The sequence below is a fragment of the Trichosurus vulpecula genome, chromosome 4 (genome assembly GCF_011100635.1).
Source record: "Trichosurus vulpecula isolate mTriVul1 chromosome 4, mTriVul1.pri, whole genome shotgun sequence".
Classification (NCBI taxonomy): domain Eukaryota; kingdom Metazoa; phylum Chordata; class Mammalia; order Diprotodontia; family Phalangeridae; genus Trichosurus; species Trichosurus vulpecula.
The window spans coordinates 246,651,979-246,724,067 of NC_050576.1; the positions used below are offsets into that span (position 1 = coordinate 246,651,979).

Genomic DNA, 72,089 nt, shown 5'->3' on the forward strand with positions numbered 1-72,089 from the left:
TTACTCGTATCTCCCACCTCAGTTTCTGATTTAGGAATTTTGCCAAACCAAGTTCTGCCCCCTCACACACTCTAGGCTACAGCAGTCAGCCACATTTAATTCTACTTTCAATTACCTGGGCTCCTTTCCCTGACATCCGCCTCTCCAGTTATGTCTGTATTTAGAATACTGACAAGTTCCAGGCTTCCCTAGACCATTGGAGTTGAGAATGATGCAGAGTCTCCTGAAACATCTTAGGTGAAAATGACAGACTTCAGGTCCCCTGGTGTGTTATGGTCTGAGCATTCCCTTCTCCCATCCTTATGCCCCTGATCAAAGCTGTCAGAGTCCTTTGAGTGTCCCTTCTACTTGCCTGGAGTTCCCCCCTTCCCTCACCCCAGGACAGCATGCCCTAGGTTCCAGGTGCCCTAGGATTGTCTCTAGTCCAAGCACTGGCAGGTTTCTAGATTATTTACTTGTGCTCACTCTGGCTTCCCTGGTAGAGGGCCCCTGTATGCTTCTGACTGTCTTTTTTGTGTAGTCTGGGGATCTTTGCTGGAACCTATATGGGAGAGCTGGGTCCCTCTGTGACTTTTTATGCCAGCATCTTAACCAGAAGTTCCTACCTAGTTTAAAAATGTTTAAAGTTACTTCAACTGAAGCAAAGCAATATACGAATAGTTTCTTTGTGTTGACTGACTAAATTAATTTACAAAATTAAGGTCATTTTCAGAAAACTAAGGGGGCAAGTTTGGCTTACCTGAGGCCAAATACACAATTTGGTCAAATTCTTTCTTATTCAACTAGTTGTTTCAGTAACAGTTGAAAAATCTCAGGAAAAATTATGGTATTATATGGCTTATTTTTTGGAAATATGCTGTAAGTTACATGTATAGCCAATATCAGATTGCATGGCATCTTGGGAAGGAAGGGTGGGGGGAAAAGCTTCATGGAAGAGGTAAGATTTGAGAATAGCTAAGACTCAAGTGGGAATACAAATGGGAAAGGAGGGAAGTTACGCAAAGTTAAGAAGATGGGAATTCTCATGGAATGTTCTGGGACAGTGAATGGTCCAGACTGGTTAAGCAGGGGGTTTTGGTTGGGAATATAGCAGCAGAAGATAAAGTAGATTAGGCCAGCTTGTCTCTAGAGGGCTAATGATGAAGCATCTCTCTCTTGCTAAGGAGGTGGTGAACTGTGAGACATCTGCTATGTCAAATGGGTTTTTTTTAATTAACTGACTTCTTAGTTACATGGGAGAATTCTATTGGTGAGTGGACCTTGGGAAAAGATGGCAATGTAAATGAAAAGCATCAACTAAATAACAGTTAAATGTTCTAGGACTGAAGTTCTTAACCTTTTAGTGTATCATGGTCCCTTTGGGTCATCTGGTAAAACCTATGAACTCTTCAGAATAATGTTTTAAATGCATGAAATAAAACACATAAGCTTACAAAAGAAACCAATTAAAGTAAATTATAAATATATATATTTAAATTTAATATTTCCCCCAATTACATGTAAAACAATTTATAACATTCTTGAAAACTTTTTGAGTTCCAAATTATATGTGTATATATAGCTTGTTCTCATGTGTGCATATGCATACACATATACATATATGTGTTGTATATGTGTATACATGTGTATTTATATGCATGTATACATAGATAGATATGTATGTGTATAGATATTTATGTATGTGTATATATGTATATATATGAACAAGCTCAGGGACCTCAAATTAAGAACCCCAGGTCTGGTGCTGTAACAACAATAATAATAATTAGCATTTATATAGCCCCTAGTATATGCTAGGCATTGCACTACCTGCTTTACAAATAGCATTTCATTTGATCTTCAAAGCCATCATGTGAGGTAGGTGCTTTTATTATCCCCATTTTACAGTTGAGTTTACAAACTGATGCAAACAGAAGAAAAGTGACTTGCCCGGGGTCCCTCATGCATCTATTAAGTGTGAAGCTGGACTGGAACTCGAGTCTTCCTGATTCCAGACCCAGCTCTCTATCCATTGTGCAATCTAGCTGCCTCTACCAGGCACTGCTCTAATTGCTGTGGATACAAAGACAAAAATGAAAGTCCTTGCCTTCAAGCAACTTGTGTTCCAATGGAGGAGACAACAAGTACACCCATATATATGTACAGGATACATACAAGGAAGATACAAGGTAACCCTAGAGGGAAAACACTAGCTCCTTAATGGCGGTCCGGTGGGATAGGGCATGAGCTGAGCCTTGAAGGAAACCAGGAACTCCAAGAGGCTAAGGTGAGAAGGGAGAACACTCTAGCCAGGGGGTACAGGCAAAGCATGAGGATAGAAGATGGAGTGATACTGGTGGGAAGCAGGAAGGAAGACACCCTAGTTCCCTTCCTTCACTTTGTCTGTCTCCATTTAACAGCCTGGTGGAAAGGCTGGTACAATCAACCAGTGTTCCCTTTAGCCGTTACCACCAGAAGTGACCTAGTAGAACCTCCCATACCCAGTGTAAAACACTCCACCCTCCTTCTCTCTCTGTGCCCTACCATGCCCCTTCTCCCTAGAATGCAAACCATGCAGAAATCAGCAATGACATCTGCTAAATGTGAATTTTCATTCAACAGAATTTGGTATAACTCTAACAGGGAAACTCAACTGCTTCTAGGGGCCATCACCTGGGATGGTTAATAGCCTTATTATGTGGGGCCAGATGTTAGAATACTACTTATTAAAATTGGATTCAGCATTGCCTTGACTCAAGTCTACCTTCCTCTCATTGGTAGATCTGATAGCAGTGATGTAGGAAATGAGGGATTCAGTTTAGAGATAGGTCTGCAACACAGGACCAGGATTCCCAGCCAGAGATTGGAGCCAGGAGGAAAGTATAGGGAAGAATTCCACTGCTTATGAGCTCAGAGTTGGGGAATTCCTTCAGCAAGGCAGGAAAATACTGCAGGGCTAAAACAAGGGGTTCTAAGCTGGGGATGGGATTCACATCATAAATCATGCACTTAGAGCTCAAATGGAACTTTGATGTCATCATATTCAAGTCACCATTTTTTCAGGTAAGGAGAATGAGGCCCAGAGAGACAGTGACTTGCCGAACACCACACAAGGCAGAAATGAGAGTCCTGGGATGGAGTTTAGAAGAGGTTGTCATGCTACATGTTCACAGTTTTCCTAAAATGTTAGGGATGGGGATGAAGAGAGGCTGGACCTAAACATGGCAGCCAGATCAGTCTTCCTAAAACACTCCTTCCACTTTATCTATTCCTTGATGACAAATTGTCAATGGTTCCCCTCTGATTTTTTTGAATTTTTATTTCATTTCTCAATGAACGAGCATTTATTTTCTCTCCTTCCATCTCCTATTGTTAAAAGAAGAGAAAATCAAAACCCTTGTAATCAATATGTATAATCAACAAAACAAATTCCCTCATTGGCCACGTCCAAATATGTCTGTCAAATTCTGCATCTTGTGTCCATTGCCTCCCTGATCAGAAGGTGGGTAACAGGCTTGAACAATGATCCTCTAGAATTCTAGCTAGTCACTACATCGATCAGTTCTTGTCTGTCAAAGTTGTTTGTCTTTTTAATGCTGTTGTTACTATATAAATTCCAAGGTCAAGTACAACCCCATTTAACTTGGCATTCAAAACTCTCCATAGTCTGACTCTAATCTACCTTTTAAAAAATAATTATTTAAAAGTTTTTTTTAAAGTTTTATTGATGAGGTTGCTTTTTACATTACAAACATTTACAGATTACTCTTATTTTGAGAAAGTCCTTTTGTAATAAAGTAAAAAAAAATTAAGTCAAATGAATAAATCAGTAACCTCAGCTGAAAGTACATCTGGACATCTGTAGCAACTGCCTCCTCCATCTTTTTTAAATTAAAAGAAATCTATTTTCTCCCCTTCTTTGCCCACTGGAAAAATAAAGAAAAACACTTATCTTGTAACATATATAAATAGTCAAGCAAAACAAATTCCCCCAATGGCTGTCCACAAAAAATATATGTCTCATTCTCTACCCTAAATCCATCACTGCCCTGTAATGCATAGCATAGTTTAATGATTGGTCCTCTGGAATCATGAATGGCCTTTGTATTGCTCACAGTTCTTACAGCTTTCCAGTTTGATTGCTTTTACAATGTTGTTGTTATTGAGTAAATTATTCTTTTGGTTTTACCCATTTCATTCTTCATTGGTTTAGAAAAGTCCTGAAAATTGTTTGTTTTTATAATATTGATATAATGGTATAAATTGTTCCCTTGGTTCTGCTCATTTCATTCTGTATCAGTTCACAAAACTTTCTATGTTTCTTTGAAATGATCTGTTTCTTCATTTCTATTTTTAGTGCATTCAAAATATTTTAATATATATTTTCCCCCAATTGCATGTTAAAACAATTTTTTAACTTTTTAAAAAAAGTTTTGAGTTCTAAATTCTAAATTCCTTCCTCCCACTTTTCCTGAGACGGTAAGCAATCAGATATAGGATATGCATGTGCAGTCATATAAAACATTGTCATATTAGTCATTTTGTACAAGGAGAGTAGAATAAAAGAGAAAGAATGAAAGAAAGAAAGTGAAAAATAGCATGCTTTAGTCTGTATTCAAACAATATCAATTCTTTCTCTGGAGGCAGAGAGTATGCTTCCTTCCTAGTCCTTTGGGATTGTCTTAGATCATTGTATTGCTGAGAACAGCTAAGTCATTCACAATTCTTCATTATACAATATTGCTGTTACTATGTACAATGATCTTTTGGTTCTGTTCACTTCACTATGCATCAGTTCATGTAAATCTTTCTAGGTTTTTCTGAAATCATTCTGTTTGTCATTTCTTATAGCATAATAATATTACATTACATCATACATCACAGCTTGTTTAGCCATTCTCCATTTGATGGGCATCCCTTTGATTTCTAATTCTTAGCCATCACAAAAAGAGCTGCTATAAATATTTTTGTAATATAAGCCCTTTTCCCTTTTGTTGTTATTTCTTTTGGATGTAGACCTAGCAGTGTTATTACTGGATCAAAGGGTATACACAATTTTATAGCTTTTATAGTTCCAAATTGCTCTCCAGAATGATTGGATCAGTTCACAATTCCATCAATAGTGCATTAGTGTCTCAGTTTCCCCATATCCTCTCCAACATTTATCATTTTCCTTTTTTTGTCATATTAGTCGATCTGATAGGTATGAGGTAGTACCTCACAGTTGTTTTAATTTGCATTTCTCTGGTCTGTAGTAATTTAAAGCACTTTATTTCCTCATTTCTTACAGCACATCAGCACTACATCCCATTCATATGCCACAACTTATTCAGCCATACCTCAATTGATGGATATCCCATTAGTTTCTAGTCTCCTGCCTCAAAAAGGGCTCTATAAATATTTTTGTACATAAGGGAACATTTCCATTTTTTTAAAATCGTTTTTAGGTATATACCTAACTGTGGTATATGGTTGGGTCAAAGGGCACATACTTTTGTGTATAATTCTAAATTGCTTTCCAGAATGGTTGTACCTATTCACAGCTCCACCAACAGGGTGGCTGTTTTTCCACAATCCCTCAAATATTTATCATCCTTTTTTGTCATCTTTGCCAATCTGATGGATGTGGGGTAGAATCTCAGAATTGCTTTAATTTGCATTTCTCCATAAGTAGTGATTTGAACATTTTTTAAAATGTGGCTAAGGGGTAACCTGAGTTTCCTCCCTTAAGAACTGCCTATTTATATCTTTACACCATTTATCCCTCAGAGAATGGCTCTTAATATTTTATAATTTAACAATTTAAAGTTGAGTAAGTGCCTTATGTGACTTGGAAATGAGTCATTTATCAGGGAAAATGACTGCAAAGATTTTTTTCCCAGTTAATTGTTTCCCTTTTAATCTTAGCATTATTGGGTTTGTTTATGCCAAAATTTTTTAATTTTCTGTAACTACTACTATCCATTTTATCTTCTGTGATCCTCTTTATTCCTTGTTTGGTCATGAAGCTTTTTCTTATCCATAGAACTGATAGGTAATTTTTTTGCATTTTTCTCTTTTGTACCTGTGATATTATCTTTTATATCTAGTTCACATACACATTAGCAGCTTATCTTTGTATAAGCTGTGATGTGTTGATTTAAATCTAATTTCCTCCTCTCTGTTGTCTGTTTCCCAGCAGTTTTTGTCAAATAGTGAGTCCTTATCCCAGTAGTTGGGGTCTTTGTGTCTATTGAATACTAGACTGTTAGATACATTTGCTTCTGTTATGTTATATTGTATACTTAATTTGTTCCACTGATTGACCTTTTTTTATCCAGTACTAAATTAATGCTTTGTAATATAATTTGAGATCTGGCACTATCAGGTTCCCCTTTCTTCTCATTTCTTTTCATTATTTCCTTTGATGTTCTTGATTTTTTCCCCCTTTGTTTGAATATGGTTATTATTTTTTCTCATTCTATAAAGTGATCCTTTGGTAGTTTAATTGGTTTGGCATTAAATAAATAAATTTATTTAAGTAATACTATTATTGTCATTTTTATTGTGTTGGCTCATCCTACCCATGAACAATTAATATTTTTTTCCAATTATTTAGGTCTGTTTTTCTTCCTGTAAACAGTTGCTTGTAGTTGTATTTATGCAGTTCTTGTGTATATCTTAGAAGGCAGACTCCCAGGTAGTTTATACATTCCGTAGTAATTTAAATGTAATTTCTCTTTTCACTCTTCCTATTGGGTTTATCGGTTATATATAGAAATGCTACTGGTTTGTGTAGATTTGTTTCATATACAGAAACTTTTCTGAAGTTATTGTTTCATTAACTTTTTTGCTTAATTCTTTAGAGTTCTTTAAGTATATCACAATATTATCTTCAAGAAGGGATCATTTTGTTTCTTCTACATCTATGCTTCTTTCTTCAATTTCTTTTTCTTTTCTTATTGTTATAACCACCATTTCCAGTACTATGTCACATAGACATGGTGAGAATTGAATCTTTGTTCCATTCTCAAGTTTATTGGAAAGGATTCTAGTTTATCTCTTTTACAAATGATGGTAGGTGTTAGTTTTAGATGTGTGCTACTTATTTTAAGGAAAAGTCCATTTATTCCTGTTTTTATTTTTTGAAAAGAAATAAGTATTCTACTTGTCAAAAGCTTTTCCTAAACGTATTAACATAATCATGATATTTAAACTTTTGCTATTAATATGGTTAAGTTTATAGTTTTTCTAATACTAAACCAATTCTGCATTCCTAAAGCCAACCAGATCATGATGTATAATCTTTGTGATGTATTGTTTTAACCTCTTTGCTAATATTTTATTTAGGATTTTTGCATTTCTATTAATTATAGTTTTCCTTTTCTGTTATGATTCTCCCTAGCTTATGTATCAAGACCATATCCATGTCATTTCACAGAATTTGGTAGGTCTCTTCTTTTGCTCTTTTTGCAATCCATTTAATATTAGTTGGGTTTTTTTAATGTTTTATAGAATTCGTTTGTGATTCTATCTGGTCCTAGAGTTTTTTTGCTGTGAGGAAAGTTCTCCCAAAATTGGGTTAAATTCTCTATTTCTTGTTTTGTTCCTTTGGATATTTTATATTTTGTAAATATTTATTTCATTTAAGTTGTTGGCATGTTGGCATACAGCTGGGCAATGCAGTTTTAGTTTCTGATAATATCTCTTATTTCTTCTTTATTTATTGTGAATTCTCCTTTTTCATTTTTTATCCCGGTAATTTGGTTTTCCTCTTTCTTATTTTTAATCCAATTAGGTAATAGTTTGTTTTACTATGCCCCTCCCCCAAAGCTTTAGTTTTATTTATTAATTCAATGATTTTTAAAACTAATTTTGTTAATTTCCATTTTGATTTTCAGGATTTCTTTTTTGGACTTAATTTTTTTGGCATTTCAGTCACATTCTCATAAATCTCTCTCTGTCTCTCTCTCTGTGTCTCTCTCTCTCTCTCTCTCTCTTTCTCTCTCTCAGTACTTCTTTGACTATATCCATGATATTTTGGAATGTCGTGTGTTGTTTTATTTAAAATAAGCATTTATTGAACAAATAAGATTTTTTAGTGATTTCTTGAAATATGGTATCCAAGTTGTGTTTTGTTTTGTTTGGGTTTTTTTGGTCATTGATTTCAGGTTTGCTTCTTAAGTTACCTCTCCTTGAACTGTTTTCTAGGTCAGTTGCTTATGTTATATCTTACATCTTCCTCTTTTTTCTCATTCTTTTGACTTTCTTTTTTAAAAATCTTGGTGTTTCCTTCAATTGGTCCACTCCAATTTTGGGGTTTTTTTTAGTAGAATAAGGTTTTGTACCTTTTCTGTTAAGCTGTTAATCATTTTTTTTCATTTCTCTACTCTACAGCTCTCATCTCTTTTATAAAATATTTTTTAAAGATTTCATCATTTCTTCAAAGAATTCTAAGTCTTTGTATGGACAATTTTTTTTATATTTGAAATTTTGATTATAGGTGTTTTTGAGATGATCTTTTCTGGTTTTGTGTCTTGGTATTGCTGGCATCATGAAAGTTGCTTTTCCCTATTTATTTGTTTATTCATTTTATTCATTTTTGTTGTTGTTTACTCATTAATTGTTGTTGTAAGCTTAACAGAAATTGAGTTTTAGGTCTCCCCTATTCTGCCAATCAAATTCAATGAAAGACCTTTACTTTGATGTGGTGATCTTTAAGTCTTTTCTTTCATCATTGACACCAAAGTTCTCCTCTCCTGTAATCAGTCCTAACTGAAGCCCTTTCCTTTGAATGAGTAGAGAAAAAAAAAGATTAATTAATCTTCAGTTAAATCTAAGGTTGCTCTCCTCTTGTTGGAGAGATCTAGTTGAGGCCTTTTCCTCCAAGGGGAGGAGGAGAAGAAAAGGACTTTTAATTTTTATTTATGTAAAGTTACATTTTGTTTTTTCCCCACGATCTTTTTTTTTTTCCTTCCAAAATGAATTGCCTGGAAATTGAGGGGATGCCATCAATTGGGGAATGGCCAAACAAGTTCTGGTGTATGATTGTGATGGAACACTACCATGCTGTAAGAAATGATGAATGGATTGATTTTAGAAACATATGGAAAGATTTGAATGAGGTAATGAAGAGTGAAATGAGCAGATCTAAGAGAACATTATATGCGGTAACAGCATCACTGTTTGAAGAATAACTGTGAATAACTAAGCTATTGTGAGTATTGTAAATATCCAGATCAACTACAAAGGACCTATAAAGGAGATTGCTATCTACCTCCAGAGAAAGAACTGATAAATAGAAGTGTGCATAGCATGGTTTTACATACATATGTGTCTGTGTGTGTGTATGTATGTCAGATGGCGGCCTTCTCTAGTGTGAGGTGGAGAGGGAGGGAGACAGATCAGAAATTAAAATGTAACAAAAATTAATTTAATTTTAAAAAATGAAAGGGATTGCCGACATGTGAAGAGGTTTTTTTTCTTCTTCTCACTGAGGTGTCTTTTTTTTTCTTAGTGTGTAAGGGTGATTTTTTTTAATTCCCCAAGGACAGTTCTTTGGTTTAAGGCTATGGTTTTTAGCACAAAGTCTTTTACTTTCACTTTCTTTCTACAAGGGGTTTCTTACCTCTTAGGTCTGAAACCTTTCACTTTCATCCTCAAGATGAACTAGATCTCATTTATTGCTTGTCTAATTTATTGCTCTTAGGTCTGAAACCTTTCACTTTCATCCTCAAGATGAACTAGATCTCATTTATTGCTCTAATTGCTTAACAATCAAGTTGTTTATTGATGGGACACAGCTAAGCTATATAGCTTCCTTCTGTTCCATCATCTTATACTCTTCAGGAAGGTCTGTCATATGAAAGAAGAATTGGATATGTTCTGTTGGCCTCAGTCAGCAGAGTAATGGATGGAAGCTGTGAAAAGGCCAATTTAGGTTTGATGGACAGGAAAATCTTCCTACCAATGAAAGCTGTCCAAAGTAGAATGGTTGCCTTGGGAGGTAATGGGTTCCCCTTCCTAGGAGGTCTTTAAGCACAGGCTGGATGACCATTTATTAAGTATATCATGGGGGAATTCTTGGTAAGGTATGGGTTGGACCAGATGGCTCCTGAGGTCATAGAATCGTGGATTTAGAACTGAAAGGGACCTTAAAGGCCATCAAGTCCCCTCCATTTTATCAATAAGGAAACTGGGGCACAGAGGAGATTGTGACTTGCATAGAGTTATGCAGCTATTGTCCAAGGCATAATTTGAATCCAAATCTTTCTAACTCCAAGTTCTATTCATTACACCATGCGGACTCTCAAAAACAGTGATCCTTTCCAACTTCAAAGTATAAAAGAGAAAAGGGAAAAGGGAAAAACAATTTTCTGAGCCCAAATTCCTGAAACTTCAAATACATATCAATCCCTAGTTTAGAATCCCAAGTACTCAACTGACTGGAAGATGCAAGACATCACATGTCTTAACCTGGTTTTGGTGACTGAGACTCGCCTGAAGCTCAGTGTGCTTCCTATCCTTGCATGAGCCTGAGATCTACAAGAACCACAGCTCAAGGAAAGAAACTTCAGAATGGAGGGACTAGGGTTGTGATATGAGAAGAGCTGTGTCTTCTTCTTCCTAAGGCAGGAAAACTCTGAAGTATGAGACAACATATGTAACCTTTGCAAACCTTAAAACACTATATAAATATTAAATAGCAACAACAATCATAGTAAATTCTCTGGACAATGTAAGGAGGGGGCTCATCACAGAGGAAGGTTTTCTCTGTCAAAGAGCTAGTAGTCCCTAGGGTAAACTATACTTCTTCTGCCGGTTGGGAGCTCCCCAAAACTGCAGTATGAGTCATCTTCTAAGGTAAAAGGCCAAGTCTGCTGGGAGTCCTACCTGTTCCATGACTACAAGAGACTGTGACTTTTTATATGTCCCTGGAGTGAATTGCTCATTGATGAATGACTTCATTTTCTATGTGCCTTGTTTAAGTGCTTTTTGTTTCCTTACTCGATGCGCCAATAAAATATTTCTTCTATAAGTCTTGTGAGCCAAGCGGAGTTGGTAACAATGCAATGGATTGTATCATAGTACATTTTCTAGATCTTCTAGACCAGGATTCTTAATGGGGAGTCCATGAACTTGTTTAAATTTTATTTATAACTGTATTGCAATATAATTGGTTTCTTTTGAAATCCTGAAACATTATTCTTTGAAGAGATCCCTAGGCTCCCCCAGGCAGCCAAAGGGCATGAAACAAAAAAATGTTCAGAACTATTCCAGACGGAGAGATGAGAAATTTCACACATACCCTCTGTGAAGAGTACCAAGAGTATCATGGAAGAGCCTCTGACACTGCATTATATCTCTGGTTCTGTTCCCTTCTTCATGTACAGAAAAGGAGGTCAGACTAGATCAGAGGTGTCAAACAGTGGCCCACAGGCTATAACACTCCCAAGTGTGCCTGAACTATATTAAAATATAATTGGGACATATTTAACAAAATAAACAAAAATACAACAAAACATAGATAACGTAACATATGGTTTTCTAAGTCAGTATGTGGCCAGAGGTTCCCTTATGTACAGTCTAGTGGACCTCATTTCTATATTGACACCACTGGACAGATGACCTTTAAGAACCCTTTCAACTCTAAATCAATAATCCCATGGTCTCTTACAAAGATACAGAATCACTGGATTGTTGATTGAGAGCTGGCAGGGATCTAACTGAACTCCCATACTTGACAGATCAGGAAGAGAAGCTAAGAGATGCTGAATCACTTGGCCAAGGTCACCCAGGATTTGATCTCAGGTTTTCTAAGTCCTAATCCAGAGCTCTTTCCATATTGGTATTAGGGTATTTATAGAAACACGATGTAGGATGTTCTTAAAATGGGATGTCTTTTTTAATGAAGTGTTTCTTTTTTCTCTTTCTTTCTTTTTCTTCCTTCCTTCCTTTCTTCCTCCCTTTTCTTCTTTCTTTCTTTTTTCCTTTTTCTCTTTCTTTCTTTCTTTTTTCCTTCCTTCCTTCCTTCCTTCCTTCCTTCCTTCCTTCCTTCCTTCCTTCCTTCCTTCCTTCCTTCCTTCCTTCCTTCTTCCTTCCTTCCTTCCTTCCTTCCTTCCTTCCTTCCTTTCTTTCTTTCTTTCTTTCTTTCTTTCTTTCTTTCTTTCTTTCTTAGAAGCAGACATTCTGCTTTCCTAAGTCCTAAGTCCTAAGACTGCAGGGCAGAGTGAGCAATGAGCAAAGTCACAGAAAAGGAGAAGTGAGAATGGGGATGATTTGCAAGAAGACACCAAGTAGTCATGACCCACCCAGTGGGCTCTTCCTGGTTCACTCCATCCCCAAACAAGTCAGTGGGAATGGGTGCCTTAGGGGTAGGGGAGGTTGTTAGCAAGAACAAAGAAAACCAAAGTTCCTGAAAATATAAATGATAGCCTTCTTGTGTGGTGTAGATTAACAGGTTTTGATTTTTTAAAAATTTTGGGCATCAGTTGTCCCCTAGCAGATCTTGCAAAAATCTGTGATCCTTTTTAAAGGTGAGAAAGAATAAAACCATGGATGCATTCAATTGCTTTTTAAAAAAAAACACTGTAAGGTATTGTTTTCTGGGTTCTCTGAAGATCGCTGACTTAAAAGTGAAATAACATGAATAAAAAAATATTAAAAACAATCATAAAATGGGTAACAGCATAATGGATAGGATTGCACGTAGAGTCACAAAGACCTGAGTTCAAATCCCACCTCAAACACTTCTGTAACTCGGGGCAAGTCACTGAACTTTCCTCAATTTCATTTTCTTCATTTGTAAATAATAATAATAATGATAGTACAAACTTCACAAAGTTTTGTGTGGTTAAAAGGAGATAGTAGGTGAAAATGCTTTGCAATCCTTAAGGTACTATATACTTGTAAGCTGTTAGCAGCAGCAGCAGCATCGGCTCTTCGCCTCTCATGAAGTCTTACACAATCAGACCCTCCCATTGGAACCCTGGAGCATCTATTTACGTCTGGAAGGCTGTGTGGAGTTCTGTTCAAATGTAACTCAGAAAAGCCAAAATGGACCAAAATTCAGAGAAGAGCAGTGAAACTGAGCAGGGGCTGAAACTCTAATAGCCATGTGCTTAGAGATAATTATTAGTACTAATGATCGTAAGAGCTCCCATGTATACAGCTATTTAAGGTTTGCTAAGGTCACCTTATATTCATTATCTCACATGATTTTCACAACAACCCTGTAAGATAGGTTCTGTAATTATCCCCATTTTATGGCTATTTCACCATCACATCAAACAGCATAATTAAAAGTAATCATTTCATCTTTCCCCACCAAACCAACTCTCCTCTGGTTCTGCCATCTCTGTCTTTGTCACTGGTCCTGCCATCTGGGCTCATTTTTCTCCTCATCCTCCATAACCAATTAATACAATACGTTGTATATCATGGGGGCTAAATAAATGCTTGCTGCCATGAACTAAAAAGCTACAACATCCTGCTGGGTTTTTCTCTTTAAGTCTCTTACAACTGTTTCCTTTTTCTCCCTTGCCATTGACACTACCCTAGGTCACAGTCTCAGCACTGCATTCCCAGATTGCTCTAAGAGCCTCCAAGCTGGTCTCCTGGATTCCAGGCTCTCCCTACTCCAATGGATCCCACAGTATATGAACTTATTTACATAGTACTTCAAGGTTTACAAAGCAATTTATAATATTTTATTATGTTTATTTATTTTATTACAATATTTATTGTTTTATATTACAATTTATAATATTGGACTTGGAATTTGAATCCTGCCTCAGACACCTACCAACTATTTGACCCAGGGCAATTCACTTAGCCTCCATTTGCTTCAGTTTCCTCATCTGTAAAGTGGGGATAATAACAGCACATACCTCCAATTGTGAGGATTAAATGACTATATTCAAAGCACTTTATTAACCTCAAAGGAGATATAAATGCTAGCTATTAAAAAGCACCTCGACCATGGCATTTTCCTGCTCAAAAATACTTCAATGATTCCGTATTTCATATAATCAGTGATTTTCAGATTTGGGAGGGACTTCCAGAGACATCTAGTCCAACTCCTACCAGACCAAGAATCTCTCCCACAATAAAGCCACCACATGGCAATCCTGGTTCTGTGTGGAAGCTTCCATTGAGGAAGAACCGGGGGTATGCTGGAGCCAGCTTGAACTAGCTCCAAAGAGCTTATAGTTAAATTAGCAATGTGAGCATTTATGCCTTGAAAATCTACAAATAGCATAAATCAAGGCTTGGCTTACTATTTTACGGAATGTCTAAACTTAAGAAAGTCATGGAGAAAATGGAAATAATGAAGATTAAACATAAAAGTGTGTCCTGTTTACATTTTTCCCCCAGAGTCAGTCATTAAACATTTATCAGCCTACTCCTAGGAAGAATCTACTACTGCCTGACTGTTTTACTTAGCTCAAATTATTAGAAAGTTCACTACCTACTATGTAAAAGTTTATTTATTTATATGTTATTTATTAGAGTCCGTGTGTTAGGAAATGCAAAGAAACAAGTTTAGGAGTGAAGAAAAGAAAAACTTGAGAAATCCTCAAGAGGGTGAACATATGGATAGGTTGAAAAAGACTTGACAGAGTCTAGATTTGAACGCAGTTGGCAAAAAGAGTTTAATTGTGCCTGGCAAAAAGGCACAAATATGTTACTCAAGTGGGCCTGATTCGAGCTTGCATCAATTCATTTCATAGCATTATAAATCTAGATCTGGATAGGACTTGAAAGGCCATTGATTCTAATCTTTTCATTTTACAGATGAAGAAACCGAGACTTGGAAATGCAAAGTGATTTGCTCCAAGTCATGTATAATTTTTTGAATAATATTTTATTTTCCCCAATTATATGTAAAGACCATTTTGACACTTTTTTTTAAATTTTGAGTCCCAAATTTTCCCCTCCTTACCTCCATCAGCTCCCTCTTCCTGGAGAGGGGAAGCACTTTGATACAGGTTATAAATGTGCAATCATGCAAAACACATACATAGTATTTAAATGCTTGTCCCAGGTCTCCACGTCCAGTGTTCTCCCACTGCACTCTGCTGCCTCCCTTTTAAGTTATTGACAAATTTCTTAAGTGGTAATAGTGAAGGAAGAAATGTATTAGGTGCTGGGGATGCAAAGACCATCCCCCAAAAAAACCCCCAACATTCCTTGCCTTCGAGAAGCTCACATTCTACTTGGGTGACACAACATATAGGGAAGTACAAAAACCTTACAGAGCAAATGCAAAGGAGAGTAGTTACTACAAGTCACCGGCCATGGAACCAGGAAGAGCCAGGTTCAAGTTCTGTTTCTGATGAATTTGTGTGATGGTGGGCAAGTCATTTACTCCTTCTAAGCCTCAGACAACTCTCTAAGACTTTAAGTTGCAGAAGAAAGTTCTATTTTGCATTGGTAGAAAAGGTTTCCGTACCAGGAATTCCCCACATTGATCAAATCCCAGATTCTGACCAGATTAAAGATCTAGAAAGTAATTTAGGGGGATGAGTGCTAACCACTGGAAGAAGCTCCAAGAAAGGCCTTTTGTAACAGGTATCACCTGTCTGTCTTGAGCTATCATTTCAGGATCACATGCTAGCATAACAAATAATCCCATTGCCAAAAGGCTGTATTGATACCAACAGTTGAAAGGTGAGCAAAACTGATAGGAAATAATTTAGGGTGGGTTTTCTCCCTCAAAAGCTTAGCTATGGTGCAGTGGGTATTCAACATGACCTATTTTTGTTTTTATTATTTAAGTAGAACTTCTGATCAGTCCCCTTCCCTTTTCTCAGCCCCATTGGGAAGGATTTCAAGTACATCTCAACATCATTTTCCTAGCTCTTTCTCATTCTCTCTTTGTCACTGAATGTTGGGTTTCTCCTTGCTACTTGCTTCTGTGACTCCAAAATTTGTCATCATGGAAATAGTCTAAAGGTCTTAAAAGGCAATAATTAGGCCCTGATGTGGTGTTATTATAAAGAATCCAGAACAATCCCCAGTCAAGGGGATAGACGTAACTTCAAAACTCCTCCTTAACTTAGTAGCTCAGGGAAGAGCAGAGGGCACATGATGTGCTCCATCACATTCATATGTAAAAGGCTTTCCTGTTCATGGATTCTGGATGGTTCATCTGCAGAAGGGCATGGAAATGTCCACACGCTTTGAAAGTGAAAGGGTATCTTTTCCTTTACTCAGATTATATGAATGTCTTTCGTTATGGTCCCGTATTTCTAGTTTTGAGTGAAGCTCCTTCCAGGGAGCTCATCAGGACAATGCTTTGCTATTATCTTACTAAGAAGAGCAGTGTTCCTTCAACTTCCAGTACAAAATAACATCCTTTGGGAATGTTGTTTTCAGAATGTCATTAAATGCAACAGAGTAGAGCTCAGCTTTGGACTTTGCCTTCCATCAACCAGTGTGATGCAGTGAAGAAATGGACTGAATTTGGAGGAGAGGCTGGGTTTGGATTTTAGCTCTGCCCCTTGCTGCCTGTGATGTCTTATGCCCTTAACCTCTATGGGCCTCACTTTCCTTATCTGTAAGATGAAAGGCTTTAGACTAGATGGCCTCTGAGGTCCCTTCCAATGCTCAATAGATGCTCCTGCTGCTCATCCATTGCCTCCTTCCTCCCCATGGTACTGCCTTTCCAGGGATGGTTTGAAATGGGAAAGACAATACATGAAGTGGTTTTCCACCCACATCACAACCTGCACATGCTCCAAATTCTTAGCATGCCTCCCTCCCTGCGCTCTTCATTCTCAACTTTAGGGAGGCAAGGGAGATGGGGAAGGCAGAATTAAAGCCACTGAAGGACTGCACTCTGCCTCCTTCCCCCACCCCAACCCCAACATCCCCCACTATCCAGACAGGCAATATACTATCATGGTATAATACAAAATGCACTGGATTTGGAATTAAGAGGACTCAGGTTTGAACGCACATTTCGTTGCTTACCATGTACTGTTAGATCAAATTGCTTTCTTAGCTGAGGACATAACAGAAGCTGAATGCTTTGCCCAAACTCACACATATAGTAGGTAACTTCATTCAGATATAGGTCCAAATGTGGTATCCTTGCATTCAGTTGATAGAGTACCTCAAACACTTACTAGCTGTGTAACCCTGGACAAGTCACTTATCCCTGTTTACCTCAATTTCTTCATCTGTAAAATGAGCTGCAGAAGAAATTGCAAACCACCCCAGTATCTTTGTCAAGAAACTCAAAATGGGATCACCAAAAGTCGGGACAACATGTAAGCAGTTTTAAGCCAAGCCTGGGACATTTTCCATGCCACATATACATGAGTGAATTGGTGGAGAAAATGCTGAGCATGATGTGACACATAAGGAGTGGATTTAAAATAAGACCTTTTGAGAAGGAAAGACTTTTTTCCCTTTCTTTGATTTCAGGAAATTTCCCCTTGAGTGATATTGTGGTCTATCTCTTGGTTAAGCTGAAATCTCATTTTACTCCCATCTAAAGAGTTCATGTACTCTGTAGATTTTCTCGTATATTCTAATCTGTAAAACTTCTCTGATTTGTTTGCTATTTGCTGGAATAAATGAACTTATTCACTATTCATTATGTGTGATAATCTTTTGTATAGTCAGCATTGATGGGAAAGGGCCAAATCATGATTATATGAACTGGAAGCAAGTCTCCCCCTTTAGGAGCCACTGGAAATTGGATTTTTGTTTTGAATCTCCTGTTTTACTAAAGCAGTTCTTTTTTTAAAAAAAAAAAAAATTTGGCTTACAACACTGAGTTCCACAAGTTTTTGAGTTCCAAATTTTCTCTCCCTTCCTCTCCCCACCCAAGATGGCATGTAATCTGATATAGATTCTACATATACTTTCACGTTAAACTTATTTACATAATAGTCAAGTTGTAAAGAAGAATTATGACCTAAGGAATGAATCATGAGAAAGAAGAAACAAAACCAAAAAGAAGAGAAAAAAAAAGAGAGCAAATAGTTTGCCTCAATCTGCATTCAGATTCCATAATTCTTTCTCTGGATGTTAGTAGCTTTTTCCATTATGAGTCTTTTGGAGCTGTCTTTGAACCTTACACTGATGAATAAGTCTATTAAAGTTAGTCCTTATAGATACTGTGTGTTTGTAATTGTGTATAAGGTTCTCTTGGTTCTGCTCCCCTCACTCAGCATCAGTTCATATAAGTTTTTTCAGTAAGCCAAGAGTTCTTAACCTGGAGTTCATGAACTTGTTTTGTAAAAAATGTTTTAATAACTATTTCAAAATAATTGGTTTCATCTCTAATCTTCTATATTTTATTTTATTCATTTAAAAGCATCCTGATAGGCTTCATCAGGCTGCCAAAGGGATCTGTGATGCAAAAAAAAAGGTTAAGAATGTTTGCCTTGACAGACAAATACTCCAATCAATCAATCAATCAATCAACTGACAAACATTTATTAAGCATCTTCTGCTGGGAACTCTGCTAAGTACTGGAGATACAAAAAGAGGCAAAAGACACTCCCTGCCCTCAAGGAGGTTACAATCTAATGCCAATAATATACAAGTAATATACAAAGCAAGCTGTATATGGAATAAATAGGAAATCATTAACAGCAGGAAGGAACTAGAATTAAGAGGGATTGGGGAAGGTTTCCTATAAAAGATGAGATTTTAGATGGGATTTAAAGAAAGCCAGGGAGGACCATAGTTGGAGTGGAAGAGGGAGAGCATTCCAGGCCTGGGAGAGAGAGTTGGTATGCCTTGTTCATGGAACAGTCAGGAGTCTGGTGTCACTGGATCAGAGAGTCTGTGTTGGGGAGTAAGGTGTAAGAAGACTGAAAAGGCAAAGAGGGGGCTGGGTTGGGAAGGGCTTTGAATGCCAGGTGTAGCATTTTGTATTTGCTCCTGGAGGGGTGAGGGAGTCGCTGGAGTTTATTGAGTAGGGGGTGGAGAGGGGCGACATAATCAAACCTGCACTTTAGGAAAATCACCTTAATGGCTGACTGGAAGATAGATTGGAGCATGAAGAGACTGGAGGCAGGCAGACCTACTAGAAGGTTTTTGTAATAACCAAAGTATGAGGTGATAAGAGGCTGCACTAGGATGTGGGTAGTGTCCAAGGAGGGAAGGGGGGATATTGGGGAGATGTTCCACAGGTGAAATTGGCAGGTCTTGGCAATAGCTTGGATGGTGGGGAAGGAGGGGGGTGAGGAATCCAAGATGACTCCTAGGTTGTGAGCCTGAGAGACCAGGAGGATGATGTTGCCTTCTAGAGTAATAGGGAAGGTAGGAGGGGGGAGATTTAAGGGGGAAAGACAATGAATTCTATTTCGGACATATTGGCTTTAAGGTGTCTACTGGACGTTGAGCTCGAGATAGCTGAAAAGCAGTTGGAGATACAAGACTGGAGGTCAGCAGAGAGATTGGGGCAGGAAATCAAGATTTGAGAATCATCAGCATAGAGATGGTAACCAAATCCATAGGAGCTGCTGAGCACAGCAAGTGAAGTAGTATAGAGGAAGAAGAGAAGAGAGCACAAGACAGTACCCTGAGGGACACCCATGGTTAGAGTGAGTGATCTGGAGGAGGATCCAGTAAAGGAGAGGAGAAGAACCAGGAGATGGGGGGGGTCCCAAAAATTTAGAGTGAAGACAGTTTCAAAGAGGAGACAATGATTAACAGTGTCAAAGGCTGCAGCAAGGTCAAGGAGAATGAGGACTGAGAAAAAGCCACTGGATTTGGCAACTAAGAGGTCATTGGTAAGTCTGGAGAGAGTGGTTTCAGTTGAATGATGAGATTGGAAACCATGTTTTAAGGGGTTAAGAAGAAAGTGAGGAGAGACAGCAAAGGCACCTATTGTAGACAGCCTTTTGGAGGAGATCATCTACAAAGGGCAAAAGAGATACAGGACCATAGAGGGGAGGGAAGGACCAAGGGAAGATATTTTTCCATGTAAGAGAGATATGGGTATGTTTGTAGGCATAAAAAAATGAGCCAGGAGAGAGGGAGTAGTTGAAAATAAGGGAAAGAATGGGGAAGACAGAGGGGGCAATCTACTGAAGGGGACGGGATGGATGAGCCCTCTTTAACAAAAGGGTTGGTTTTGGTAAGGAGTAGTCTTACTTCCTGTGAGATAAGGGTGAAGGAGGAGAAAGTGTCAGAAAGCACCTGAGTGACAGGAGATGAGGGAAAAGAGGGAGATCACAGTGACTGGCCTCAATTTTTTTAAATATAAGGCAAGGTTCTCAGGTGAGAGGATGGGGGTTGGGGAAGTGATGGATGAGAGGTTTGAGGAGGAATGGAAAGGTTTGGAAGAGCCACTGTGGAGAGTGGGACAGTGAGTTGATAAGGGACATACAGTAGGATTACTGAGCAACAGGGAGAGCTCAGGGGAGGGGGATGTATTATAGTGAACCCAGTCAGAACAATTGCTTCATTTACTCTACCTTTGTTGAGCAGCACAGGTGTAGTAGCAAAGGTGATGAAAGGTGGGAGTGACCCAAGGCTGAGGTTTGGCTGGCCATAATTGGCAACATGATAAGGGGGTTAGGGGTTCAAGAGAGGAGAGCAATGTAGAGTTGAATTGGTTCACCAAGGGGCCAAGACCAAGATGAGAGGGGAGAAGAGGAGAGGGTGGCTAGTGCAGGGGAGATGGCCTGGGAGAGAATTTAGGGGTCAAGGGACTGGAAGTTACAGTGCATACAAAGAATAGGTTTTGTAAGAGAAGGCAGAAGGAAAAGTGAAAAGCCAGTAGATTATGGTCAGATAAGGTGATTTCAGAGTTCTTGGACATGGAGGTGATACATCTGTAGAAGAAAACAAGATCCAAGGGTATGAGCATCTTTATGTGTGTGGCAGAGGAAGACAGAGACTGGGAAACTGAGAGCCCAGCCCTCTTTTCCTTTTCTGCTCAGGCACGAATTTAATTCTCCCTTGGACAAAAGTGGGCAAAACTCCAGAGGGAGCTCTGAATGTCTCCTACCAACTACGCTTAAGCAATCCATATCGACATACACATCTTACGTGGGCAGTGCCATACCTTGCAAATAAATTCTGGTTGAAATGAGTCTAAATGAATTATTGAAAAAATAACTCTAATTTACCTGTTGTGTACTTTTGGAACTTGGTATCTGGGGCTTTCTTAAAGCAGGTAGATCAGTTCAGTTCTTTCAGTCCCAGTTTCTTCACCTACAAAACAGCATCTGACTTCAGAAGATTCTTGTGAAGATGAAATGGGATTACATTGATAAAGCACTCTGCAAACCTTAAAGTGCTCTATGTAAAAGTATTACTAGTCATAGCAATAGTAGTAGGAACAGGAATAGCAGCAGAAGTAGCAGGAATAATAGTAAAAGTGTAGTAGCAGTAATTATAAGAGCAGTTGTAGCAGCAGCAGTAGTGGTAGCACTAGTACTAGTAGTAACAGTAGTAGTAACAGTAGTAATAGTAGCCATAGTAGGATCAGTAACAGTAGTAACAGCATTAGTAGTAACACAAATGTTAGTCGTAGCAGTAGTAGTAACAGAAACAGCAATTAGTAGTACCAGGAGTAACAGTAACAGGAATAGCAGTTAGTAGTAGAAGTAGCAGAAGAAGTAACAGAAGAAGCAGTTAGTAGTAATTGTACTAGTAGTAGTACTAGTAACAGTAACAGTGGGTAGTAGTAGTAGTAGTAGAGGAAAAGGGGAAGAAGTTCTCATTGTAGCAGTAGTAGTAATGGTAGTAGTAGTGGAAGTACTAGTAGTGGCCATAATAATAGTAAACAATAGGAATAGTAATGCACAGTGTGTGTGTGTTGAGAGAGAGAGGCAGAGAGAGAACTTTAGAGTAGTTGCAAGTTTTTTGAGGTGTCAAGGACCTGGAACCATATCCTGGATCTGCACCTCATTGCCTGTGAGACCTCTATCAATTTGCTTCCTTCCCTTCTCTGGCCTCAATTTCTTCATCGGTAAAATGAAAGAGTTTGACTAGATCCTGCCTTGAAGATCATAAATTTAGAGCAGGAAGGGACTTCAGAGGCCATGGAGACCAATCTCCTAATTTTACAGACAAGGAAACCGAGTCCCAGAGAAGTTAAGTGACTTTCCCAAGGTCACACAATAAGTGTCGAAGCTAGGATTCAAACTCAGGTCTTCTAGTCTACTTTCCCAGTCTTCAATCCAATCCCACACTGCCTACTCCAACTATCTAGTGATCCTTCCCCAAAGAAAAAGATTGTCTGATTACCTCTAGGAGCTGTATCAAGTACAACCAGACCAGGCAGCTGGATTAGAGGAACAAATTTTCACCATCACTCTCATCTGAAACAGACTATCAGATAGCCTGGCTCCTTCTCTCCTCGGTCTTTGAGCATTGAGGAAAATAAGGAAAGTCTGCCATCTGGTGGTTGCTGTCAAAATCTGTGAAAAGAGGGAAACTCATAAGTTGTCATGAATAAAGGTAAGTGTAATGGCCCATAATTTACTCTAGAGAAATAACACCAGACTCAAGGTAACTCCTTTCCTCCCTTTGCTAGGACTCGCCACCCTCACTCCCCAACTCAGATTAATTGTTCACATCCTGCCGACAGCAGATTCCCGCCTTCCTCGCAGAATTCATCAGTCTTTAAAAGGAAAAGATTCAATATGATCTAGTAATAAATCTGTCAAGTTTCACCATTGTCAAAAATCAGACAATCTTGAGACAGGAAGAACTCCACTAGTATCACGCCCCGAATTTCCTCTGCCTTATAAGGAGAAGTATCTTCTGAATTGCAGGATAAAAAAATGTAAGTCTTCAATTTATTCAATACTTGTGTTCTCAGTGAAGGTGTGATATCCATGTGAATTTGGCTTAAAAACAACCACCACCACAATGCGAACACTTGAAATATCAAGACCATATGGGAGTGAACCTCCCTTCCCTCTCTGCAGGGGTGAGCACAGCATACACACACTATTGGGTTTGATTGATAAGCTGGCTAGTTTTGATGAACTGCTTTTAAAAAATATTTCATTAGAAGGTTCTCTGGAAGGAAAGGGAAGGGATATATTAAGAAATGAAGGTGATATACAAACAGAGCTATCAATAAAACACTAAAAAAAGAAATATAGAGAAATATTAAGGTTTGTAGATACCCCCCATCATGGAATTCATTCCCAATAAATATGGGAACACTTTCCTTTGTGCAGTAGACTGAAATTTTAATTTAAATTTCTTTAGGTGTACTCATAAGTTCAGTATAGGAGAGAGATACATAAGGCAGTTTTGTAGTAAGCTCATTTGTAACGCAAAGAATGACATGCTAAAATATTTGTTTTATAAATCCTGATCTTCATATCTAGACTTTGCTATAAGGAGGTCTAGTGGGTTGGGGGGCAGCTAGGTGGTGCAGTGGATAGAATGATGGGCCTGGAGTAAGGAAGACTTATCTTTCTGAGTTCATATCTGACCTCTGATGCTTACTAGCTGTGTGACCCTGGTCAAGTCACTTAGACCCGTTTGCCTCAGTCTTCTTATCTGTAGAATGAGCTGAAGAAAGAAATGGCAAACCTCTCCAGTATCTCTGCCAAGAAAACCCCAAATAGGGTCACGAAGAGTCAACAACTGAAAAATAGAACAACAATGGGTTGGGAGCTAGTAATCAGATGTCATCAAAATGATCAATCTATCTTAACAATTTCTCATTATTCATGTAGCTTCCATGGGATGGTCTCTAACTTTTTTACCATCCTCATCATCTTCTTCTGGGTATTTATTCTTCTTGTCTGTCTATATGTTTTCTTTAATACGGTGTGTGGGGTGTTTAAAGAGGACTAGCACTTCTTGTGTGAGGCCTTGCTGAGCTCTTTCAGGGTTACTCATCCGCCTTTGGTGTCCACCTACATCCAATTCTTACCTGTGGCTCCAAGAAGCTATAGCATGCTCCACAGCCATACCCTGATAAAAACTGTCTTGGCAGATGGGCTCAACCAGGTTGAGGGTAATCAACAGGCCTCAAACCCATCAATGAATTATGAGGATATCTACCCAAACCACATGAAGACATCCCCTGGCAGAATGGGTGGATGAAAACAGTTCATTCCAATGCCCATGAAGGTGGCTAAAATAGGCACTGTGGAATGCTTAGAACTTGATCAGATATCAAAGATGTCAAGGTCATCCAATGCATCCTGGGCCATCACCAGTTGTCTTGACTTTTGTCTTGCCACTGTATTTTGATGATTCTGGGGCAGAGAATGAGGCTGATGACTTGATGCAACTCTGCCTCACTTTAAATCCAATTCATGCACAGGTCAAGACATCACTCAATAGTGTCATTGGCCCTCTTCAAAGAGAAAGGATGAATAACAACAGTATTGTCAGATTCTCTTTCCTAATCCACTCTTCTCTCTTCTTCCATTTTATGGGTGAGTTCATTCCATTTATATTCAGGGTTATAATTGTTAAATCTGTACTTCTTTCCATCCTGTCCTCTTGCACTTTTTCTCCCTCTTACTGCTCCTACCTCTCTCTTTACAAATAAGATGGTAAAAGAGAAAGAACCTGATACTGATGATCTAGAAACGAAATGACTTGTTTCTTCTCTTTGGAGGTCTTCTCTTCCCCTTGTCATTCCCCTGAACCCTGGATCTGAATCCAATGCCTGTAAGGGTTGCAAATATCTCAGATTACTCCTGCTTTGTATTTGGGAAGAAACCAAATGTGTTATCTCCTCATCTACTATACCTGAGGTGATACTTGAGTGAAATGTCTGTGACAGAACCTTATTTACTCTTTAAAATACTAGACTTTTTTTTAGAAGTTTCACTGTTTTGGAGGGGTTGTAAAATTTTCTAAAATGTATCAAATATTTATCTTTTTAAAAAGTGTTCTTCTTGTCCAAAAGTGTTGTGGGCTATGTTCCTACTAGGCAGTAAATAGTAGTGGGTAGTAGGCAGCTAGGTCAGACAGTGACTAGAGCATTGGATGTGAAGCCTACCTGAGACATATACTAGCTCTGTGACCATGGGAAAGTCACAACCTCTATTTGTCTCAGTTTCTTTACCTGTAAAATGGGAATAGACATCTTTCTTCTTTGCTTTTTAATTTTTCCTTCAAGTTCTTTTCTCCAACATTTGAATTTGTTCTTATGTCTATTCCCATACCTGTCCTGTCTTCGCTCTTAATTCTCTCTTTCCTTTACCCTTGCTCTTCTCCCATTCTAGTTCCCTTTTGAATTTAATGTATTTCAATTTTTTAATTTTTTTTTTATTTTTTGGCAGGGCAATTGAGGGTGCGACTTGCCTGAATTTAATGTATTTCTAAACCAAAATGTGCATTTGGGAGAAAGTTGGAAAATTTAACTGGCAATGATCCTTTACCCAGCTGAGATGAAAGTGAGGTTCATGGGATGCTCATTCTTCCCACTCTTCCATCCATGATTATATCCCTCTCTTGTGTGATAATTTCCCTCACCTTCCTCTGACTTTGTTCCCCAGTATAGTCAGTTCTCTATCCCTTCCATTTTTATCTTCTCCTAAGACCATCAAAACAGAAGAAAATCATCCACAGACCCTGTTATTTTTTTTTTTTACCTTTTACTCTAACCCTTAAAGCTATTAGGGTTTTGAGAGCATATTTGTTTCTTATATCCCTGTTTACATGTAAACAATCCATCCTGACATATTCTCTTTCAACTGTACAAATATGTATCTTTCAATGTTTCTCTTGGCACTTGCATGTCCATTTAAAAAAAAAAGGTCTAATCAGTTCTTGCCTTTTCATCAGGAATGTTTGGTAATCCTCTATTCCATTAAAGATCTATTATTCCTCCTATAGGATTATATGTATTAGTCAGATTGGTTACCCTTGGCAGTAAGCCTTTATCTTTTGCCTTTTTTAATAGCATATTGCAAGTTCTTCTTTCCTCAAACATAATAGTGCTAAAGTAATGCTTGCTTGTTGCCTTGCCCTTATAATTGCTAAGTACCATGTAATAGTTACTATGGCTCCCTAGTACTTTGACTCTTTCTTTTTGGCTCATTATAGCATTTTTAAAAATCTGGATGCTCTCAATTTTAGCTATGACATTTCTGGAAGTTCTCATTTGGAGATTTCTTTCTGGAAAGAACAGTGGGTTTTTTCTATTTTGACTTTGCTCTCTGGTTCTAAGACTTCTGGGCAGTCTTCATTTATAATTTCCTGCAATAGGGTATCCTGACATTTTTTTTGGTCATGATTTTCATATAATTTTGTGTTAAAATTATATCTTGTGATGATGCAGACTTTGTAACAACCTGGAAAAACCTACACGACATAATGCTGAGTGAGCAGAGCAGAGCCAGGAGAACGTTGTGCACAGCCACAGATATATGGATTCCGTGAGGACCAACCCTGACATACTGCGCTCTTCTCAGCAATGCTAGGTGCAAGGACAACTCCAGGGGACTCATGATGGAGAATGCTATCTTCATCCAGAGAAAGAACTGTGAAGTTTGAATACAGATCGAGGCGCACTACATGCTTGCCTTTTTTGCTTCTCTTTTGTTTTTGTTTTTGGGTTGTTTTTTTTTTTTTGGTTCTGTTTCTTCTTTCTTATGATTCATTTCATTGGTCAAAATTCTTCTCCACAACTTGACTAGTGCATAAATTAATTCAATGCGAAGTTATACATGACAGTTATATGAGATTCCATGCCGTCTTGGGGAGGGAGGGGGGAGGGAGGGAGGGGAGAAAATCTGGAACTCAAAACTATGTAGAACCGTGTGTGGTAAACTAAAAATAAATAAATAAATTAAAAAAAATTTATATCTTGTTCTGGTCCCTCTGATTACCTCCCTCCCACTTTTCATTAGTATACTAGGTTTATAAATAGCTACTATAAGGCAACAATAATAGAAGTAAGACTGCAAAGGAGAACCTAGAAGTCATTTACAGATCATTATATAAATTAAGGGAGCATAACAGCTACTTGCAAGTTGTCTCACAAGTTAAGGGAGCACAGGAGCTACTAGAAACTATCTCATAAATTAACTAAGGCTGCATTCTGAGAGATGTGCTAAATTAGGGGAAGCCTGCTTGGCTTTACTGTAAGTGCCCCTCAGTCCTGCTAACTGCCTGTAGTCTATAAGCCTCAGATAAAGTCCAGATCTGTGCAGTAAGACCAGCAGAACATCAGCAAATGTTATGCTAATTAACTGATCTAAGGCGTTCCTGATAACTTTGAGATATGTTAATGAACTAACTCTAAGGTGGCATAGATAAGAGTTAGTCCATTCCCCACCACTTTAACCCTATAAAAATGAGACCCCAAATTCCTGTCTCCTGAGCACTCCTCTATCTTTTAAGGGTTCATGCTGAGTGAATGCTCCCAACTCCAATCCATGGTTACTCTGTGTGCCACTTTCCCTCTTCATTCTCTTCCCCACACTGCCTGACTTCCTCTTCCACCATCCCATCCTTCATCCCCACTCTGTACCCATGTACTCTCTGCCTTATTAAAGTGTAATTGAAGCATTACTCACCATTTCTGCCATCATGGCCTTTCCCAGAAAGTTTCCAAAGAACTGGGTGTGCCTGCTCCACACCAGACCTAGATGGAACCCCCCTAGCTTTTGGCTTAGTCATAAGCTAAAAACAACAGGATGGAAACGGTAAGCTATTTACTCTGGGTCACAATAAATCAATAAATAATTCCTTAAATTAATTGCTATGTAAGTCTCATAAGTCTTAGATTATTTCTCTTTGAACTATTTTCCAAATCAGTTGTATGGGATGTGATTTTTAAAATTTTCTTTTTAAACTCCTTTGTTCTTGTTTTAATATATTTTGCTGCCTTATTGAATTGTTTCTGTCTTGTCTGGCCCATTTTCATTTATGAGGCATTAGTTCTTAGGTAAAATTTTTCAGTGTCCATTCCAAGGTACCAGTTTTCTTCACCATTCTTTCTTCTCTGGCTATTTCATTTTGTATATTATTTCATTTCTTCTGGGTATTCGAGAAATAAATTGTTAAATTTTATCATTACGTGTCTTGGAATATGCAGCCTTAGATTTTCTTCTGGAGGCACTATGTGAATTCTTTTGATTGGAATTTCATTTTTTACATTCAAAAGTTTGGGGTTGTTATTTTCCGTTTCCTTTCTTATGGCATTAGGCTTTTTTGTCCTGTCATGTTCTTCTGGGAGACCTATGATCCTTAGTTTGTCTGTGTGTATCCCATCTTTGAGATGAATGTTTTACTTGAAAAGATAGAATGTTTTCTTTTAATGCTATTGCTTTTTTGCTTTTCTTCTTCTAGATTGTCCTTCATTTGTGTGCATTTGCATACTAAATTAGTTGATGTCTCTTTTGTTTCTTTGGTGAGACTTGCTATCACAGAATTAAGTTTCTTCTATTCTGCCAATTACTTTTGCTGTACAAGTCATAAATTCCACTCTTATAATTTTCATTTCTCTTTTAAGCCACTCAGAAACTGTGTGTTGTGGTTGCATGTTCTCCTCGAATTCTTCTTTCTCATCAGTGCTGGATCATTTTCCCTTTTTTCTCTAGCATTTGTTCATAGATGCCTATATTCCTTTACTATATCTGGAGGCCATGTTTCCAACTGTTGTTATTGGGGTTTTTTTTCAATAGATTTATCAGTTTATGTTCAAGGTCTTTAAGTTTTCTTCTCCCTGAAATTTTTAGTAGTTTTGTCTTTTTCCCCTCTGATTTTCCCTATCACTCATTTTCTGTTTCCTTCCCCTCCGTGATTTCCCTGGGGAAATGCCAACTCACTTCTGAGTAGTCAGAACTGCCCAATTGGATTCTGTGCTCTTTCCCTCAGGCTTAGTGGAATGTTGCACAGCATGCACACATGCACATGTGAGTACGCACGCGCGTACACACACACACACACACACACACAGAATGTTCTGTCCTACTGTACTGTACCACTGTCTTTATTCCTTAATTCTTTAGCACAGCACCAGGAGTACATTGTTGCTACAGGGTTGTCCACCAGGATTCCATGTTCTGCTGGTCCTAAAGAGTTGTTTGCCTCATCGCCATAGGTTCAGCACTTTGCAGAGGTGGTGCTACAGGACTGTGGCCTCTAACAGACTTTTGCTTCTGAGGGCCTATGGCCATCTGGCTATCATAGCCAGGATAAATTTTCACAGCCTGGATCTAGAGTCTCCATGGCACTGGAAAGAGGTAGGTTGAATCAAAGTATGGGGGTGTTTCTTGTGGCAAGCCTATGTGATGTCCTTGGGTCTGCTAGTGCACTTTCAGTGCCAGTAGCATGGGAGGTAGGGAAAAGTACTGAGTGAGCTTGGTGTTAGTAAGTGTTAGTTCATGGGTTTGAGGTTTGGGGTTTTTTTTAACCTTCTCTTAGTTTTTGGGTGTCCTAGATTATGGTGACAGGTGAAACTGCTTTATCTTTGATGTATAATTTCTTTTTTGGAAAAGAGCGAGAGTTGGTGGGGATCAAAGAAAATGTCCAAGCCTCCATCTTATTGCTTATATGAACCAGCAGGCTTCCAGATACTCCTAAAGTCCCTGTGTCCCAGACAGTTTTTCTCCAAGGTTTTAACTGAATTTTTTGTAGGGTCACTATTCTCTTGGGATTTGCTTCCTGGACATCTCTCAAACCAAGGTATTTCCTCATGGTATTCAGAGTCTCCTTGCTTTCTCATCTCATCTGTCTCAGTATCCAGGTTGGGAGACCTGAATTTGGGTCAAGCTCTGCAACAGAACAGGGTGGGCAGGGCCTGCCTGGTTCTAAGTACAGTGAACCAGACTAGGTCCTTCAAAAGACTCCAGGGCTACTCTAGTGATGGGCTTTTTCCTGGGGGCTTTCTCTTACTAAGGATTCTGGGACCTCCCCCCCATACGATAGGCTCTTCCTGGAGTCTTTTCCCTCTACCATTGGGGCCCCAAAAAACTCATGGGACACTCTGGTTGACCTTTTGTTGTTGTTGTTGTTGAGACGTTCCAGTCATGTCCAATTCTTCATGACCCCATATGGGGGCTTTCTGGGCAAAGATACTGGAGTGATTTGCCATTTCCTTCTGCAGTTCATTTTACAAACTGAGGCAACAGGATTAAATGACTTGTCCAGGGTCGCACAGGTACTACATGTCTGAGGTAAAACTTGAACTCAGGTCTTCCTAACACTGGTACTTTATCCACTGCACCACCTAGCTGCCCTAATAGTGCATTGTTGGTGGAACAGTGAATTAGTACCACTATTTTGGAAAACAATTTGTAATTATACAAATAAAATTATTAAAATATCCATACTTTTTGACCCAGAGATTTTTCAACTAAGTACATACACAAGGAAGTCATTGACTAAAAAGTGAATGTTGCACACTATTCAGAATAAGCTTGACCCTAAAGAAGAGATATGAGATACGAGAAAACAGCCTTATCCCACTCCTTTGCTAAGAAGTAGAACTTTGCATATATTTTCAGATGTTTTCAATGAATTGATTGGTTTTGCTGGTTTTAGTTCCTCTTCTTCATTTTTTTAAAATACTTAACCAGCAGGAAAAGATATAAAGAGAAACCCCACTTAAAATAACTGCATACAGTATAAAACACATAAGAGTCTACCCACCAAGATAAACCCAGGCACTATATGAACACAATCACAAAGCACTTTTCACACAGAGACAGATCTAAACAACTGGGGAAATATTAATTGTGCATGGGTAGGTTGAGCCAATATAGTAAAAATGACAAATCTACCCAAATTAATTTACTTATTTAGTACCATACCAAACTACTAAAAAATTACTTTAAAGAGCTAGAAAAAATAATAAAATTTGCTTGGAAGAACAAAAAGTCAAGAATTTCAAAGGAATCAATGATAAAACATGTGAAGTCAGCATAGCAGTATTAGATTTCAAACTATATTACAAAGCAGCGATCATCAAAACAATCTGATACTGAAATAAAGTAAAAAAAATTGAGTGATAGATAAATGTAAAAGATTAAGTATACAATACATAGTAACAAATGACCGTAGCAATCTAGTATTTGATAAGCCCAAAGATCCAAACTTTGGGGGAAAGAACTCACTATTTGACAAAAATTGCTGGGAAAATTGGAAATCAGTCTGGCAAAAACTGGGCAAAGACCAACATCTCACACCATATACCAAGATAAGGTCTAAATGGGCGTATGATTTAGGCATAAAGGGTGATATCATAAGTAAATTAGGGGAGCATGGGAAAAAAATTACCTGTCAGATCCATGGATGAGGGCAGAGTTTATGACCAAATAAGGGCTAGAAAGGATCATGGGAAACAAAATGAGTAATTTTGATTACATGAAATTAAAAAGACTTTGCACAAACACCAACCAATGCAGCCAAAATTAGAAAGAAAGCAGGAAACCAGGAAAAATACTAACAGCAATTTTCTCTGATAAAGGCTTCATTTCTCAAATATATAGGGACCTGAACCATTTTTGTAGAAACAAAAGCCATTCCCCAATTAATAAATGATCAAAGGATATGAACAGGCAGTTTTCAGAAGAAGAAATCAAAGCTATCTATAGTCATATTTTTAAAATGCCCTAAGTCATTGTTGATTGGAGAAATGCAAATTAAAACAACTCAGAGGTATCACCTCAAACCCATCATATTGGCTGGCATGAAAAAAAAGGAAAATGAGCAATGTGGAAAAACAGGTACTCTAATGCACTGTTGGTGGAGTTGTGAACTGGTCCAACCATTCTGGAGAACAATTTGCAACTCTGCCCAGAGGGCTATAAAACTAATCCTTTGGTCCTTTGACCCAGCAGTATTACTACCAGGTCTGTATCCTAAAGAGATCAAAGAAAAGGGAAAAGGACTTATACATACAAAAATGTTTCTAGCAGCTTTTTTAGTGGTGGCAAAGAATTAGAAATTGAGGGGATACCCATCACACTGGTTGAACAAGTTGTGGTATATGACTGTGATGAAATACTTTTGTGCCATAAGAAATAATGAGGGGGGTGATTTTGGAAAAACCTGGGAAGATTTATCCAAACTGATGCAAAGTGAAATAGGCAGAACCAAGAGAACATTATCCAGAGTAACTGCAATAAAGTAACAATGATCAACTGTGAAAAACTTATTCTGATCAATACAAAGATCCAAGACAATATACATCTCCAGAGAGAGAACTGGCAGATTCTGAGTGCAGATTGAAGCATTCTTTTTTTCACTTTATTTTTCTTGCTTTGGGATTTGTTTGGAGTTTTTTTTTGTACAATGGTTTTGTATTCTCTGGGGTTTTTTTGTACTATGGTTAAGGTGGAAATGTGTTTGCTTCACTTCATGTGTATAATTGATATCATATTTCTTGCCTTCTCACTGGGTGAAGGAGGGAAAGAAATGTTAAATGTTAAAAATAAATAAAGAAAATAGAAACAAATGCTTTATTTTATGGGATGGCTCTCTGGAAGGGAGAAGGGAGAGATACAGGAGAAATTTAAATGGTAAAAAAATCAAAGATAACTAGTTTTTTAAAAAAGAATAAAAAAGTACATGAATTTACAAATATTTGACAGGTACTCTTTGTAACCTCTCCCCTCCCCTTTTTTGAGGTAATTTGGGTTAAATGACTTGCCCAGGGTCACACAAATAGTAAATGTCTGAGGCTGAATTTGAATTCAGATCCTCCTGACTCCAGGGCCCATGCTCTATACACTGCACCACCTAGCTGCCCTTTTTGCAACCCTCAATTGCACTTTTATTGACAAGCTGTCTCCCCAGAAAGGCTCATTCTTGGGAACATAACATAGAAAACTCTTAAATTAGAAGCTGCTCTTAGCTAACCATTTTAAACTTAGACCAAGCCTCATCCTGGAATGCCAGCCCTGGGCTCAGTTCCCCTCCTCTGTCAGCCCTGGATCTGTGACTCTAAACTAACTAGGGATCCATAGAGCAGCCAGAATATAATAATGATATGTCCACAGATGTCTGTCTACTTCTGCCAACCTGGGCTGGAAAAATGACTCACTGTGATTTTTTTTAAACTGGATTTCCTGATAATGATTTGATCTGCAAAATTTTCTAGATCTGTTTCAATGATTTGGGGGCAGAGAGAATAATTAGGTCACTGTGCCTAAAATGCCCATACACTTTGACCCAGAAATTCCTTTGTTAGAATTATACCTCATAGAGGTCATTGATAAGAAGATCTTAAGTCCTTCTAAAGGTATGTAGGAAAGGACATTTTTAAAAAAGGATATATAGTGATGTCCCTGAAAAGGACTGAGTAGATGGATGGTTCATGTCATCAGAGGAACATAATAACAATACTCAGGTGCTTTCCTCCTCTTATTGCCTGGCCTTCAATGTGTAGATGCTGCTAATAAGTGATTGGTCATCCATGGCAAAGAACCAGTTCTAGCAAAGGCCGTAGATTTGGAATGAATCTGCAAATAAACTAAGGGAACCATATACACTAAATTATCTGTAGCAGAACTTTTGGTGGTAGCAAAGATTTGGAAACAAAAGAAATGACTTGCTGCTTGCTACTCCACCACCTTGGCTCTGCCTTCCCAATGCTGCAATTTCTATAACACTTGGAATCAGGGCTGGAGGACAGAGCAAAGAACTAGTCCCAAGGCCTCCATTTAAAAAGGGCTCCCAGGCCAGTCATCTCTTCAGTTCCCACCTTGCCTCAGCCCTTTGGGACTCCATCATGCTGTCGATGCAGGTACATTACCCCTTGTGCCTTGTCTCCCCCCATTAAATTATAAGCTCCTTCAGATCAGGGACTATATTTCTTTTTCATATTTTCATATTCAAAAATTTCATTTTCATTCATATTTCATATGTATATCTGCAGTATACCAGTGGGTGCTTAATAAATGTGTATTTATCAGGTGACTGACAGATCTCATTTTTAACAGGATCATTCACTGGAAGTCTACTGTCATTATTTCTCATACTGCAGGTAAAATGGTGGTGGTGGCTACTTTTAAAATATGTAATTATGAACATTTAGCCAATTAGAAAAGCACCAAAAAAACTAGCTTCTTTGTCCATATCGATCAATTTGTCGTTGCTGACAGACACAAAGATTCTTTCATTCTCCCTGAGCTCGAATACCCCACCTTGATAAATGGAATAGAGTCCATACTCTGAATTTTTGGACCAACAGCTAGTCTTCACACTTTTCAAGAGAAGGATGGGTTCTGGGTAACTTGTCACTTTGTAAATGTATTGGACCAGTTGTTTGGGGTGTTTACTCTTCTCTTCACTCAAAGTTGAAACAGAACTTCCTTCCAGCTCCTGGAATCGAAAGTAGGTTTGGGAATAGATATAATAATATCCAGTTTGGGAAATGATGAGCTCACCATCCAACACGTGCACGTTATGTAGGAATGAATGTCCTTTCCTTGAAGATTCCCAGTAGTTGATTTTCCAACCTGGAGCTCTCCCAACCAATGAACCTAGACAGTTTGAAAGAGCAAGAGAGAGAAGTGTTCATAGAAGGTGCTACTGGAGCACAAGCGGATGATTCCTTAATCCAAGAACATTTTGTTATTAGGAGTAGGATAATAATAATGGACATTTACATATCATGTTAAGATTTGCCAAGGGATTTACATATGTGATCTCATTTGATCCTCATGAAAACTTTATGAGGTAGTCACTATTAATAAACCCGTTTGACAGTTAAGGAAACTGAGGCTGATGGGGTTAAGCGATCTCCCCAAGGTCACAAAGCTATTAAATGTATGGAACAGGATTTGAACTCAGTTCTTCCTGCCTCCAAATCCAGCATGCCGTTCATTACACCACCTAGAGGCCCAAATACTAACACTTTGCATCTGCCATAAAGTTTCCTGTCACTCTAATCTTGAGCCCTTAGAAATCAATCTCCATGATCTGATCCAAAAGCCAGTTTTTCCAGAGTTGGAAGCAACAATAAGAGAAATGATAAATTAATTGTAAGTGAAAGTAAGAATTCTGCACATCCTGTAATTTAGTCAATAAGTGTTTATTAAGCACCTACTATATGCCAGGCACTGGATATATAGAAAGAAGCAAAAGACAGCCCCTGCCCTGAGTGAGCTTATAATTTAAGCTGGGAAAAGAAAACAGGGAAACAAAAATGTACAAATAAGCTCTATGCAGGACAAATAAAAAATAGTTAGGAGAAGGCAATATAATCAGCAGGGGCTGGGAAATGCTTCCTACAGAAGGTGGGATTTTAGTTGGTTCTTGAAGGAAGCCAGGGAAGCCAATAGGCAAAGATAACAAGGGAGAGAGGTCTAGTCATAGACAATAACCAAAGAAAATGTCTGGAGCCAAGAGATAGGCTATCTCGTTTGTGAACAACCAGGGTCACTGGATCAAAGAGTACAAAGTAGGGAGAAAGGTGTAAGAAGATTGGAAAGGTGAGGCATGGGAGGCCTGGGTTAGGTCCAGGTGTGAGGTGATGAGGGCCTGCACCAGGGTGGGGGCAGGGTTAGAGGAAAGGAGATCTACTCAAGGGATGGCACAGAAGTGAATCAACAGGCCTTGGCAACAGATTGAACGTGGAGGGGTGAGGGAGTGTGAGGAGTGAAGAAAGGACACCTAAGGTGTGAGGCTGGGAGACTGGGAGGATGATTTGCTCTCAACAATAACATGGAAGTTTAGAGCAGGAGAGGGTTTAAGGGGAAAGATAATGAGTTTGGTTTTGCATATGTTGAGTAAATGTCAGCAGGACATCTAGTTGAAGATGTCTGAAAGGCATTTGGAGAGGAGAGACTATAGAGGTCAGCAGAGAGGTTAGGGCAGGATAGGAAGATCTGAGAACCATGAGTATATAGATATTAATTAAATCTGTGGGAGCTGGTGAGATTATATCTACATAAAGAAGGGGCGAAAATCCATAGTGAGGATCAAGAAGAATATCTGTTCCTCAAATCACCACCTCCCTTTCTCGCTGATACTTCAAAGTCCATGATCAGTGGATGAAGTCTTTCATTCCTTCATAAAGAAAGGCTCCGAAATGCAAAAAGCCCACTCCATTTTATTGACTTACATGCTCCATAATGCCTTAATGGCTAATATCAGATCCTGTACAGGCTATGGGTTCAAGGGGCTCTATGGAAGTGAGTGTGGGAGGGAGAAGGATATAGAAAAAGAAAAGTGAGTGGAAATAGAAATGTATATAACTCCTGCATGGCACCTTCACAAAAATTTACCATGTATTAGGGCATAAAAACCTCACGAACAAATACAGAAAAGGAGAGATAATAAATGTACACTTTCCAAACCATAATGCAATAAAAATTACTTTCAATAAAGGGCTTTGGAAGCATAGATTAAAATTATTTGGAAACTAAATAATCCTGAAGAATGAGTGGGTCAAAGAACATATCATAGAAACAACCAATAACTTCATTAAAGATAATAACAATAAGAGAATATTTCAAAATTTGTGGAATGCAGCCAAAGTAGTACTTAGGGGCAAATTTATATCTCTAAACGCTTACATCAATAAAAGGGAGAATGAGCAGATTAATAAACTGGGCATGCAACTAAAAAAAACTAGAAAAAGAGCAAATTTAAAATTCCCAATTAAACACCCAATCAAAATAGATAATAGAATAGAAATAGATAATAAAGATCATGAAATGAAAGGTGAGATTAATTTAAAAAAGGATAAAAACCCCATTTAACTAATAAATAAAATTAGGATTTGGTTTTATGAAAAAAACCAATAATATAGATAAACCATGGACTAATTTGATTTAAAAAAAGAAGAAGAAAACCAAATTACCAATAGGAAAAATGAAATGGTTACATGAACCACTGGTGAAGAGGAAATTAAAGCAACAAAAGGTACTATTTTGCCCAAGTGTATGCTAATAAAACTGATAACTTAAATGAAACAGATGAATATTTACAAAAATATAAATTGCCCAGATTAACAGAATAGGAAATATAATACAACAAAAACCACATGATTATATCAATAGATGTGGAAAAAGCTTTTGGCAAAATACATCACCCATTCTTATTAAAAACACTAGAAAACATAAGAATAAATGACACTGCTCTTAAAATGATAAGTGGGATCTATCTAAAACCAAGAACAAGCATTATCTGTGATGGAGACAAACTAGAAGGGGTGAAGCAAAGATGTCCATTATTGCACTGCTAATCAATATTGTACTAAAAATGTTGGCTCTAGCAAATAAAAGAAAGAAAGAAATGGAAGGATAGGCAACAAACAAAATATCACTCTTTGCAGATGATATGATAGCATACTACTATTATACATGTATAATGCATACCAAATCTATTCCACTGATTGATGACTCTATTTCTTAACCAGTACCAGATTGTTTGGTTGATTACTGCTTTGTAATATAGTTTAACATGTGGTGCTGTTTTAATATGGGCAGCTAGGTGGTGCAGTAGATAGAGTGTCAGGCCTGGAGTCGGAAAGATTCATCTTCATGAATTCACATCTGGCTTCTTCAGACACTTACTAGCTGGGCATGTTACTCAACCCTGTTTCACTCAGTTTCTTAACCTGTAAAATGAGCTGGAGAAGGAAATGGCAAACCAATCCAGTATCTTTGCCAAGAACACCCCAAATGGAGTCACAAAGAGTTGGACATAACTGAATGACTAATAACAAACTGGTAGGCCACCTAGAGAATCAACTAAAAACTACCAGAAATGATTAACAATTTTAGCAAAATTAATAAACCCACATAAATCATCAGCATTTCTATATTCTACCAACAAAAGCCCAGAGGAAACAGATGAGAAATTCCATTTCAAAAAACTACAGAGAATATAAAATACTTGGAAGCCCACCTGCCTAGACATACCTAGGAACCATGTGAACGCAAATACAAAATGCTTTTCACACAGATTGATAAATCAGTTAGAGAAATATTAATAGCTCATGGGTAGGCTAAGCCAATGTAATAAAAATAACAATTCTACCTTAGTTAATTTACTTATTCAGTGCCCTACTAATAAAACTACCAAAGAATTATTTTATAGAGCTAGAAAAATAAGGGAATTCATTTTGAAGAACAAAAGGTCAAGAGTATCAAAGGAATTAATGGGAAAAAAAGTAAAGGAAGGTGGCCTAGCAGTATCAGATTTCAAACTATATTACAAAGTGGGAATCAAAGATCCAAACTTTTGGGGCAAGAACTCACTATCTGACAAATACTACCAGGAAAACTGGAAATCAGTCTGGCAAAAACTAGGCATAGACCAACATCTCATGCCATATACCAAGATAAGGTCAAAATGGGTGCACCATTTAGACATAAAGGGTGATATAAGTAAATTAGAGGAGCATGGAAAATTTTTACCTGTCAGATCTAGGGATAAAAGAAGACTTTATGACCAAGCAAGAGATAGAGAGGATCACAGGAGGTAAAAGGGATAATTCTGATTACATTAAATTAAAAAAGGTTTTGTACAAACAATACCAATAAGGCCAAAAATACAAGGAAAGGAGGAAACTGGGGGAAATTTTTTTCTCTAATAAAAGTTTTATTTCTCAAACATAGGGACTTGAGCCAAATTTTTTAAGATAAAAGCAGTTCTCTAATTGATAAATGATCAAAGGATATAAACAAACAATTTTCAGAAGAAGAATTCAAACCTATCTATAGTCATGTAAAAAAATGTTCTAAATCAATAACAATTAGAGAAATGTACATTAAAACAACTCTGGGGGGGGGGGGGTGGAGCCAAGATGGCAGCCAGGAAGCAGGGACTTGCTTAAGCTTTCCCCCAAATCCCTCCAAACACCAGCAAAAAATGGCTCTGAACAAATTCTAGAGCTGCAGAACCCAAGAAATAGCAAAGGGAAGTAAATCTCCAGTCCAGGATGGCCTGGATGGTTGCTGGGAACGGTCTATCACATGGTGCTGTGAACAGAGTGCAGCCCAGCATGGGCCACACCAGGCCAGACCAGACCAGGAGTCCGGGCCATGGATCATTGAGCTGTGGAAGTTACCAGACTTCTCAACCCACAAACACCCAAAGACCATGGAGCAGGTTAGTGGGTAAACTGCTAGATTGGGTTAGAGAGCAGACCTGGCCACCAGTCTTGGGAGTGGCAGAGGTGGTGTGGCAGTGGTGCCAGCAGCAGCAGGAAGCTCCTGCGGCTGCTTCCAGAGCTCCAGCATTAGCTGCTTCCAGAGTCCCTGGCTCACATGGTGGGAGGAATCAAGCAGCAGACCAGAGCGGGAATGCAGGACTTGCTTTGCCCTGCTTGGATCTGGGTCACAATCCTGGTTGGAAGTTCTTGGGGGAGGAGCGCTGCTATGGCAGAGCTTGTGGTGACAGTGGAGTAGCTCAGAAAACAGCAGCACAGCCTCCAAAGCTTAGGACAAAGCATTCTCTACTCTACAAGCAGTCATACACTGACAAAAAGCTCAAAGGTCAAGTAGTTGGCTGGGAACATGGCCAGGCAGTGGAAAAAGGATGCAGACTCAGACTCAGATTCTAAAATCTTTTTTTGGTGACAAAGAAAATCAAAACATACAGCCAGAAGAAGTCAACAAAGTCAAAGAGCCTACATCAAAAGCTTCCAAGAAAAATATAAATTGGTCTGAGGCCATGGAAGAGCTCAAAAAGGATTTGGAAAAGCAAGTAAGAGAAGTTGAGGGAAAACTGGGAAGAGGAATGAGAGTGATGCAAGAAAACCATGAAAAACAAGTCAACGACTTGCTAAAGGATACCCAAAAAAATGCTGAAGAAAATAACACCTTAAAAAATAGACTAATACAAATGGCAAAAGAGCTCCAAAAAGCCAATGAAGAGAAGAATGCCTTGAAAGGCAGAATTAGCCAAATGGAAAAGGAGGTCCAAAAGACCACTGAAGAAAATACTACCTTAAAAATGAGATTGGAGCAAGTGGAAATGAGAAATCAAGATATTATAAAACAGAACCCAAGGAATGAAAAAATGGAAGATAATGTGAAATATCTCATTGGAAAAACCACTGACCTGGAAAATAGATCCAGGAGAGATAAATCTAAAAATCATTGGACTACCTGAAATCCATGATCGAAAAAAGAGCCTAGACATCATCTTTCAAGAAATTATCAAGGAAAACTGCCCTTATATTCTAGAGCCAGAGGGTAAAATAGAAATTGAAAGAATCCAGTGATCACCTCTTAAAAAAGATCCGCAAAAGAGAACTCCTAGGAATATTGTCACCAAATTCCAGAGTTCCTAGGTCACGGAGAAAATACTGCAAGCAGCCAGAAAGAAACAATTTGAGTATTGTGGAAACACAATCAGGATAACACAAGATCTAGCAGCTTCTATGTTAAGGGATCAAAAGGCTTGGAATATAATATTCCAGAGGGCTAGGATTAAAACCGAGAATCACCTACCCAGAAAAACTGAGTATAATGTTCCACAGCAAAATATGGACTTCAATAAAATAGAGGACTTTCAAGCTTTCTCAGTGAAAAGATGAGAGCTGAATAGAAAATTTGACTTTCAAACACAAGAATTAAGAGAAGCATGAAAATGTAAACAAGAAAGAGAAATCATAAGGGACTTACTAAAGTTCAACTGTTTTGTTTACATTCCTACATGGAAAGACCATGTGTGTAATTCATGAGACCTTTCTCAGTATTAGGGTAGTTGAAGGGAATACACACACACACACACACACACACACACACACACACACACGCACATACATATAGACAGAGGGGACAGGGTGAGTTGAATATGAAGGGATGATATCTAAAAAAATAAAATTAATTAAGGGATGAGAGAAGAATATATTGAGAGAGGGAGAAAGGGAGAGATAGAATGGAGTAAATTATCTCACATAATAGTGGCAAGAAAAAGCAGTTCTGTAGGAAGGGAAGAGGGGGCAGGTGAGGGGGAATGAGTGAATCTTGCTCTCATCGGATTTGACTTGAGGAGGGAATAACATACACACTCAATTGGATATCTTACCCCACAGGAAAGTAGGGGGAAGGGGATAAAATAGGGAGAATGATAAAAGGGAGGGCAGATAGGGGGAGGAGGTGATCAAAATCAAACACTTTTGAAAAGGGACAGGGTCAAGGGAGAAAATTGAATAAAGGGGAACAGGATAGGATGGAGGGAAATATAGTCTTTCACAACATGAGCATTGTGGAAGTGTTTTGCATAATAATACATGTGTGGCCTATGTTGAATTGCTTGTCTTCTTAGGGAGAGTGGGTGGGGAGGGAAGAGGGGAGAGAATTTGGAACTCAAAGTTTTAAAAGCAGATGCTCAAAAAAAATGTCATTTTTGCATGCAACTGAGAAATAAGATACATAGGGAATGGGGCATAGAAATCCATCCTGCCCTACAAGAAGGTAAGGGGAAAGTGGATGGGGGGGAGTGGGGTGACAAAAGAGAGGGCTGACTGGGGAATGGAGCAATAAGAATATATGCCATCTTGGAGTGGGGGGAGGGTAGAAATAGGGAGAAAATTTGTAACTCAAAATCTTGTGGAAATCAATGTTGAAAACTAAAATATTAAATAATAAAATAACTGTTAAGAGAAAAAAAACCAACTCTGAGGTACCACCTCACACCCATCAGACTGGCTGACATGACAGAAAAGGAAATTAACCAATGCTGGAGGAGATGTTGAAAAATAAGCACACAAATGCACTCTTGGTGGAGTTGTGAACTCATTCAACCATTCTGGAGAACAATTTGGAACTACAACCAAAGGACTATAAAACTGTAAATCCTTTAATCCAGCAATACTACTACTACTAGGTTTGTATCCTATAGAGATCAAAGGAAAGAGAAAAAGACTTAAATGTAAAAAATATTTCTAGCAGCTATTTTGCTGGTGGCAAAGAATTGGAAATTGAGGGGATGCCCATCAATCGGGAAATGACTAAACAGGTTGTGGTGTATGGTTGTGATGGAGTACTATTGTGCTATAAGAAATGATGAGAGGGATGGATTCAGAAAAGCCTGGAAAGTCTTACATGAACCGATGCAAAGTTAAGTGAGCAGAACCAGGTGAACATTGTACAGAGTAACTGTAATATTGTAATAATGATCAACTGTGAAAGACTTCGGTACTCTGATCAGTACAGCAACCTAAGACAATTCCAAATGATTCATAATGAAAAATGCTATCCACCTCCAGAGAGAGAACTGATGAACTCTGAGTGAAGCATATTTTTAACGTTCTTTATATTTCTTGGTTTTTGTTTTGCTTTAGTTTGGGTTTTTTGCAACATGGCTAATATAGAAATAAATTTTGCATGACTTCACATGCAAAATGGGTATCATATTGCTTTTCTTTTCAATGAGTTGGGTGCGGAAGGAGGGAAATAATTTGTAACTCAAAAATTTTAAAAGTGAATGTCTAAACAAAACACATACAGGACAAATTAGAGGTAATCTTAGAGGAAAGGCACATAAAGCTTCTTGTAGAAGGTGGGATTTTTAACTGAGATTTGAAGAAAGCCAGGAAGCTAGGAGGAAGAGATGAGAGAGGGTATTTACAGGCAAGGAGAACAGCTAGTGAACATGTCCAGTTGTGAGAAGGAATGTCTTGTGTGAGGTACACCAAAGAGGCTGGTGTCAGTGGATCATAGAGTACATGGAGAAGAGTAAGGGCTAAGAAGGTAGGAAGGGGCCAGGTTATGAAAGGTGCTTTGTTTGTTTTTCTTAAGCCCAAAAGAATGTTTTATATTTGATTCTGGAGGTAACAGACAACCACTGGAGTTTATCAAATAGGGGAATGGCATGGTCAGACCTGCACTTTTGGAAGATCACTTTGCTAACTGGGTGGAGAGTGAACTGGAGTGGGAAGAGACTTGAGGCAGGTAGGCCAACCAGAAGACTATTTGTAATGGTCTAGGCATGATGAGGACCTGCATCAGGGTTGGTGGCAGTGTTAGAGGATGGGGGGGAGGGGTGGGGTTTAGAAGAGATCTTTCTGGAATGGCAACAGCTTGGGTAGAGTAAGAAGTTGTGGTTGCATACGAGTGACTGGGAGCATGGTGGTGCCCTATGCAGCATAGTCAGGTTACAAAGAGGGGAAGATTTAGGTAGGAAAAGAATAAATTGTTTTGGACATGCTGAGTTTAAGATATATATGGGACATCCTAGTTTGAGATGTCCAAGATGAGAGCCCAAGAACAGGAGAGAAGGATAAATAGACCTGACAATTAACTACATAAGAATGATCATTCAATCCATGAGGGCTGATAAAATCCTCAAGTGAATTTGTATAAAGGAAGAAGAGAAAAAGTCCTAGAACAAAGCCTTAAGAGACATCCACAGTTAGCAAATGCAGCCTGAATAAAGATCAAGCAAAGGAGACTGAAAAGAAATGGTCCACGGATACCAGCCAAGATGGCAGAGAAGCAGGAAGAACTATAGCCAAGCTAGCCCCCCACAAGTATGGCACAAAGATCTAGAGAATGCATGGCTAAACACCTTCAGAAAGCTGTCTACAATTGGTGCCTCTACTTCCTTTCCTCCCCATCATTTCCTAACTCTATAATCTGGCTTCCAACTTCATCATTCAACCAAAATTGTTTTGGCTAAAGTTACCCATGGTCTCTTAAATGTCCTAATGATCTTTTCTCAAACTTCATCCTTCTTGACCTCTCTGCAATCTCTGATTACCCTTTTGTCCCTTATACTTTTCCCTCTGTTTTCTTGACACTCCTTTCTCCTGGTTCTTCTCCTACCTGTCTCTTATTAATAAATGCTTATTGACTAATTGAATGACCTCTCTGACCATTTCTTCTCAGTCTCTTTTGCTTATGTGTTGTCTTCCACCATTACATTTTAAGTTCCTTGAGGGCAGGCACTACCTTTGTTTTTATTTGTATGCATATCTTTAGCAGTGCCTAGTACACAGCAGTCACTTAATAAAGGTTGATTAATTGATTTGAAGAAAGAGGTAAGGAACAGAAGTATTAGACACTAGCTAGCAGAGATAGATAGATCCCATGAAGCTTTTGCCAGGCACCATACTGAATGCTGGAGATACAAAGAAAGGCAAAAACATGGTCTGCCCTCAAGGAAATTAAAAATACTACATTCAAGATGTTTGATGTACATCACTATGTTCCAGGCACTGTTCTAGGTGCTAAGGATAAAGACAAAAACAAAATAATCCCTGCCCTCAAGGAGTAAATATCTGAATGGGGGAGCCAACATATACAAAAATAAGTATATGTCAAATGTAGGAACAGGGATTGTACAGATGATTCCATCAGGACAGGAAATTCCCACTTCCAATTCTGGCCAGCACTTTCAGTTGTGGGAATTCACTTTTAGAGTCCTCTTGGGGCACTGAGACTCCGTGACTTACTTGGGGTCAACACAGTCAATCTGATGTGGAATTTAAGCTCGGCTCTTCCTGCCTCCAAGGCCAACTCTCTTAATACAATGTAATTCTGAGGGGGAAGACACTAGATAATTATAAACAAGGTTGATTGCAACTGGGGAAAGGAGAAATTCAAAGTTCTCTGGGATAATTGGAGAGGGAGAGGTCAGCTGGGGAGATCACGCAAGGCTACACAGAGGAGATTGGATATTTTCAGGTATGACTTTAAGTAAAAATAGCGGGCTTTGAATGTTGTCATTGTCTTCTTTGTGCCTAGTACAGTGCCTTGAACATAGTAAGTAGTTAACAAATACTTGTCGACGGATTGATTGGTTACTGTGAATAGAAGGCCAGTGACCATAGACTGAGGCATTGTTAGAAATACAGATGAAAGTGGGGAAGGGGGAGTTTGGGGAAGGAAGAAAAGGTAGATTTTCACTGCTTGAAAAAAATAGAATTTAATTTTTAAAAATTAAATGAAATGGATATCTTTTTAAAAGAAAGAAGTGCAGATAAGATCTGTGCAGGATTCTCTCTATAGAAGAGTCTAATGTATGAAAAAATATAAATATAATAATATGTAGTGTAATAGTACATAATATAATATGTAGTACTATGTGTAATGCTTTGGTCATTTCTCAGGTTTGCCTGGACTAAGGGAAGCAAGGAAGCCAAATCTGCCCACACTGAGCATGGACTGCCATGGAACCCAAAAAAGAAATATTCAGGAGATGCGTGCCCTTCAGACCCATCCACACCTTGGTGGATTTTGGTTCAAACGTTAGAATTCTCCTTCCTAAATGCAGTCTCCTAACCTTTACTTGCCCTATTGTCTCACTTCTGCTAATGCTCCTCTTCATCCTCAGCTTGCACAGCACCTAGAGCATGAGAAGCACATCATCGATGATGATGATGATGATGATAAACTCATCATGATAAACATCTACATTGTTGTTCTTCTAATCAAGCAGCCTGGTTCTATCTTTGCTTCCCTCCTGTCAATGTTGAGCCTCTAATTAGCCATTTCAACAAGGCACAGGGTACCTGTAACCCCAGATTAGACAAGCCTTGAATCTAGGTTACCCCTCCCATACCCTTCTCTACCTACTCCATCCCAGGAGTTCATAAGCCACAAAATCACATTGACTGAGTCTACTAAAGAGTCCATCAACCTGACCCTCGCTGCTCTGGGGTGCTTTTATTCATCTCTGATTGAGTCTTTATCATACCTCTGATGATGGGATCAAAGATTTAGAGATGGAAGGAATCTCTGATGTTGTTTATCCAAACCCCCTCAGTTTACAGTTGAAGAAAATCAGTGTCAGAGATGGTGGATGATTATCCCCAGGGTAATAAGTGATAGAACTCTGAGTTGAACCCAGGTCCTCTGACTCCAAGCCTAACTTTCATATCCTCAAGGTCATTTTGCCTTTCTCACTTACCTTCAGGTTAATGATTTGCCAACTCCTGGCAGTGCTACCTTCCCAGTATCTCTCAACTTTGTCCCTTCCTCTTGACTATTAGCTACTAGCTTGTTCAAGCATTCATCTTCCCTGCCTTGGACTATTGCAACAGCCTCCTAAATGGTCTTCCTATCTCAATCCCTGCTCTAATCTACCCTTCATCCAGCTGCCAAAATCATCCAAGGCCACATTCCCAGGTCTGCCCTGCTCAAAAACTACTTCTTTTTGACCTTTTTTTGAGTCATTTCAGTCATGTCCAACTCTTTGTATGCCCATTTGGGATTTTCTTGGTTAAGATACAGGAATGGCTTGCCATTTCCTTCTCCAACCCATTTTACAGGTGAGGAAACTGAGGCAAATAGGGTTAAGTGACTTGCCCGGGATCACACAGCTAGTAAACGTCTGAGACCGGATTTGAACTCAGGAAGATGAGTCTTCCTGACTCCAGGTCCGGCACTCTATGCACTACAGTGCCACCTAGCTGCCTTGTTATATCTAGGATAACATATATACTCCTTAGCCTGGGATTTCAGGTCCTCCAAGGACAGACTCCAGTTTAGCCTCATTTCACATGTCTCCCTTTCATACATTCTATGTTCCAATGTGTACTCTTAGTTTTCCATCCACTGGAATCCTCTTTCCTAGAAAACAGAGTCATTGAAGCATTTTTGAAAGTTCTGAGAAGAGAAGGAAGTTCAGGAGGAAGCAGACAACTAGGACACCTTTGAAAACATGAGGTTGAATTTATTACATATTTTTTAAAGCAAGCTATATATAAAAGATTCATGTTTTCACTTACCTTTTTTCCTGTTGAACTTTGTGTATGGAAATGTTCTCTTCCATTTTATTTTATTAGTGTTCATTAAATTCAGAATAAAAACAATTTTTAAAAAGAAACTTTTTCTTTGATGCCCATCTTAGGGCTGCTTTCCTCACGAAGCCCGCCCTTATCCTCCTCCCTTTCCCCCCAAAAACTGTTATCTTCCTCCTCAAATTTTCTCAGTTTTCTTTCTGGATTTCTGCTTTCTACCTTATACTGTGCTCATGTTGCATGTTTATCTTAAACCCTCCCCAACTCCCCATTAGATTATCAGATCCTTTCTTCTTTCTGTCCCCATCTTAGCCCAAATCCTTGCAAACTGCTTAATATATCATTTAATATAATCAAACTGAGTTGCAATTAAAAAAAACACATTAGGTGAGTCTCTTACTTCTAGAAAAGGTAGAACTCATCTGCCTGTTTCCAGTGAGATGAGCCGCTACTCTCTGGACAGCATTCTGACTTAAGTTTTCTCTGGCTCCAGAAGGGTTATTCTGACTCTTATCTAGAAGGGAAGACAGAATGGTCAGTGAGAATTACCACTGAAATTAACCTTAAAGTCGACAGATGTCAGTTGAGAAGATCTTAAAAGCCATACCATGTTTCCAAAGAGAATCCCATCATTCAGTAAGGCAGGAAAGGGAGGTTGGGGGAGGGAAGAGGGAACAAGCATTTTTATTAACTGCCTACTATGTGTTCAGAGCTTTTACAAATATTCTCTCATTTTATCCTCACAATAACCCTATAAGGTCAATTCTATGATTATCTCCATTTGACAGTTGAGAAAACTGAGAAAACCCCTCATCTCATTGTGGATAATCTTTGAGTAATGACCCTCTCCAAACTTAGCTAGGTTTGTCTTAGGACATCATCCTCCTGTACTCCCAGCCCTTCAAGCTTGGTAGAACCAACCAGGGCCTGAAGCACATGGGTGTACCTGTAAGATCCAAGGGTACCTTCATATCCATTGGAATACAGCTTTCAGAATTGTTAAGTAACTGATAATGCCTCCCACTGTCTTGGATGTTTTGGACTTTAGCACTAAATAGGCTGCTGGGTGGTGGTGCAGTGGCTAGAACTTAGAACCTGGAGTCAGGAAGACTTGAGTTCAAATGCTGCCTCAGAAACTTACTTAGCTTTATGACCCTAGGCAAATCACTCACGCTCTCTCTCAGCCTCAGTTCCTTCATCTGTGAAACGGGGATACTAATAGCACCTGCATCCCACATTTGTGAGGATCAAAGGAGATAAAATGTGTCAGTCACTTTGCAAACCTACATTACTAGCTATTTCTAAATATGAAGTTTCTTGTAACTAGCTTACGTTATAATGATCTGGCTTGAAAATACATTGAAAATATTTTTTCTCTCAAGTCTGAAAATATATACAAAATATTCTTTATTTTTCTTAGGGTTTTTTGTCTGTGTTTTCTCTTGCAACACAGGAAATATGGAAATGTTTTCATGACCATTCAAATGTAATTGATATGAAATTGCTTTCCTTTTAAAGAAGGAAGGAGGGGAGAGGAGGAGAGAATTTGGAACTCAAATTTTTAAAAAATGAATGTTAAAAATTCTTTTACATGTAATTGGGAAATATTTAACAAAATACATAAAAGTATATTAAAAAGAAAAAAAGAAAATATATATGAAGTAACAACTCCATGGGAGACAACTTGGGAACTCCATGGTTCAGGTGTCAAAAACTCAGATTCTTGCCTTCGGTGCAAATGACCAGTTCCTCTGTCTGTGCTCTTTTCTCCTCAATGGGAATTCCTGCCTTCTGCAGAAGAGTAGGCTGTCCCCTCATCAGTTACTTCCTGACTGAGATCAGGGCTAAATAAAACCCAAGAGGACAACACCTGTTGCCATTGAGGTTCCATTTCCTCACCTCTCTGGCTCAAATGCTCTTCCCTACATCCCCAGGAAGGCAACATATGGGACAGCCCAGATGCTCTATATGCAGACACACAATGGAGGGATGCTACAGGCTTGCCTCCACTTCCTATGAAATAATCAACCGGTGACAGTAACTGGATGGCTTAGTGGCTAGAGGCCTGGCCTTGGAACCGAAAGCACTTGGATTCAAGTCTTGTCTCTGGCATCTATTTGGTCTATGACCCTGGATAAGTTCCTTAACCCTTCAGTGTCCCAGGCAGCTCTCTGAGACTAACAAAGACTTTCCACAACATTTTCCATGTGGATGAAATCATAGGCTTGAACCAAAAAAAAAAAAATCAGAGTGACCAGAAGGATTCAGGAAGAGCCACAGTATAAATAAATAAACAAGCTTTATCATGGAATCACAGAATTTCAGAGTTGAAAGGTCATCTAACTCCAAACGTTTGTTCAAAGGTCATTCAGTCCAACTGACAATAACTGAATAGCTAGGGGGAGTAGTTGATAGATTTGAAGTTAATAAAACCCGAGTTAAAATCTTGCTTCACATTCTTGCTAGATATTGTGACTGACCTCCCTCTGCCTCAGTTTTCTCATCTTTAAAATGTGAGAGTTGGACTCAGGAGTCTCCAAGCTTCCTTCTAAATCTCCATCTATGATGCTGGGATCCTATAAACAGGAATCCTCACTCCAAAATTTCCCACCAATGGATATCCAGCTGCTGCCAAAGGAGAACCCAATGGCTCCTGGGCATCCCAAGGATAATAAGAACAATGATAGTCATGAAGAATAAGAGGATTTAAAATCACAACTCACATTTAGGTAGTGCTTTAAGATTTCCCAAGTGCTTTTTCTTTAGTGACCCCATCCGGGATCTGGTTGCGAAAAAATGATTGTTCCCATTAGAGATGCAGAGTGGATTTATGGCAGGGTCAAGGTGCATGTTGCCCATGGGAAGAGGTTTAGTTGTGGAGGGGAATGGTGGAGGAAAGGGTTCATGTATGAAGAAAGGGAGACTATTTATCAGATTAGGAGAAGGGGAAAGTGGCAGTGGATAGAATTAAGGGAGTCAAGTGGAAGGAAGCAGATTAAAAGGTTGCCCACCAGGTTAGAATAGGGATGGTTTAACAATGAAGAAAATTCATTTTTTTAAGTAAACATGGAATTCCAATGGAAACTGCCTCTACCTTGACTTGTAGAAGAATCCTCATAGATTGTCAAAAGCTCCTGCAAACATGATTAAATAATTTAGAATTCTAGGCAAGATTGTTTTGTTCATAGTTTGGTGACATTAAGCCCCTAAAGCAGTTCCTGAGGACACAGCAGGAAATGCTTGTTGACTGACTGACTGACCTACCTTTCTAATCAGCTGCTGGAGCTGCCATTTGAACTGCAGGCATAGGAGGTCTGCCTGCTCTACACCACCACCGGGGTCTCTATTACCCATCATGGCTCCCAAGTATTCCTTTGTAAGGCATGCCAGGCTGCTTTGAGAATTTGAATCTTGTAGGTGTGCCAGCTGGGAAAGTTATATCATAATACCATTAGGGGCTGTATTCCTGGATATCCTTTAGACACACAAAAGCAACTGTTTTCGATTTCATAAGTAAACTTTGCATTGTCCACACCCTATTCCTTCCTCCTCAGAGGGAAGGAATTCCTCCTATTCCGCCCCTCCAACCCTCCAAAAAGCAGAAGAAAGAGAGGTTAATCACTGAAGTGAGAACTCCCAACTGATTCTTTTCCCAACCCCTTGCCCCACTGCCCAGTTTCTACCATGTATAGAACATCCACCATCAGCTGAAGACTGGACCCAGCATCTCTGTCTTCCCTGGAGATATCCCAGAGTTCCACTCCACTCACCCTTAGTCCCACAGTCATCTTTGTAGGGGACCATGTCCTCTGCCATTGTTTTCCCCAAGATCCTCTAGATCTTTCCATCTTCCCAGATACTTACCAAAATATTATCTGGTTTTCCCATCCGTCCTGAATGAAAAATAAGTAAGAGCCCTCCTCTATGTGTGGTGTCTCATCCCCCCCACCGTTAGAATGTGAGATACTTGAGGGAAGGGAAGGTCTATTTTCTATTGTATCCTCAGAATATAGTGGAGTACTTGGCATATAGTCAGTAAGTGTTTAATAGATGCTTTTTCATTTCATTCCACTAAGTAAAATAAGCCAGTGTCTCTAAACCTGTGTAACAGAGGAAAGAGGTTCTAGGCTGGGCAGATCTCTCACTCTCCCTGGGCTTCTGTTTCCTCAACTATCAAATGAAGGGACTGGACCAGATGGCCTTTGTAGTGTCTCCCGACTCTAGAACCATCAAAACATGAATTCAAATCCTTCCTCAAATACTTACTACCTGTATTACCCTGGGCAAGTCACTCACCTTCCCTAGGTCTGTTTCCTCATCTGTAAGATGAAGGGGTTCGACTCCATGGCCCCTGTAGTCTCTAAATATCTATAATCCTATGTTCCCTACAAACAAGGTGTTCAGTAGATGGCTGGTACAATATGCTGTCTACCCCTTTAGAATATAAGCTCCTTAAATGCTGGGATTGCTTTATCTTTGTCCTTGAACCCCCAGACCCCAGCACATTACCTGGCATATAAAAGGAACTTAATAAGTGCTTGTTGATTGACTGGTGAGTGAATTCAATTCACCACTAAGCAGCTGGATGATGATTCATGCAAATCCAACATCAGATCCTTATTTACTGTGACCATGAAGTAGCTACTTAATGTCAACATGCTTCCAACAATGCCAGCTGACTTACTGGTGGAAAGAACCCTGGCTGGGGAATCAGAGGTCCTGGGTTCAAATCCCTTCCCCTGACACTTTACCTCTCAGAACTCTGGGCAATTGTTGGAAGTTTTAAGTCACTTGTTGGAGGTTTTAAGTCACAAAGCTTAATACACAAATATGTTGGTAGAATCTTTCTTACTTATGTGTCCAGTCTTTTTACACTTTACTCCCTTCCACATGTTCCACTATCCAACTACCTGACCTACAGGCAATTTTTCAAACATCCAAATCTTGAGCCTTTGCCCTGGCTGTGGCCCCTGCCTGGGAATGCTCTCCCTCCTCCTCACCTCTGCCTTTTGGTTTCTTTAACTTCCCTCAAGGCTTAGCTTAAATACCACCTTCTCCAGGGGTCACTCCCGAGTCCCTAGCAGCTGCTGATGCCTCTGCCTTTCATATTACCTTCGTCTACTACCATACAGCTTGCATGTACCTAATAATTTACATTCTGAATCTCCCATCAGAATGTAAACTCCTTGGGGCCAGGGAACTATCTTTCTTTCTTTCTTTCTTTCTTTCTTTCTTTCTTTCTTTCTTTCTTTCTTTCTTTCTTTATTTTCTCTCTCTCTCTCTCTCTCTCTCTCTCTCTCTCTCTCTTTCTCTCTTTCTTTCTTTCTTTCCTTCTTTGATCTGTAGTGCTTAGCATGGTGCTTGCTATAGTAAGCCCTTAATAAATGCTTGTTGACTGACTACAAGCTCCCTACCCCAGCACAGTCCTGATCTCTGTCCTATTGAGAGTTAAATTGTTTTCTGGGATTCACTTACCCAATATCTCCTATGCTGGGTGCTTAAAGACAGAAACCTAAGTCTCTGCCCTCCAAAGTCTCTCCCCTCTGCCACAGGGAAGGGGAGGGGATTAGAAATACATGGAACATGTAGCTCAAACTACTAACCTGCTCTTTCCATTTGAGGATGGACTTACTACACATGGGTGGGGTAGAGAGGGAATGGCAAATCAAAGTCAACGCAAAAAACAGTAAGCTTTGAAATGGAAACATATCATCTCCATTTTAATACAGTCACTTCTTCATCTGCCAGGCTCAAATTAAAATCTGTCCAATAAGTGGGTGAGTCCCAGTTTTGCAGGAGCAGCAGCTGGGGTTTACATCTGGTTTTCAAGAACAACAAAAAAAAGCAAGATCTCTGCAGAATACTTCATTTTCTTTACTTTTATATCAAGGGGAACTCTGAATGGATTTGGGGCCCCAGAGTAGTCAGAGTACAATAGACTTTATCTCACCTGGGTTGAATTACCACCAGCAACACCCAATATCTCTGTTAACTTCAAAGTTTGACATATATACTTGTAGTGACACATACATGTAGTGATTCTCACTACAACCCTCTGAGACAGGGACCCACTTTATAGAAGAAACTGAGTCTCAGAGCAATAAAGTGACAACTCTAAATAGACGCTCTTATAAGGCTCTTCCAGCTCTAACCCTCTGATCCTAAACCTTGTCCAGTGAGTGTTTCTTTGAATGATCTTTATGTATCTTGATGGCAGCCATATGGCCTAGCGGTTAGAACACTCAGCCTGGAGTCAAGAAGTCCTGAGCTCTAATCTGGACTTGGACACTTACTAACTGGGCAAATCACTTAATCTCTGTCTACCTCAGGTTTCTCATCTGCAAAATGGGGGTAATAATAGCTCCCACCTCCCAGGGTTTCTGTGAGAATCTAACATAACATTTGTAAAGTCCTTAGCAAACTTTAAAGCATTATGTAAATGTTAACTATTATTAAGATGTAGAAAGTAGCTGGAAGCCTTTCACCATTCTGGTTGAGCCACTTTGGATATTTTCCATCTAATCAATGCGCTTCTTTAAATATTAACAGAATAACTAGTTTAGTAAGGAGTCATATGCCCTTTGGAGGTGCCCTATTTTTCAAGCTATTGGAATATCAATAAATACCATGAAAAAAGCAGTTGCCAATCAACAAGCATGCATTAAAGCACCTACTATGTGCTAGGCACTCAGAATAAAGACACTTCCCAAAAGCCTTTATTTATTCCTTCCTTGTAGGTAAAGACAGGCAGCTCAACATGCCACCTCTGGTCTCTGAGGCCAGTCTTCCCTGCCTGGAATGCTTTCCCTCCTCAAATGCCCCTCTTGAAACCCCTAGGGATCAGCTCTCAAGAGGCCTTTCCTAATGCCCCAGTCATTGATGCTCCCCTCCCCATCACCTTGGACGGATTCTGTATGTATCTTGCACACATACTCTAGTTCTTCAATAAAATAGATAACTCTGTGAGGGCAGAGACAAATTCACTTTTAGATTTGTGTCCTCAGTGTCTATCACCATGCTGGCACATAGTAGGTACTTTCTACTTGTTGACTGCTTGGTTGTTTTGTGGTGCAAGGGGTTGCCAGTGCCTAGGAATTAGTTCACATTAGTCCGAAACTGTTCAAAGAGCTAGCATTTTATAACCTTTGAAATTTGCAAATCACTTTTACAAATATTATTTCATTTGATCCTCACAACTACCCTGGGAGGTAGGTGCTGCTATTAGACACATTTTGCAGGTGAAGATACTGTGGGAACTTTCAGTTTCAGAAGAAACTGAACCTGTAAGATTTGACTCGGGGTCCAGCGCTGTATCCACAGCGCCACCTCGTTGTCTTTGGGTGAATGGTTCAGCTTTCTTGGGGAAAGATCGAGGTGGGAAAGCTTGGGAGTGTTCAAAAACTACAAAGTTCTGCCCAGTGGAGAAATAAGAGCTGGGAGCGAGCTCAGGTCTTAGGCGGTCCCGTCTCTTTACAAAGTATCCAAGATCACGCAGCTAATAGATGTCCAAGGCAGGATTGGAATACAAGCCCTCCGACTCCAAAAGCATGCAATCACCAGATATAAAGTATCAAAGCTGTCTAGGCATTTCCTCTTTTACAAGCTTTCACCAGCTGGGCTAGGGAGAGCTTTGCAACTCACTCCTCTTCCAGTCTACTGCCTATTCCTCTCCCCTCTGAGGCGCACAGCTCAGGGACTTTGAGAATTCACTTTAGCAATGCTGAGGGGGACAGCTCAGTCTCGCAGGGGAGAGGTGACTCTCAAGATGCTCCAGTGCAGGAGGGCCGAGACCACCCCACTCCAACTCTGCCCCCGCCCCCAGACATCAACCTGGACTGGGAGCCCTGGAAAGCCTGGGAATGAAGGGAAGTGGGGCAGATTGTCGGGGCCGGGGCCGCGCACTACGCCAAGCCCTCTGCAGACACAGGCTTCCCCAGCCCACTGTACGTACTGACCTGCTTCAGCTCATTTGTGAAGTACAAGTAAGTGGCAGCAAATAAAACGACTTGAACCGTCAGCGGGAACAGAAAGAGCAGCACGCAAGCTTGGCTAGGGCTGGGGCCATCCTTGGAGATGATGGCCTTCAGGGACATAACGAGAGCAGCGGCGAGCCCGCAACTACCACCGACAGCTGGGCTACCTGTTAGCAAGCATTTCTGAGTGGGGAAGACTTTGGGATTGTTTTCGTTTTGTATTTAGGGGCGGGGGGAGGGGCATCGTGTGTGGGCGTGTTCTAAAGAAGTCCTCTGTAGAAAACCGAATCTACTTGTTTGGTCGGGAAAGAAGAGAAAAATCAAGAGGTACCTTTTAAAGAGAAAGGTCACAGGTGTTTTTACCAGCATGTAGATAGAGGCTTACAAAATTCTCAATCCTTAGGAATGAGTTTCGGGATTGTGTATGTGTGTGTGTGTCATATGTTGTGTATATCATATATACAATTATGTATTACATATTGTATATTTTGTATATTATATATGGTGTATATATTGTAGTTGTATTATATGCTATGTTTTATGTATTATATATGTATATATTCTATATGTAATTATAATAAATTATATTAAATATTGTATTGTATTAAATATTATTTATTTTATATAAATTATATATTGTTTATATTTATACTTAATTATATTAATCAATGTTTAATTATAGTAAATATTAATGAATGTATTAAATTATATATAATACATTTCTATATATAATATATTATATATAATTATATATTTATATGTAATATGCTATACTATAATATATTAATAATAGGTTATTGACATATTATATTAAATAAAATAATAATATATATTGTATATGTAGAAAAGAGAGTGGGGGCTCCTGTGTAGCTTACTGCCTAGAGGGTTGGCACTGGATTACATTACAAATGGGAGAGTGCATGGAAGGAGGGAGAGAAAGAAGAGAAGAGAAAGGATAGAAGGTGCAAATATATTTCCATATCAATCATGTTGCAATAAAAACCAAAGAAAATTATAATATGTCAGAGGATGAGATGAATAGATAGTGTCACAGAAGCAATGAGCTTGGACAGACTTCAGGGGACAGTGGAGGCTAGACGGGCCTGGCATGCCATGGTCCACGGGATCATAAAAAGTCAAACACTACTGAATGAGCAATACCAGATTAATTTGTTGGCTCCTTGGAAAGCACAGAACTGTATAACCCTAAGGATCGAAGTTAGATACAAGGTAAGTTTCAGTGAGTTTAAGGAGAAAGTAGGAAAAAAGAAAAACTCAGCATGAAACTTAGGGGAGCTGGACTGGACTAGCAGACAAAGTAACATCTTAGAGCTATAATGGACCTCACAAGTTACTCAGCCCCTCTATTTTATAAATGAGGACAGGGCCAGAGAAGCTGAGTATCTTACCCAACAATCAAACTGCCAATCAGTGGAGTAGAACCGAGGCTACCTGGCTCTCAGCACTCCAGGCTGTCCTGCCCAGCCAGAGATACATCGCATGTCAGTAAAGTCAACACCAGAGTGCAAGGAGTCTGGAGCAGTCCCAAACAGAGTGACACATCTTAAGGGATCTGGGGGCCTCTTGGGCAAAACTTCCCTCCTCTGGGGGAAGGAACAGAGTCCAAGACCAGGGAGAATGGAGCTGGCTCAGAAGTAGACGGCTGGCTGTGCCCCAATCAAGCCTGAAGGGAATTTCCACATCCAGGATTTGAAAACAAACAGCTACTATCCCAGATAGCTGGACTAGACTTCCTGAGCAATTCTGAATAGAATTTATTCTCCCTCCAAGCAGAATATTGGGACAAAATCTTTATAACCAATGTCTCTGATAAAGGCATCATCTCTAAAATATACAGGGAACTGAGACAATTTTATAGGAATACAAGTCATTCCCCAATTGAGAAATGGTCAAAGGATACAAAGAGGCAGTTTTCAGAGGAAGAAATTAAAGATATCTATAGGCATATGAAAAAATGCTCTAAATCACTATTGATTAGAGAAATGCAAATCAAAACAACTCATAGGTACCACATCTCTCCTGTCAGATTGGCTAAAATGACAAAACAGGAAAATGATAAATGCTGGAGAGGATGTAGGAAAATTGGAACACTGTTACATTGTGAACTGATCCAGCAATTCTGGAGAGCAATTTGGAACTATGACCAAAGGGCTATAAAATGTGCATACCCTTTGACCCAGCAATACCACTCCTGGGGCTGTATCCCAAAGAGATCACACAAGTGGGAAAGGGACCTGTATGGATAAAAATATTTATAGCAGCTCTTTTTGTGGTAGCGAAGAACTGGAAATCAAGGGGATGCCCTTCAATTGGGGAATGGCTAAAGAAGTTGTGGTATATGAATGTAAAGGAATACTATTGTGCTATAAGAAATGGGGAAGATATGGACTTCATAATAACCTGGAAAGACCTACATGATATGATGCTGAGTGAGAGGAGCAGAACCAGGAGAACATTGGACACATCCACAGACATATTGATTCTGTGATGACTAACCTTGATAGACTTGGCTCTTCTCAGCAATACAAGGTTCAAAGTCAGCTCCAAAGGACTTATGATGGAGAGAGCTAGCTACATCCAGAGAAAGAACTATGGAGTCTGAACGCAGATTGAGGCGAACTGTTTGCTCTCCTTTTTTTTTTCTCTTTTGGGTTTTTTTTTTGTTTTGTTTCTTCTTTCTCATGATTTATTCCGTTGGTCATAATTCTTCTTTACAACTTGACTTGTGTAAATAAGTTTAATGCGAAGTTATGTGTAGAAGATATATCAGATTCCATGCCGTCTTGGGGAAGAAGGGGAAAGGGGGGAAGAAAATTTGGAACTCAAAATCATGCAGAATTGAGTGTTGCAAACTAAAAATAAAAAATCTTAATTGAAAAAAAAGAATTATTCTCCCTCCACAATATTTATCTGAAGCAAAACCTAGGAGAAGTCCCGAGTCAAGGTGACATTTAAAAGATATAGGAAAAAGAAATTTATACAGCCCCGATAGTTGGTGGGATCCACCTTAAGGGATTGATGAGCAGACCTAACAAAAGCATAAAGTGCTTTGCCAACCTTAGGGATAGAGTCAGGAATAGGGTCTGAAGCCCTGATTTCACTGGTATAGAGGCAACTCGGGTTGAAAAAGTTCCTTTCACCAACATTAGAGAGCTGCCTGCCTTGAAGAGATTTGTGTATTTAGAGCTTTATAAACCTCAATGGGCTATATAAATGCTAGCTATTAGCCAAGGTCTCACAGGTAATAATAGCTAATATTTGTGTAACACTTAAAGATTTGCAGTTCATTTTACATATATTATAGCCTCACAACAATCCTTAGAGGTAGGTGTGGTAATTATCCCCATTTTTCAGATGAGTAAACTGAGGTTTAATGATTTGCTCAAGGTCACACTGCAGCTATTGTTTGACGAGGCATTTGAACTCAAGGTTTCCTTGTTTACAAGTACAGCACTTCGGCTACAGAAACTAAGTGGAAGAGGAAGGACTACAGACCCAGGTGCTGTGACTCCATCTTCAGCCCCTTTTCTTCTCTCACCTGCGTTGGCTTCTAACTTACATGTTAGTGGAACTTGCTTTCCAGTGCCTGGATAGCTGCTGGCACTGAAGCTAAAATGGTGGAGGCTGCTGGGAAGCTCAGCTCTGCTGAACCTGTGGTCTGGAAAGATGGCGCTCATTACACAACCTCGAACACTTAACTGAGCACCTCTGGGAAGTCCCACCACCCCCAGTCTGACTCACAGTCTTTGTCTGTAAAGACAAAACACAATTGAGAGGCATAATAATAGCACTTACCTACCTCTGGGGCTTATTGTGAGGCTAAAATAAGGTATTTGTAAGTGCTTTGCAAATAAGTAAATATAAATATTAAAACCTTTGAACTTATAAGGAAGGAAGTTCACTGCTCAGCTTCCCCAGCACAATTAGGGGAAAGGGACCTTCGCAGCCTCACCCTATCTAATTTTTGTTTAGGAAACATCCTATTTTAGGCTGGAGTGTGACAGCCCCTTGTGTGAGACAACTGAGTAATATTGGAATATTCAGAGACTTCTCATAGAAACAAAAAGGAGAAAAAGGAGTCTTTACTTACAATCTCCAAGATTGTAAATGATCGGTAGGGAGAGGCGGGGCCCAGAAAGCAGCACTTAGTTATATACCTTCACGCAAACAACCTCCACCCACCCCTGACCTTTACTCTCATTGGTGGAGTTCAGGTTCATGATCATGTTGAACTGTGTGTTCAGGTGATTTTTAGTAACTGAAAACTGAGGCCTAGCTGTCAATCAGAAGCCCTGAGCCATGCGGAAAAGTCCCCACCTCCATTTATCCCACTCAGTTCCATGAGAGGTCTTCACTATCCCACTCACCCTCAAAGCCTGAGAGTTCTAACAAAGCACAAAGTTCTCCTGCATCTGCACACACCTAAGAATCCTCATACAAATTAACTTACATACCCATGCATAGATTATCCCTCCATTTTGAATATGCAACACATGTGGGGGGGAGGAGAGGGCATATTAAGGAGTAATGTGTGATGGGTGGGCTAGAAAGATTGTACCTGGGAAGAGCTGGGACCAATCCCAGCTCTGAAGGGATAGACCAGGAATGATTAACCCTATATAAGGCTCACTTTGACTCCTGTGCTGTGTGTATTTCCCCTTTTTCCAGTTCTTGCAAGAATTGTAAATAAACACGTCACTCACTTCAGTTGGGGAGTAACTGAACCCCATTTCTAACAGACTCTATAAATGCTAGCTATTATCATTAACCTCAGAGCCCATGCAGGAAATAAGACCTAAGCACCTCTTCCTCCCAGGTCCCACCTCTAACACTAAGCTATTTAGCAGAGGAAATGTCTGGGGGGGGGGGGGGGCACTGATTAAGAGCAGATTGTTTTCCCTCCTTTTTACAAAAACAAAGAATTATCTCCCTAATCTCAGCCCCTCCCTACTCCTTAAAAACCCAGTTCTTGGGAGTTCAAATCTGGCCTCAGGTCACAGAGTCAGTGAGTGTCTTCGAACTCACAAACAGGAGTCTTCCTGACTCCAGCACCAGCACTCTCTCTCCTAATTGCCACCTAATTTCTTCCAATGGAAATTAATAATAGCTAATGTTTATGTAGAACTTACTTTACAATTATGATTTGATTTGATCCCCACAACAACCTTGGAAGGCAGGTGTTATTGTTGTCTCCCTTTTATATATGGTGAAACTGAGGCAGGCCAAGGTTAATGACATGCCCAAGGTTACAGTTAGTGTCTGAATCAAGTTTTTTGTTTTTGTTTTTTTCTGGGAAAGTGCACAGCAATTGAAAATGTCAGGATCGGCCTCGTGAAAGAGATGGGATAGGCTGAGGCAAAGGACATCTGCTGGATTCCACAAGGCAAAGGAGGAGAGAGAGATGGTTCCAGGGGTGATGTGGTCAGACCCATGCTGACTGTGTAGAAAATAGCCTGGAGAGGGGCGATATCAAAGGCAAGGAAAACAATTAGGAGGCTATTGGGATAGTCCAAATGAGAGATGCTGAGAGCCGGAAGGAGGGTGGTAGTTGTATAAATGGAGAGGACAGATGCAAGAGACATTGGGCAAGTAGAGTCAGTAAGACTTGGGAACTGATTGGGTATGGCTAGAGAGAGAAGGTAGTTGTTGCTGAAGGCAAAAATCTGTATTTTATGAAAATCATTTTGACACTCTTTAGAGTTATGTCAATACTTTCCATTTCGTTGTTCAGTCTCTTTGTGACCCTGTGTGGGACAGCAACTTCAACCAAAGTTAAACTCAGAGGCTTCTCAAGTAGAAAGTAATTCTATTATGATCCAGGCCAGCGGTCTCAGAACCAATAGACAATCAGTAGGGAGAGTCGGCGCCCAGAGGGCAGAACCCAACTTTATACCCTAAGGCAAACAACCCCCACCCCACCACTCACCTTTTACTCTCATTGGTGGAGTTCAGGCTCACAAACTAAACTCGGAAATCTACTCCAGGTACAAGGAACAAGGAAACGCTAACTTACCCAATGCCAACTCTTAAAAACACTTGTATCCTTATTGGCAAGGCTCGTGCGGGGGGTGGGGGGGTGGGGGGGTGGAGTCAGGCTGCTCTAAGTTTTGGATTCCTACAGGTCCTACAGGTCAGGTGATTTTTAATAACTTGAAACTTAGGCCTAGCTGTCAATCAGAAGCCCTGAGCCATGCGGAAAAGTCTTCACTTGTATTTATCCCACTCAATTTACAGAAAGGCTGAGGTTTAGATTTTATGAGAGGTCTTCACCATCCCACTCAACCCCATTTGGGGTTTTCTTGGCAGAGATACTGGAGGGATCTGTCATTTCCTTGTCCAGCTCATGTTACAGATGAGGAAACTGAGGCAAACAGGGTTAAGTGATTTGCCCGGGGTCACACAGCCAGTAAGGGTCTGAGATCAGATTTATCTCAGGAAGATAGTCATCCTGACTCCAGACCCAGCACTCCATCCTTGGGCACTATTTCCCATAGCATCTGAAAAAGATTGCTCTCCTTCTGTTGAGGTTAGGGAACCATATGTTGAGGTTTTAGGAGTTTAGGGGTTGACCCCAAAATACTGACATTCCAGGTCCTGCCAACTGAATTTGACTCAAGCCTTCTTTCAGCCAAAGAAAAACAAAGTTTATTAAAGATTCGCCATATTGGGTAAACTCTTAAGGAGCCTGAGCGTTTGTGATGCTAAAGCCAGCTGACGAGATGGAATCTAAGCTGATCTAGCTCATGGAAATGAGACTTACATGCAGAAAGATTGTGGGAGGGATTGAGGGGTGGTCAAGTAGTCTGGGGTGACTACAGCAGGGTTTTACGGAGGGTCTTGAGGAGGAGTCTAAGGAGGATCTTGATGGGACTGGGGTGACTAGAGGTCAGACTCCGGGAACCAAGAGAATGGGATTTTGATGGGATCAAAGGGAGGTAAAGGACAATGAAGGGCTAGGCTTATAGCCTCAGGCAAAGGCCAGATCTAGTGGAAAGATTCTATCCAACTGGAGTTACTTAATTCAAGGAAGGCACAAGGGAAGCTGAGCTTGGATTCACAGGATATGAGTTCAAAGTCGAGCTTTGCTGCTTACCACTTGCATGACACTGGGTAGTTCATTAAACCTTGCTGTTTTTTCATCAGTTTCTATAAAATGAAGGGAATGGTTTGGACTAAATGATCTCTAAGGTCTTTTTCATGAGCAGATCTATGAACTTCTCTTCTACAGTTACCTTCCATTTGTTTCATATGTACTTTTTTTTGCATGTTGTCTCCTCTATTAAACTCCTTGAAGATAGGGTCTATTTTTGTCTCTGTATACCCAGTGCTTAGCACAGTACCTGGTGAATTGAAAACAAGTATTAAATCATTAATAATTGATTGATTGCTAAGGACTATACCTATCTATTTGGAGAAGGAAATGGCAAACCACTTCAGTACCTTTGTCAAGAAAACACCGAAATGGGGTCATGGAGAGCAGGATACAACTGAAATAACTGAATAAGAACAACAATAAATGCCCATCTATTGGATAATTATTTCTATGTGTATGGCACAGATCTTTCAGAGTATACCCAGATCCTCCATCAAAGAGCTGAAATTCATCAGGCCCCAATGGTCCTCTGGAGTAGAAGTGAACAGGACTGAGTGCCAAATACATTCAGTCATGATGGGGACAGGATCTGAACTCCCAAAAGAAAAAGATATTTGGGGTCTGGACCCCAAAAAGGAAAAACCCTGGACTTTCACATGGCTCAGGTCCCTGGCTTTGATGAGGGTGTTTGGGTGCTTATGCTTGGACCCCAATTCTAACATCACATTTCTCCTTAGCCTCTGCTTGGGTGCCTGTGCCTAGACTCCAATTCCAAAACCGCATACAGTTCTAAAATCACATCTCTCCCTAGCTTCAAAATACTGTCTCAGGCAGCTCCTCTCCAGTTCAAGGGCAACATGGCCTAGCAAAATACTTATCTCTCCTCCTGACACAGTAGCCAGCTGTACCTATCTATAGAATTTATTGGTCTGACTCCCTGTGTACTGCTAATTGGCTGTGCACTGGGCCATAACAATATTTACTGCTTACTGACCTTACTGATATGTATCCTAGAAATAGTTAAATGTATACTCCCTTACATTCATCTTGTCTAACAAGACATTTGATGGAAGCAGCCTGGATATTTCCAGTCCGCCCTGACCAATAGTTGACTTAGTGCCATTTCATGGTCAAAACCACACCTCCTTGTAGTCCCCCCTTGGGCTATTTCCCAGGGAACTCTGGGCAAAACACCTGCGCAGTAGATACTAAATGTGTATGTTCCTTTGAGAACTAACCACTCTTTAACCACTCCCTATTCCCACCCTAAGACAACTAATTAATACACTTGGCACATGTTTCACCCCACAATATCCTATATTAGATATATTTGTATCCCCTTTTAAATTGCAGGTTCCCTAAGGACTCTTGCCCACTGTAAAACATAACAATAAACTTTTGCTAACTTGACTTAAAGATTGCTGGAGTTCGTGAATTCATTCCAGGCAACCTTGCCCTGGGAACTTTAGTTTTTGGATTCCTGAATCCCTGGGTTTTCTCCCTCAACAGTGTTAACTGCCCTTTGATAGTCTGCACCTGGCTCCACATTTCATCTAGACCCCCTTCTCTGTTCCCACAGTCTTCTATATAAAAGATCCATCTTGACTCCATGAAAGTGCTCAGATTCCTTAAGAGTCTAGCCAGTATGACAGTGTTTTAATAAACCTTGTCTTTGGCTGATAGAAAATTTGGGTCTAATTCATTCAGGCAGGACCTCTGTGTCACTATTTTGGGGTCCCAGCACCCCTAAACCTCAACAATAAGACCCATTGAATCTGTGAAGGAGGAAAGACTCCTATTTCATGCTTTTTCCAACTCCCTTTTCTGTCTTTCTCACTAATGTTCAAATCATGTTTAGGGAATAATTGGACCATAGCATTCCTTACATTATTCATTATTAACAACTTGTAAGACAGTTTCAAAACAAAGAGTTAATCATTAAGGGAAATATTTTATGGCCTTCCTATAGTAATGCATTGCAAAACTAAATACTTGTGCTAAGTGGTCTTTGAATTAATGAGGACAGGATGAGTTCAAAAAAGAAATACCTCCCATTTAATGTTGTGGAAACAAATACCAAAAAGTACTCCTTTGCTAAAAAAAAAAAAAAAAAAAACCCTTGAGCTGTGGAATGGAAACGAGAAAACTGTTTGGCTGAATTTTTTAAATGTCCAAAGATTGCCTATAAGCCTACTTCCTCCCAAGTCTTACTTGATTTATTTAGCACAGGACTCTGGTTATCAAATTAAAAACATATGATATAATGATATGCTTAAAGAACCCAGAGAACTACCTAAAAGTTAATTGAAATAATAATTTTAGGCACAGAATATAAAGTAAACCTACATAAATCATCAGCATTTCTATAAACAATAAAACTCATTAAGAAGAGTTAGAAGGAGAAATTCCATTAGAAATAACTACAGAAGCTATGAAATATTTGGGAATGTATCTTCCAAGATTCACCAAGGGACTATATGAATCCAATACTCTTCAGAAAAATAAGCATAAACCTAAGTAAAGAAACCTTAATCATTTATTTATTTGAGGAAACATATATGTTCATAGGTATGCTGAGATAACATAATAAAAATGACAATATTGCCTAAATTACTTTACTTCTTCAGCACTGAAGCAAACTTCCTAAAGAATATTTTTTACTAAAATATATAGTGTTAGAAATACACCTGACACTGAAATTCAGGTATCAAGGGCAATTTATTATTATTGAGGAATCCAAGGGAATTGGCAAACACTCCTGGCCAGGAGTGAACTCCACCCTTCTTTAGGAAGAGGGAATGGGGAATACAGGAGTGAAGCCAACTTTATTCTACTAGACTGACATAGACTGATGCCCCATCAGCTCAGTACCTCCCTTCAGAGAGTGGATTGGTCTGCTCCCTTCTGGGTTACAATCTTCCTTACATGCCCTGCCCCTCCCCCCACATGCAACTCCTTGGTATGTTCCCCCACCTCAACATATGTCCCATGTTCAAAAATGGCAGAAAACTCCTCCCGGTGGGTCTGTAAGGTAATATTCAATTAGCCAATTAAGCATGCGTGCTAACCATTTGACCCAGTTTTCTCTTCTACCCTGACCGTTATCTGGCCAGTTAAGAACAGTTTTCCTAACATCCTGAAACCATGGTTTCTGCAAAATTGCAAACTCTACTCCCATTGGCTGGGGACCCTCATCCTGGTTAATTTTTACTTCTTCTTTGTTCAAGCTGACACTTAATTAATTATTCTGTGGAACTCCATTAACTCTTCTGTGGAAATCTAACTTTCCCTAACTTTTACCAATCTCTCACGTGTAGAATCATAACTAAATTCACATCGAGGGTCTAAAGGTTAAGACTCACAAAGTTAATAATGAAAAGAAGGGGAAGGAAACGGAAGTCTATCCATACAAGATCTCAAACTGTATTCCAAAGCATTAAATCAATTTGGTACTGGTTAAAAAAAAGAAAGAGATTGATCAGTGAAACAGATTAGGTATATAATATGCATACAGAAGCAAGCAAACACTTTAGCATAGTGTCTGATAAGCCCAGTTAGTGGGATGAAACCTCACTATTTGATGAAAACTATTAGGGAAATTGGAAAGGAGGCTGACAGAAATCGGCTTTAGGCCTACACGTCACACTACACATAAAGATAAGCTCCAAATGGGTACATGATTTAAATATAAAAAGTTATAAAGTCATATCATAAAAAAATTAGAGGATCAAGGAAGAAATTACCAAAACAAGTGAAACAGAAGATCACACAAGATAAAATGGACAATTTTGATTATACAAAATTTTCATGTTTTCGTACAAACAAATCTAATGTAAAAGAAAATTAGAAAGAAATCAGGTAACTGGAAAACTAAATCTTTGCAACAAGTTCCCCTGATAAATGTCTATTTTCCAAGTTATATAACGAATTGATTCAAATTTATAAAACCAAGCACCATGGCCTAATAAATAAATGGTCAAAGGATAAAAACAGGCATTTTTCAAAGAAATCCAAGCTACCAAGAATCATATAAAAAAATCTTCTAAATCATTTATAATTGTAGAAGTGCAATTAAAGCCACTTTGAGGTTCTACCCCATACTTATCAGATTGGCAAAGAGAACAAAAGAGGAAAATGACAAATGTTGGAGAGGTTGTGGGAAAAATTCACATAGTCTCCTCCATATCCCTACTTCCCCTTACTGGTGCCTTCTCTCTGAGATTACCCGCCATTTATACTGTATATATTTTGGAGATATAGGTAGATATAGATACATAGGTATGTATGTGTGTGTATACATTACATATGTATATACACACACACATATATATACATATATATATATTTGTTTACATGTTGTCTCCTCACCACTTCCCCCCTCCCCCTGTAATTAGAATGAGGGTTCCTTGAGGGAAGGGTCCATATTTTTGCCTTTCTCTGTATCCCCAGTACTTCGAATAGTGCCTGGCAAGTAATAAGTACTTACTAAAATCATCTAGGTGGCTCAGTGGATGTTCCTGGAGTTGGGAAAACCAGAGTTCAAATTGGGCTTCAGACACATACTAGCTGTGTGACCCTGGGCAAGTCACTTAACCCTGTTTGCCTCAGTTTGCTCATCTGTAAAATGAGCTGGAGAAGGAAATGGCAAACCACTCCAGCATCTTTGCCGAGAAAACCCCAAATGGGGTCACGAAGAATCAGATACGACTGAAAATGATTGAACAACAATAACAAATGCTTCTTGACCAACTGAGAGACAGAATTTAAATGACATGATCATGGTCTCCCAGCTAGCATCGAGGTCATATTCAAACACCAGTGGCCTCACCTGACTCAGTCCTTCACTCTCTTCACAACACTGTTCTATAAGAAATGTTCATGTAAGGAAAATATAAACATTCAAAAGTGTCATCTGTGATTAATTCATCTTAATCAGTTCAGGAATAATATCTGAAACGTAGATGAGGGCATAAATTAAAGACATTGCTATTCCATCTCCCACCTGTGCACCTTTGCCTTGGCTGTCTTCCATACTAGAATTCTCTCCCTCCTCACCTCCATCTTGTTAAATCCCTAGTGTTCTTCAAAGCACAGCTTAAGTGCTACCCCCTCTACATCTTTCTTCACTCCCCTAAGTGATAGAGCTAGCCCCACCAAATTACTCTGCATGTTTTTCCTTTACTTAAGCATTTGTAGCTTCCCTTGTAGCTTCCCTTGAAGAAAGGAATTATTTTCATTTTTGTCTCTGTATCCGCAATGGTGGTACATAGTAGGACCGTGCTGAACAAGTACCTATTGAATGCAATGATGAGCCAATCTGTAGATGACACAAAGCAACAAGGAACAGAATCAGAATCCAAAGAGACGTCAAGAGACTAGAGCAGGGAGCTGACACTAATAAGGTGAAACTTAACAGAGATATAAATAAAATCCTCCTCTTGGTTCAAAAAATCCACTTCATATATGAGACATATCCCCTGACTCCTTTTTGGGGGGAGGACAAATTTTATATGGGTATAGATAATTGCTTACCATGTTATATATTTTCTGATGCATTGATTGGTTTTGCAGGATTTTCCCCCTCTTCTTCCTCTTTTTAGAACAATTCTTTGTTATAAGGGATGGCTTTGTGGGAAGGAGGAAGGAGAAGGAAATAGGAGGAAATCTAAGTGATATAAAAGCATAATCAGCATGTTCACAAACCTGAAACAACCAAAAGCATATTGACACATACACATGCACACCTTCTGACAATTTGGGGCTAAATCAACGTTCAATAAAGATACATGTATACACATATATATGTATATGTATTTATATATGTGTGTGTGTATATATATATATATATATATATATATATATATTAGCTTTCTAAGTACAGGTTAGGAAGGCATGGCTGGAGGATAGGTCATGTGAAGAAAAAAATATCTGGTTGGGATTTCTTTTTCTTTTTTAGCAGACTTGCCCAATATTGTTGACTCAAAGTCAACAGCATACTATGGCAACCAAGGCTGCATTTGAAGACAGGATATTGGAAATGTGCCTCTGTACTCCTCCTTATTCCAGTTATATGTGGGAAATTAAGTTTGGTTCATATTTTAGGGAAATTGAGTTTTTGGAACACAGTCAATGAAGGCCAACCAAAATGGTGATGCATCTTGAGACTATGCTGTATGAGAATTGAAGAGAGATTTTTAGCCTGGAGAAGAGAAAGCCTAGGGTAAACATGATAGTTGTCTTCAAGTCTTTGAAATATTGGTTATGGGGCAATCTCATTGCTTTCCTCATTCTCACCCACCCACTCAAGGACAGAACAAAGTAATGACAGGAAATGGAAGAAAGGCAGATATCCATCTCATGTAAGGAAATGCTATCCTACTATTGGATAGCTAGGTGGATAGAGTGCTAGGCCTAGAGTTAAGAACACTCATCTTCCTGAGTTCTAATCTGGTTTCAGATACTTACTAGCTGTGTAACCCTGGGCAAGTCACTTAACCCTGTTTGGCTCAGTTTCTTCATCTGTAAAGTGAGATGGAGAAGGAAATGGCAAATCACTTCAGTATCTTTTCCAAGAAAACACCAAATGGGGTCACAAAGAGCTGAACATGACTGGAAAGTGATTGACCATCCTACTATTAGAACTATCCAAAAGCAGAATAAACTACTACAAGAAGTCATGGATTTCCCATTCCTTGAGATGTTCAAGTAGAAAGACTCTAGAGCCAAGGATCTGGGTTCAAGTTCCACCTACTACTTGTATGACCTGGGGAAAACCATTTCACCTCCCTGGACTTCAGTTGCCTTCTCCATAAAATGAAAAGTTGACTAAATGACCTCTGAAGTCCTCCCCAGGTCTAGATCTATGGTCCTATGATTGATCCTCGGCTTGCTAGGTATGTGTTAAAAGAGAATGTGGTTCAGGTGTATGATGGGCTGCATGAACTCTTAGGTTCTTTCCAACTGAGATTCCATGACCCCATAATTGTTAAGGATCTGTTTCCTTAATGGCTCAACATGTGAAACTTCTCTCCAACTCAGCCATTCTTTACTTCCAAAGTTAGAAAATAGCACTTTAGAATGCAAAAACATGGTAAAGTAGGGGGAAAAAAATCCCGCTGGATTTAGAGTCAAAGTGGAACTGACTGAAATCTTGGCTCTGATATGAACAAGTCACTTCACACCTCTATGCCTCAGTTTCCTCATTTGTAAGCCAGAGAAAACTATTATAATCCCTTGTAGTTCTAAATCTACAATCCTTTGGTTACCACCACAATCGACAAACTCTTCCTGAGACCCTCCTGGGTAATGGGTGTTGCCAGGCACAGTCCTGGGGACACAAAGAGGTCATCAGTCAATAAATTAATCAACAAACATTCATTAAATACTTACTATGTGTCTGTCATTGCGTGAAGGACTAGAGATATAAAGAAAAAGCCAAGACCATTCTTGGCTTCTAGGAGGTCATATTCTAATGGAGAAAATGACATATGCATATCTAGACACATACAAAATCCCTACAGAGTAAAGATATAAGGTATGGTTAGAGGGTAAGCCACCAATAGCTGGAAGAACCAGACTAGAGAAAAGGGAACGTATAAGAGAGATGTTGTAGAGATAGAAATAATAAGATATGACAACAGGTTGGATATGTGGGGTAAGAGTGAGGAGTTGAGGATAACACCAAAGCTGCACCCCGGATGACTGGGAGGATGTGGATTGATTCTTCTCGAAATTGCCACAAATATGGGTGCCCATGTGTTTGTTGACATGCCTCTGATTGTTTCAGGTTTATGAATATGTCTTTCTGTTTCCATTCTCGAATCCATCCTCCATAAGATGGCCAACCAATACTCCTAAAACGTATCTCTGACCATGATACTTCCTTACTCAGAAACCTTAAATGGATCCCTATGTTGCTTGGATAAACTTAGCACCCTCAGCATGGACAGACCTCCATGGTCTGGCTTCCAACTACTTTTCCAGTCTTTATTGCATTCTGCTCCCCTTCTTGTATTTCGTGTTAATCAAACCGAGCTATTGACAAAACATGGGATTCCATCTCCCACCTCCAAGCTTTTGGGGGGGGCTAATCCCCATGTCTGAAAGATACTCTTTCCTTACCTAGCAGAATCTCTAGCTTTTTTCAAGGAAGGCATAGTTCAGGAGCTCCCGCCTACATGAGATCCTTGGCAGTTCTTATTATTAGCACATTCTACAACTCTTGACATTAAATTTGATGACTTGGTGTTTGCTTCCATCTGTACATGCAGATAGAAGCTCAGGGCAGGGTTTGTTGTTGTTGTCATCGTCGTCGTCATCGTCGTCATTGTTGTTGTTATGTGTGCGTGTGTGTGTGTGTGTGTGTGTGTGTGTGTGTGTGTACTCAAGCCTGGCATAATACCTTATACAGAGCAGACACTTAATAAATGTAAGTTGTATGGGCAAAAAGAAAAAAACACATTGCTTCAGTATATTGTTGATAATCTGCTAGAAGTCTGTTTCCAAAGGTTAAAGTTCAGTAGGGGTTCAAAAGTTCAAGGGCAGCCAGATAATCATCCTTATCTTTTTTTCCAAAAGGTAGTTTCAACAAGGCAAATAAAAGCTAGAAAACAGCCTGATCAGATTTCTTCACAAACTAGCTTCACAGAAAGGACAACTATTGGGTACAAACTCAGAAATGGGCCAATCAGCACACCAATGAGCTGAGCCTATCAAAATTAGTGATCACATAGTGTGGCTGTAACTGTATACAACGTCCTCCTGGTTCTGCTCCCCTCACTCAGCATCAGTTCATATAAGTCTTTCCAGATTTTTCTGCTCATCATTTCTTATAGCACAACAGTATTCCATTACATTCATATACCACAGCTTGTGGGCATCCTTTCAATTTCCAATACCTCTCTACCACAAAAAGAGCTGCCGCTATAAATATTTTTGTACATGTGGGTCGTTTCCCTTCATTTCTTTTAGCATAATTCTAAGCATTTCTGATAGAGCGAAAGCTTAGATGCTCATACACACCTTAAAAGAGCCACAATGCTGCCTGGGTGCTCCTGAAGTCGTACCTGCTCTGACTAAACAACAGTATTCCCTCACAACCATGTTTCTCAGCTTTTGACCTGTCATGTCTGATTTGAATAGGAAGGAGAGGAAGAAAGAAACGTATTGCTTTAGCGAAGTGAGTTTTCCCCTTTTTGTATGTAATAGACTGTTAGCATTTGATGAGGCCTATGGATCACTTTACAGAACAATGTGTTTAAAAACAGAACAAAAAAGGATTTCAAAGGAAACCAAATATTTTGAAATAAAGATATAATTTCCCCCCATCTAATCTATCCACCTGCAATCTATCACAGACCCCAATTAAGAACTTGTGCTTAACAAAGAATGGTGGTAGATGAATAGGATTAGATACTGAATTCCTTCTTTACTTTCCCTTATACTCAGAACAAGTATTGAATACTTTGTTCATAAGACCAGACTTTATATAATGTTGTAAGGTTTATAAAACCTCTTATCCTGATCACAGTGTTGAGAGGTAGGTGCTATTATTATTCCCATTTCCCAGATATAGAAAATGAGACTCAGAGTCTCTTCCAACTTGTCTAGATTCATATGGCTAGTGTCGGTTCTTCTGCACCCCTTCCATCTTTGCCACCTGCCACTGGGATTTACACACTTTCCATCCCTCCTGGCACCTGCATTTTCTTTTTTCTCTCACTTAATAGTATTTTTTCTTCCTATTACCTATAAAGATAGTTTTCAACATTCATTTTTGTAAAATTTTGAGTTCCAAATTTTTCTCCTTCTCTCCTTTCCCCACCCCCTCCCCAAAACAGCAAGGAATTGGATATAAGTTATACATGTACAATCATGTTAAACATATTTCTGCATTAGTCATGTTGTGAAAGAAGAATCAGAACGAAAGGGAAAAGTCATGAGAAAGAAAAAACAAAACCAAAAATGTGAAAATAGTATGCTTCGATCTGCATTCAGACTCCATAGTTCTTTCTCTGAATGTGAAAGGCATTTTCCATCACAAGTCTTTTGGAATTGTCTTTGATCATTGTATTGCTGAGAAGAGCTAAGTCTATCATAGTTGACCATCACACAATATTGTTGTAACTGTGTACCATTTTCTCCTGGTTCTGCTCACTTCGTTCAGCATCAGTTCATATAAGTCCTTCCAGGTTTTTGTGAAATCCTCTTGCTCAGTATTTCTTATAGAACAATAGTATTCCATTACATTCATATTCCACAACTTATTCAGCTATCCCCCAATTGATGGGCACCCCCACAATTTCTAATTCTTTGCCACTGCAAAAAGATGCTATAAATGCTATATAGATGCTATAAAATGCTATTTTTATACATGTGGGTCCTTTTCCCTTTTTTATGACCTCTTTGGGATATAGATCTAGTAGTGATATTGCTGGGTCAAAGGGTATGCACAGTTTTATAGCCCTTTGGGCACAGCACCAAA

General features: G+C 39.2%; 1 protein-coding gene across 2 annotated transcripts; it reads right to left on the reverse strand.

Annotated features, from left to right (window-relative positions):
• Positions 1 to 33,760: 33,760 nt before the first annotated feature.
• Positions 33,761 to 54,693, reverse strand: TNFSF10 (TNF superfamily member 10). Of its 2 annotated transcripts, XM_036754518.1 has the most exons (5): positions 54,475 to 54,693; positions 49,784 to 49,945; positions 49,614 to 49,653; positions 46,920 to 47,033; positions 33,761 to 34,355 (listed from the first exon to the last, which is right to left on the reverse strand). In XM_036754518.1, exons 1-5 carry the CDS (start codon positions 54,610 to 54,612, stop codon positions 33,904 to 33,906), a joined length of 906 nt encoding a protein of 301 aa, XP_036610413.1. In that variant the 5' UTR covers positions 54,613 to 54,693; the 3' UTR covers positions 33,761 to 33,903. The 2 variants fall into 2 exon arrangements, with proteins under 2 accessions (XP_036610413.1, XP_036610414.1); XM_036754519.1 differs by lacking the exon at positions 49,784 to 49,945 and having other exon boundaries at positions 54,475 to 54,688.
• Between the last annotated feature and the right edge of the window lie 17,396 nt (positions 54,694 to 72,089).

What these genes read in the sequence shown, in the direction of transcription:
- TNFSF10 (XM_036754518.1), bottom strand. Translation starts at nt 54,612, where the DNA reads ATGTCCCTGAAGGCCATCATCTCCAAGGATGGCCCCAGCCCTAGCCAA. An exon ending in TCACAAATGAGCTGAAGCAG is followed by an intron (nt 49,946 to 54,474) that starts GTCAGTACGTAC and finishes TAACTTTCCCAG; the next exon opens with CTGGCACACCTACAAGATTC. An exon ending in GAGTTCTACCTTTTCTAGAA is followed by an intron (nt 34,356 to 46,919) that starts GTAAGAGACTCA and finishes CAAACTGTCTAG; the next exon opens with GTTCATTGGTTGGGAGAGCT.